The sequence below is a fragment of the Crotalus tigris genome, unplaced genomic scaffold (genome assembly GCF_016545835.1).
Source record: "Crotalus tigris isolate CLP2741 ecotype Arizona unplaced genomic scaffold, ASM1654583v1 scf7180000017716.2861928, whole genome shotgun sequence".
Lineage (NCBI taxonomy): Eukaryota > Metazoa > Chordata > Lepidosauria > Squamata > Viperidae > Crotalus > Crotalus tigris.
The window spans coordinates 775,428-842,728 of NW_024096587.1; the positions used below are offsets into that span (position 1 = coordinate 775,428).

The following is a 67,301-nucleotide window of genomic DNA, read 5'->3' on the forward strand; positions in this document are numbered from 1 at the left end:
AGCAATGGGTGGAAACTAATCAAGGAAAGAAGCAACCTAGAACTAAGGAGAAACTTCCTGACAGTGAGAACAATTAACCAGTGGAAAACCTGCCTCCAAAAGCGGTGAATGCTCCAACACTGGAAGTTTTTAAGAAGAGACTGGACAGCCATTTGTCCGAAATGGTATAGGATTACCTGCCTGAGCAGGGGGTTGGACTAGATGACCTCCAAGGTCCCTTCAAACTTTACTATTATTATTATTGTTAGTTTCGCAGACACCATTCAAGTACCTCATTCAGATTACTTCAGAGGTCATTGACCAAATTTCTATCTGGGGCATCTCCTTAAAAGTCCGTAACTTCAAAATATTCTGCGGTTAATTTATGCTGATTTTATGTCATTTGTACTATAGTGATCTATACCAGGGCTTTTCAACCTTTTCACCCATTGTACCACTTTTAGGATATGGCAACATCCGACTACACCAGTCGCCTAGCAAGGTGTCAAAAACTTGAAACCCCCCCAAAAAGGAAAAAAGTGATAAAGTACAGGTACTCCTCGACTTACAACAGTTCGCTTAGTGATTGTTCGAAGTTACAATGGCACTGAAAAAAGTGCCTCCCAAGCCATAGCCGAGCAAGACACCTGCCTGCCTGACTGGCGGCGCTCTTCTTCCTGTCCGACATTTTCATTGTTGTGAGCATTTCTGTTGAGGGTTGGCAGCGGGGGTGGGGTGAGGGTGTTTGGTTTTTATTCCCCCCATCTGCTGGGTGGTTGCAGCAGGTTTTAGTCACTTCACATGACCCTGGGACACTGTGATCATCATAAATATGAATCAGTTGCCAAGCATCTGAATGTAAATCACAAGACCCTGGAGAGGCTGCAACACTTCCAGCTGATCAGTGCTTCTTTTGGGCTCAGAAGCTGCCAGGATCAGTGCTGCTTTCCAGCTGATTGGCGCTTCTTCAGGGCTTAGCAGTAGCACCAGGATCAGTGCGAGCTCCAGCTGGAGCCTGGCGCTGATCCTAACGCTTCTGCTGAGCCCTGACAGCCCTGCAGCTCCAGCCATCTCTCACTCAGGCTTGTGCAGTGCTGCCACTGGTTCAGCTCATTCCCCTCCCCCACTACCACTTTTCTAGGATGGTCGCGTACCACCTGCCAGATGCCAATGTACCACTGGTTGAAAAGCCCTGATCTATACCATTTGTGTAATGATGTCATCATGAAAATGAAAAATTGTTTCTATCGTCAATTTATGTAAAGGACATCATTTATATCACTTATTGAATGACAATAACACATAAATGAAATAAATCAGTATGAGTACTGGAATTTGTCTTATAATGGACATTCCCTCCCTCACAACTGGCCTTTCAAATCAAATGATCATACAGTAGTTATATTAGTACTCATAAACATGTATAACACACCACTGACATACGTCATAACACGTTTAAATTAATGGGTGTTTCCAGTGCAGTGTTTCTCTTCCAGTTTGATGACAACCTCCGATTCCTTCACTAAAACACAGAAAACAAGTAGGGAACATCATGAGTCAATCAGTGCTCATAAATAAAAGGTGGGATATTCAATCTCTCCTCAGTTAGCATCTACCTTGGTTAGTTGCCATTTGCAAATAAAATCGTAATAACTGGTAATAAAAATTCATTTTCTGACCAAATGCACATACATACATGAGCAAATTTCTCATGCCCAAGAACAATGCAAGCTGGAGAGAGAGTAATACTACCGTACTTGCATGAGACCTCATCTGAATGAGAAGGCAGCAATCAGTAATTTTCACAACGTCTCTCTCTTTTACATACACCTATTTAGAAACTATTTCCTTTAATGACAAATTTACTGGAACAATGCTGTTGCTAAACAAGGAGAGGATGTAAAATGCATTATTATATAAATGATGGTGAAAAGTAACCCACCAATGTTTTTACAGACAGGTGCTTTTCTCAACTAGACTTTTTATAGCTCATTGCTGTAGTGGCTGAGTTAGGGGGTAAAAGACAGAGAAAACAATTCTTGCAGACAAGCATCCTGAATACTGAAGACTCCTAATGCATGGAAATTGTCAGTTACCCTGACCACCAGGTGACCAGTTTCATTTTTTGAAGGAATCATCAATCGCAGGTAACCAGATGTTATTCTACCAGGAACTGAACTCCTGGACCTTTCCATGACAATTCGCTACTTTAGGAGCCATCTAGATCCTGGTACTCAATGGTTGCAGGAAGGAGTACATAACAGCTCCCTGCTCTGAGATCTTCTATCTAGACACTTGCATGATATTTGAAGACAATCACTATGATCTTTTATATTAAGCCAGTTCCAATGCCAATCATCTTGTAGAAGTAGGAAGGACGAGAGGTTTATAATTTTAGCGGGTTGCTTTTCTCACTGCTCCTGAGAACTAGAGCTTAGACGATGTGGGAACGGGGCCCAGCCACTTCTCCCCTGCAAAGAAAATCAATACCAAACAAAAGATCAAATTCAGAAAACAAAGAGGACTTAAAAAGAAAAAGGTTAAAGCCACAAATGAGGATAAATGTAATTACATCTCATCCTACAGACTACAAACTTTCACATCTGAAACATTTTGAGCACAGAAGAGTTGCCCTCATCTTACTGAAGTGTTCTAACCCTGTTCAAGGGCCATTTAACAACACTTTTGGCAAAACTGAAATGTATTTTAAGCTTAAAATGTTTAGAACTTGACCTATTTCACACACCTCTAATTATTAGTACAAAACAATATTAAATTTGCTTTATTACCTCACAAGATCCAGTTTGATTCAATATTCCAGGCTGCCCAAATGGATTCGAGACTTGAGTCCAAAGCATGATTTGTACCTACTCTAATCTATTCTAACCCTAGGCCTAAAATACAATATGAAGAAATAAAGAGAGAAGATCCTCTGAGAAAGATTTACTGTGCAGCCCAAAATACTGCTGTGAATTTGAAGACTCCAGAACTTTTATCAAAGGTCTTAAAAACTCTTCCAGAATGAAAGAAATAGAAGAACTTTGTTCCAAAGCAAAAGAAAGCTTTGAGATCTCAACAAAAGATCTGAAATATGGTTGATCTAGAGCAGGGGTATCAAACTGCCAGCCCGCGGGCCGGATACATCACAGCAAAACCGCGCCCACCCTATTGCTGGCAATGGCAAAAAAGTTGTGATACATAGTGACACATCACGTGACGCAAGTTTGACACCCCTGATCTAAGTTAGCACATTGCACACACATTTTACTGTTTATGTTATCCTCTCATAACTTGGTTTTTGGCATGATAGAAAGACATCCACTTGTAAAAATGTAAAACATACACAAAGCCCATTTCTACTGATCAGCGTCTTCCTTTCTGGAGTGCTCTGATATGCAGGTTATATTAAAAGGTTATTTCAGTCCAATTCAGAACACAATTGCAGGGATTCTATCTTATAAAAAAGTCTGTCTGAGTTCAGAAGTCAGCCTAATCCAGTCCACATCTCCAGGTATTACATATATACAGCGCATAACTGCCTGCAAGATAGTGCCACTATTTGAGTGATCTCAGCCCAGAGCAGTGCTTACTGAATGCTTCCGTTTTAATAATAAATGAATGAGGCTTCGATCCATATCAATGGCTACACCAAATCTGTTTGATATTCTCAGCTATAAAAAATTGTTAACAATTTTAACTGCTTTTGGATAGAGGATGTTTCTAGCCACTATGTTCCAGCAGCTTTCTTCTAGTACAGGGGTAGGCAACCTTGGCTCTTTTATGACTCGTGGACTTCAATTCCCAGAATTCCTGAGCCAGAATTCTGGGGGTTGAAGTCCACGAGTCATAAAAGAGCCAAGGTTGCCTACCCCTGTTCTAGTATCTCCAATGTGTTACTTGCTGTCTAGTTGAAACCCTGGGTGATCTTATCCAATTTTAGACTGCTTTCAACAACTCAAAACTTTTCTGTATTCAAACAGTACTTCCAAATTAAAATGCACAGAAGAGCAACTTTAACAACATTTTCGCTAAAAAACCGTTAGATCAATTTAATTATAAAAACATCAATACAGACTGCTTCCCCTGTAAAGGAAGCTGGCAGTTTAGCAAAGAAATTACTCTGTACTCCAAATTTATCTCCTCCAGGTTTTTCCCATTGGAGTTTCATTCAGACTCCTTTTTCATTCTTACTTTTGCTATCTGAGGCAATTCCCAAAAGTGAAAAACAACTTGGATCAAAGCATCAATAGTAAGGAAAAAACTGAATTATTTCTTTCTCTTTCATGAGCTTTAGAACAAAAGTAGAATTATAAAATAATAAACACCCCTATTTGCATAATGTTTAAATTATAGCAATTTTTGGCATTTCTTTAGTAAATTCTTGGCCAGAAATAATATTTCTCTCTTCTTTCTCTCTATTATTCTGTAAACACAATACTTACACAGGCAGTCCTTGACTTATGACCACAATGCAACCCAAAATTTCTATTGCTAAGCAAGACAGTTGTTAAGTGAATTTTGCCCCATTTTATGACCATTCTTGCCACAGTTGTTAAATGAATTGGCTTTTTATGACTTTGCTTCTCAGAAGGTCACAAAAGGTGATCAAATGATCATGGGACACTGGAAACATCATAAATATGAGTCAGATGCTAAGCTTCTGAATTTTGATCACATGACCAAGAGGATGCTGCAAGGGTTGTGTTGAAAAATGGTCATAAGTCATTTTTTTCAATGCTGTTGTAACTTTGAATGGTCATTAAATGAACTATTGTAAGTTGAGGACTACCTGTATATGCCTTCTAAAGTCCTCAGAAATAGAGTAGGATAATACTGAGCTGTTTTTTTAAAAAATAGTATTTTATTAGTTTTCTACATTTACAATGAATGAATCTAATGACTAAAATGTTACCCGTATATGCCTTCTAAGGTCCTCAGAAACAGAGTAGAGTAATAGCAAGCTGTTTTAAATATCAGGGAACTCAGCTGGTCAACTTGAGTGTCTTGAGAAAGCTAAACAGATTTTGGGCAACACAGGAACATTAAAAAAAAACAAAACTAAAAGGCAATGGCAAACAACTTTCATATTATTAAGTATTAATAGCAGCAAAAATGTTTCCCAAAACCTAGAACATTCAAGGTTTTCCTCTTTTTTCATTTTTTATGGAAGGTACAAGTAAACAAAATCCTCTTTTGTAATGTGTTGGTCCATTATGGAACCTAAAGAAAACTCAATAATTCTCAACAAAAATATTAATAACACTCACCCAAAACATTTCCCAGTAGTTCTACACGATCCGAACCAAAGAAAAGCTGGGGTTGTCCATCAGTCTGGATAACAAAACATGGCACTCCAAATGCCTATTGGGAAAAGCCAACACAAGATATAAGTAGAGAATTCTGCTTCATCTACTGTAAGTAATTCATGGTAACAGATGCACACCAGAAGAGTTCAAATGTGTCAATTAGCTTCTGTATTAGGTGGTTACACATTTAATCTGCATTTCCCAAGGACAGTTTTTAAAGTTTTTTTTTAAAAAAATTGCACATTATTGATTCCACCCATCCACCGAAGAACTGGGAAATGAGTCCAAATCTCCTGTGCCTGCACACCAATACTATTTTGTAGGGAAATATGTTCAAATACCATCAAAATTCACCTGCTCACCTGGATGAGGAGAAAACAGATGAAAAACCGTAAAAGGAAAGATAGATCAACTGTCATGCTTTGCAAAATCTCCCAACTTTAGGAAGTTTTTGCCTTTTGCCAATTTTTTGACTGTTCTGTGAATCACTGTTTTTCACAATTCTGAATACCATTTGCCAACTCTCTGTACCTCTGTAGGTACTGGCGCATTTTAGCTTAAACTATAATGCTTAAGTGAGATTCAGAAGCACCTGTTGTGATTGCTCCTAGGCAAACCCTACTTATGTCCCATTGGCCCAAATATGGATTATGCTCACTGCTTTTCACTGCAGTAATGTTGTACACAAGTATATATCAGTCCTCATAAAACAGAAGTTATGCATTATTTCACATCAATTCAAATGTCATCATCTACTTTGTGAAATAACTCAACGGGAAGTAACAGGCAGTCACCTTGATACTGCTATTGTTATATTATTATGAAGTTGCTCATCTGCCCTGCTTTTCATGAATCTGGAAGCAATATTTCAATGCTACCTCTGCACAATAGCTACAAAAATGCAGAAAAACAAGCCAGAAGGCTCTCGGGATACAAGTCTTCTAAAGTGATTTCATTATCCAACAAAGTTGCTCTTCAGAGCATAAGAATTCAGCTTCCCAAGATCCGCATCTTTTTAAAACAGACTGCCTGGGAGATTTGTTGTTGTTCAGTTGTTGTGTCTGATTCTTTGCGACCCCATGGACACCTGTCAGGTCCCCCCGTCCTCCACTGCCTCCCAGAGTTTGCCCAAATTCATGTTCATTGAGTCAACACTATCTAACCATCTCATCCTCATCCTTTTGCCTTCAATCTTTCACAACATCAGGGTCTTTTCCAATGAGTCCTCTCTTCTCATTAGGTGGCCAAAGTATTTGAGCTTCAGTTTCAGATTGGAAAGTATATTTCATAAAATGTTAGTCCTTACCCCAAACTTCAGAGCCTCATCTGTTGTCTCTTTCAGGCGATTCTTCACCTCAGGTGAAGTGCTCATTTTCAGAAGCTCCTGGCTTTTGCCTGAGGGCAAACCTGCTTTCTCAGCAGCCTGACCAAAAAAAAGACAAATATCCTAAAGATGTAGCCCAGGTTGACTGGATTAAAACTTCAGCTTTCCTCAGGAATACCTAAGTACTAAAACTTATTAATTGAACTGGAAAGCAAATGGCCCTAGCAAAGAGTGAACATACTACACCCAACTGGAATTGTTCAACACCTTCTTTTCGGTTTCTTGGTAATCACGTAATTTCTATCCTTAATTACAATAGTTAAAACTTCTATAAACAGGGCATTCCTTGTTTTCAATGTTCTCTTTCTTTATTCCAACAATAACATGACAATCTATAGTAGTCCACAATCACAAGGAGTCTGATAGCACCTTTTCTGAGCAACAAATGTTATGAAAAAGCCTAAGTTTTTGTCAGCTACAATTCATGATGACTGGAATGCATATGAAAGCTGAGGCCCTTTCTTAAAAATGGTTAGTCGTAAAAGTACTACCAGATTCCGGATTTTATTTTTTATTTTTCTTTGTAACTGTTGTTCAAAGATTAGTCCATTTAGCTAGAATTTTCCTCTTCTCTCTGGGGGTCTCCAGAGTGTTAGGCTGAGATTTTTCTGCCTAAAGATTATAGGAATGAACCTGGAACACTCAACATGTAGAGTATTTATTGACCTTGAGATCATCCCCCATATAAATTAAATAATAATAATAATAATAATAATAATAATAATAATAATAATAATAATAATACCATCAAACATCCACATCTGCCTATCCCAGGTCCTGGGTAAGGACTTGATAGGTAGACAAAATGCCAAATCCAGTCTGAACATCTGGCTGACTGGCCATAATAATAATAATAATAATAATAATAATAATAATAATAATAATAATAAAGTTGGAAGGGACCTTGGAGGTCATCTAGTCCAACCCCCTGCTCAGGCAGGAAACCCTAAACCATTTCGGACAAATGGCTGTCCAGTTTCTTCTTAAAAACTTCCAGTGTTGGTGCATTCACTGCTTCTGGAGGCAGGTTGTTCCACTGGTTAATTGTTCTAACTGTCAGGAACAATTACTTTAGAAAAATAAGCCATAGATCACATGGAATTCATATTAGTCAGTCTTAGACCTAGGAAAACTGCATTTCCATGCACCAGACCTAGTGATAACGCTATTGACAAACTTATTTTCTCCCTATTTGCCAATGTTAAAAGAATAAAACATTTTTACACCCTTCAAAGAATTAATAACTGAGGGAGACAATGTAGCCACACAAGGTTGCTCATGCATGGATAGTCTTCACTGACAGCAATACTGCTCCCAAAGGAAATTCTAAAGTACAAGAGTTCCATACACAGGAGAGCAGAGTAGGAAGGGAAGGCATGTAAACACTCCCCAATTTAAATTTCTTTCAAAATTATCCAGCCAGCAGCACAGACCAGCCGTTTTGCATCTGAACCACCTGCAGAAAAAGAACAAGAGAAGAAGAGCAGGCACTTACTGCTAATATACTTTCTGGCTGAACTATGTCTTCATCCTGGAAAAACAAAAAATATGGCAACTGATTATTAAACCTTATGGATAAGATGGGTCATGAAAATAATGAGATAAGAAAATAAAACTAAACGAAACTCATGATGGACAAAAATGGCCTTTGTTAGCCTGATAATTAGATTAAAATAGTCCAGATTCTCTAATTTAACCTACCCAAAACAGAAGGGAGAGAATGAAGAGAAAAATTAGATATAGCTGAAATTTCAGACTGCCCTATTCATTTAAATGGGTCTTAAAGAATAAATTTCTGGAGGTCCCCGTATAGTTCTGTAGTTGGCTTAGTTGACTAACATGAAGACAGGTCTCATTTAGATGATTTCAACTTTCTTGCCTAAGTATCCAAAAGAGATCATCAGAAAGGACAGAGAAATGCCAAGAGAGATACATATGTGTGCAAGATCTCAATATTTACCCTGGACCAAATGCGCATCCAGAGTTCTCTAGAAACAGACTCCAGAAACTGAGGTTCTGCTATATCTACAGCAGTGATGAAACGCATGGCAGGCAGACTTCCTATAGATAGCAAAAACAGATACAAAAGTGCACTAGAGAAGCTGTATAAATGCTGATAATAATAATAATAATAATAATCATCATCATCATCATCATCCCCCAGTGAGGCACTACCTTGACGTGGTTGTGGGGCTTGTGTACTCTGAGGAAGATGAGAGCTATGCCAGAGGTTCAACCATACTGGACAGGTCTCATCAGAGGAGTCAGACAAAGAGTGTCTCTCCCATACAAAATATGGTGAGACGTAAATTTCAGAATGCCATACCGGCTCGGATGTCGCCCGGGTTAACAAGGTCTGCGCTAGATATTGGAGTTCCTGGATATCTGGTGAAAAATGGGTTACAGGACTCAGGACTGTTGGCTGAGCAACCAGGGCCAGCAGCTGCAGAACTACTGGAAGAAAAGGTGTTTACCCGTCGCAGATACACAGTGATGGAAAATAAAGAAATAATGATCTGTTACTACAGATCAAGTCCAACAAGACGAGGATATCTAAAACGAATGCACCAGTTCTGGAAAGAACAACATCCAGAATCAGAAATAACAGAACAGAGACTAGCAGATCAACGCCGATTTATAACACGAAATAAAGTATTCACAGAAACAGAATTGGACAAACTGCAAAGGTTTACCCAGGGCAAAGAAATCAAAGCCTTACCAGAAGTAATTCAGAATGTAGAGGCAAACCAGGGGGAGTTGGCAGTGAAGGAATCCAGCAGAGATATACAACTGTTCTCATTTGGAAACCAGGCACCTCTTCCTCAGGAAGAACAAAACCCTCTAACTAAAGAAATAAAAGAATTGAAACAAAGAATAACTGAGCATCTAGAACAGCACAAAAACAACAGAATAAGGCTGCCTGCATTGAAGCTTGTTCCAAAGAAACAGCTAGCACAAGCATTAAAAGATGCAAATACTGCAATAGCAAGTATAAGCACCAATTCACTGCAAGAAACAAACCAACTAATGTACAGCACAGCTGCAGTTATAACTGAATACCTGGGATGCAAAATCAACAAAGAAGAAAAACAAACAAACAGTGCATCACAGAAATGGAAGGTTAGACTAGAAAATAAGATCAGCAAGTTAAGATCACATGCAAGCAAGCTAGAACAGATGAAAGAAAAGAAGCTGAAGAACAAGAAGACCAAAGAATACCTAATCAAGAAATACCACTTAGAAACAAGGAAGATCAAGGAAGCACTGGAAATAATAAAGCAACAAATAACAGCTATAGCCAGGAAAATCAGTAGATATGAAGCTCGAATTGCAAACTATAGGCAGAACCTCCAATTTCAATCCAATCAGAAACGTTTCTACCAATCCATCAATGGAGAAACTGCAAGGAATCAGTCAGTACCTGACAAGGAAGAAACAGTGCAGTTCTGGAAGCAGATATGGGATAACCCAAAGAAATACAACAAGGATGCGGCTTGGTTAAAAGAGGTGGATGCAAATAAAACAGAAGTTGAAATGAAAGAACTAGTAATAACAACAAAAATGGTAGAAAAAAGAGCAAAGAAAATCAAAAATTGGTCAGCACCAGGTGAAGATGAACTGCATGGGTTTTGGTTGAAACATCTAACTGTTATACACCCACTCATTGCCAAGCAGTTCAACAATATACTACAAGGAGGAGAAATTGAAAAGTGGCTAACAACTGGGAAAACCTACCTAATAATGAAAAATCCAGCAAAAGGGGCAACACCAGGTAACTACAGGCCAATTACCTGCTTACCAACAACTTTCAAATTACTAACTGGTGTGGTAGCTGATGCAGTACAACAGCATCTAGTTGAAAACAATCTCTTTCCACCTGAGCAAAAAGGAAACCGCCCCAATAGCAGAGGAACAAAAGATCAACTCCTAACTAGACTCAAGCAGAACTAAAAGCAATGGATAGGCAGACCAGAAAAATAATGACAATGAATCATGCCCTTCATCCACGCAGTGACATTGATAGACTTTATCTACCAAGGCAAATAGGTGGGCGTGGAATGCTACAAGTACATCAGATGGTTGAAGAAGAAAAAATGGCTTTGGAAGAATATCTGAAGAACAATGATGAAGATGCACTGAAATTAGTATATCAGGAAGGTTTACTAACTACTGGAGAGACCAAACTGTGCCTACAAGAAAGACCAAATGAAGAACAGAATAGAGGCATGGGAAGACAAAGCACTACATGGCCAATACATGAAAAAAATAGCTGGGAAAGCAGATAATAATAAAACCTGGCAATGGCTAAGAGCAGGAAAATTGAAGAAAGAGACCGAGGGACTAATTCTGGCTGCACAAGACCAAGCCTTAAGGACAAATGCATACAAAGTCAAAATTGAGAAGACAGCAACAGACAGTAAGTGCCGCCTATGCAAAGAAGCTGAAGAAACAGTGGACCACTTGGTAAGCTGTTGCAAGAAGATTGCACAGACTGATTACAAGCAGCGGCATGACAAAGTAGCAACAATGGTGCATTGGAAGATCTGCAAAAAATATCATTTGACTGTAAGCAAAAACTGGTGGGATCATAAAATAGAGAAAGTCATAGAAAATGATAAAATTAAACTGCTCTGGGACTTCAGAATTCAAACAGACAAGCACCTGCAACATAACACCCCAGACTTAACAATTGTCGATAAGAAAGACAAAAAAGTCTGGATAGTGGACGTGGCAGTGCCTGGAGATAGCAGAATAGAAGAGAAAGAACTGGAGAAGATAACAAAATACAAAGACCTACAAATAGAAATAGAAAGACTGTGGCAAAAGCAAGCAAGGGTAGTACCAATAGTCATAGGCTCCTTGGGTGCAATCCCAAAACAACTGGAGCACCACTTGAACACCATTGGCATTGACAAATTCGCTATTAGTCAATTGCAAAAGGCGGCCTTATTAGGAACTGCTTCCATCCTGCGACGATATCTGTAATACCATCAAACATCCACATCTGCCTATCCCAGGTCCTGGGTAAGGACTCGATAGGTAGACAAAATGCCAAATCCAGTCTGAACATCTGGCTGACTGTGCGATGATCATAATAATAATAATAATAAATAATAATAATAATAGAAGAAGAAGAAGAAGAAGAAGAAGAAGAAGAAGAAGAAGAAGAAGAAGAAAGAAGAAGAAGAAGAAGAAGAAGAAGAAAGAAGAAGAAGAAGAAGAAGAAGAAGTTGGAAGGGACCTTGGAGGTCATCAAGTCTAACCCTCTGCTCAGGCAGGAAACCCTACATCATTTCGGACAAATGGCTGTCCAGTCTCTTCTTAAAAACTTCCAGTGTTGGAGCATTCACCGCTTCTGGAGGCAGGTTGTTCCAGTGGTTAATTGTTCTAACTGTCAGGAAGTTTCTCCTTAGTTCTAGGTTGCTTCTCTCCTTGATGAGTTTCCATCAGTTGCTTCTTGTCAGGCGCTTTGGAGAATAGCTTGACTCCCTCTTCTTTGTGGCAGCCCCTGAGATATTGGAACACTGCTATCATGTCCCCCCTTGTCCTTCTCTTCGTTAAATTAGACATACCCAATTCCAGCAACTGTTCTTTATATGTTTTAGCCTCCAGTCCCTTAATCATCCGTGTGGCTCTTCTCTGTACTCTTTCTAGAGTGTCAAGATCTTTTTTACTTCGTGGTGACCAAAACTGGATGCAGTATTCCAAGTGTGGCCTTACCAAGGCATTGTAAAGTGTATTAATACTTCACTGGATCTTGATTCTATCCATCTGTTAATGCAGCCCAGCACTGTGTTGGCTTTTTTGGCAGCTGCAGCACACTGCAACAAACCCACCCTTACTTTTAAAAGGACATTTTTTCATTTCCTGATGTCTTCCACATGGGCAGAAACCATCATTTCCCAAATGCCTAACTGGCACCAATTTGGAGAAAACAATCTCTTTCATTACCTTTCACTATCACAGCCTTTACGAAATCCTTTGGTAAATTTAATGGCACTTGGCAATACTTTGCCATTTGTTTGACATCCTTTTGCAAATACTCTCCTTTCTTGGGAAGCATTGCTGGAGGCTGGTTCCCTGTTGCAAAAGACAGCATGTCACAAAATATAATTTTAATAGTAAACCTTTTCTTTTGGGTTTGGGTTTATTTCCTATCCAACAAGGTATGGAAAGCTACTATTCTAGGTTTGGGTGGGATTATGGAAACCTGAATACTGAAACTTAATTTTAATGGAGAGAAGAAGTTACCGGTATGTTTTTTTTAACTTTTAAGAAATTCAACCAAAATTAGTTATTACAGAATAGCCAAGTCCACAGTTAACTATGAACAAATAATACTAGACAGCGGCAATTCCCAACAGGATTGAGCATCCTGTTCTTAACCCAGAAAAGCTTTTAAAAAGGAAAATAATACATCTGCACTCATTTCTAATTATTAATTTCTAATTACTAAATGATCGATTTAAGGATCTCATGGATTCCAGAGATCTTCAAAAATGACAAGTTTAATTTGACACCTGGTGAGTTCTACTTTTTTTCTTTGATATAAGGATTTTTTAATACAGACTTTTAACAGTATAAAACTGTGGTGTCAAACTGCCGGCCAGTGGGCCAGATGCATAAGGCCAAAACTGCACCCATTGCCGGACAATGGAAAAAACAGTTGCAATACATTGCAACACGTTATGTGACGTTGCAAGTTTGGCAACCCTGATATAAAACAATATATTAACAAAAAGTGAAAAGGAAGGAAGAAAGGAATAAATTTGGAACATTTACAATTTGGAAAAAATATGTATTACATGCATTAGTGAGAACAGAATTAAATCCTTATTAGGGACTGAGATTCTTTGAATGTTGCAAATAAACACTAGAGGGGACTAAAGGAGCAGGCATAAAGGGAAAAAAGGGAAAGTGCATTTATCAATGTTTAAACTAAGGTTTAAAATGGCCAATCCAGTATATGTTTTGAGTCACTTCAAAAATAGACCACGATATTAATATTTTAGAAAGCATGAGGGTTCCAAAGATGTTAAGGGAAATTTTAAAAAGCAACTTATACCCAACACATACACAAAATAACAGAGATGGAAGGGATTTTGGAGGTCTTCTACTCCAACCTCTGCACAAGCAAGAGACCCTGGACCATTTCAGACAATGGCTGTCCAGTCTCTTCTTGAAAGCCTCCAGTGATGGGGCACACGCAACGTCTGAAGGCAAACTGTTCCACTGATTGGTTGTTCTCAATGTTAGGAAATTTCTCCTTAATTCTAGATTGCTTCTCTCCTTGATTAGTTTCCATCTACCATCCATTGGTTCTTGTCCTGCCTTTAGGTGCTTTGGAGAATAGTTTGACTTCCTCTTCTTTGTGGAAGCCCCTCAAATATTGGAATATTGCTACCATGTCACCCCTAGTCCTTCTCATTAAACTAGACATACCCAATTCCTGCAACCATTTTTCATATGTTTTAGCCTGTAGTCCCCTAAAATCATCATTTTAGACAGCTTTCTCTAGACTGGCCATACTCAATATATATATTATATATAATAGAGGTAGTTCAGATTGCCTTTGAAGAAAGACATGAGAAAAACAAACATGCAATGCTTCACCAATCTCTTTGATCTAGAGCAGTGGTTCTCAACCTTCCTAATCCTATTAAATACAGTTTAATACAGTTCCTCATGCTGTGATGACCCCCAACCCTAAGGGCCCTCCAAGCACGCACCGATACCGCCCACTCACCCGCCGCGCCCAGGGCTCAGCACGCCTCGCCTGTCCTCGCCTCACTTCCGAAGGTCGCTGGCCTGCCCGGCTCCAGCTGGCCAGGGAGGGGTGGCAGGAAGGCGGCTCCACCGGCTCCGCCCAGCCTGGTTGGAAAAGCGCCCAGGCGGGGAGAGGGAGAGAGAGAAAGAGCCAAGAGGGCTTCAGCACTGGCAGAGCTTAGTTCAGCCTCCTCCACAGAAAGGGCCGCGAAGCAGTGCAGCCTCCCTTAGGAGATGCTCGACGGAAACGAATCCAGCACTGCAACGGCCCCCAGCTTGAAGCCATGCGGAGACGGATAGAGGAGTGGTGTCTTGGTTCCTAAGACCATCGAAAATATGTGTTTTCTTATGGTCTTAGGCAACTCCTGTGAAAGGGTTGTTCGACCCCCAAAGGGTTGCGACCCACAGATTGAGAACCACTGATCTAGAGTTTTGTAATTCCACTTGTGTAACTAGTTGCTACAGGAGTGTGTCTAATCTTCATCTAAGCTCAGTTAAACAATTAAGTGCTTACCAGTGGCGTTCATTATCGCCGAAAGGAAAACTGGCCGCAAATGCAGATCTAGATTCCAGATGGAACGATACCTGCAAATAATCTACAGAGATGACAGGGGTTATTATTACAGTGATCCTCGACTTATGATCACAGTTGAGCCCCAAATTTCCATTGCTAAGTGAGAGATTCAAGTGAGTTTTGCCACATTCTATGACCTTTCTTGCCACGGTCGTTAAATGAATCAGTGCAGTTGTTATGTTAGCAACAAGGTTATTAAGTGAATCTGGATTTCCCATTTATTTTTTCTTGTCAGAAGGTCACAAAAAGTGATCCCATGACAGTAGGACACTTCACCCATCATAAATATGAGCCAATTGCCAAGTGGCTGAATTTTGATCATGTGACCATGGGGATGCAACAATGGTCATAGGTGAGAAAAACTGTCATAAGTCACTATTTTTAGTGCTATTATCATTTCAAACAATCACTAAACAAATGTTGTAAGTCAAGGACTACCTGTATTAAGAACAAGAAATCAGAAAATGTAAAGCAACAAAAGAATTTGTGTACTCCTGCAATAGGAAAACAGGGCTATCACAAATATATTTTATTTATATTCCATTTTTCATTCAGGAGCATACACAGCATTCTTTCCTCATATTTTACCTCATAATAGTTTTGTGATGAAGATTGATCTGAGAGGAAAGGACTAGTCCAAAGTCACTCCTAGAATTTCCATAGCTTGGGTGGACTAGATGCTGGGCTTCCCTGCCCCAGTCCAATGCTTTTAACCACTACACCACAATGGCTCCACATGCAGCTATTTAAAGGCAATACTCAAGAGGCAAACACGTTTTATCATTTGGCATGCACCTTCGTAGCCTACACTATCGTAGAAGGTCATAATACATTCATTGAAAATCAGGTGTACATTTATTAGGACATAAATCCAGTAAAAGTAAAGTATCACAGAACTAAATACAAACTGTGGCTATTTTTTTTTTTTAAATCCCATCTTTATTATTTAAGTAGCTGGGGTGGTGGTGTCTGTCATAATTTTTAATTGTCACTAAGCAACCGGTCTTAAATCGAGGATTGTCTTTAACTGTAATTTGAAATGGGAATAAAGTACTTTGAAGCTTTAAGTAATACTATGCAGCATAGCCCACTGACATCAAATCACCCAAAATATTAACTATTCTTGACAGGAAAAAAAACAGAATTAAAAAATCTATATTAGCAAAATAGAGAAACAATAACACCACAATAAACATGGCTTTCTTTACCTAATAAACAAAATTACCCATTTGGTTTAGTTGCAAACCAGCTCTTCCACAGCAGGAATTACAATTGTACTGAAAAATGCAAGCAGTCATATTAAACTCATTTTAATATATTCCCCAGGTGAAATGGATAAAGTTAGCAAGTAATACATTAGATTTATGGATACCCTGGTAATGGAAGCCATATTGTGTAATCATATACAAGATTGGAACACTGTACACAGCACACCTTTGGCCACCTAATGAGAAGGAAGGATTCACGGGAGAAGAGTCTAATGCTGGGAAAGATTGAGGGCAATAGAAGAAAGGGACGACAGAGAATGAGATGGCTGGATGGAGTCACTGAAGCAGTAGGTGTGAATTTTAATGGACTCCAGAAGATGGTAGAGGACAGGAAGACCTGGAGGAACATTGTCCATGGGGTTGCGATGGGTTGGACACGACTTCGCAATTAACAACAACACACAGCACAGTATTCTTGACTTCTATGACCTATGACAGTGTTTCCCAAAGTGTGGTACGCGTACCCCCAGGGGTACTGCACCGTGCTTAGAACAAAGAAAGAAATAGGCGCGTATCGCAGTTTTTACACGGGAACTGGGGTCATCATACATCGTATCGCAACTCATTATGACGGGAACTTCTGCGCATCCTTCGCGCAGCTCTGGTTCGGCCATTTTTAAACTGCGGGAACATTAACAGTTAACGTTGAGCCTCGGAGCTGTTTAAAAGCCGGAGAATTGCAGTGTTATCAACGGTTAGACAGTCTTGTGAGGCGTGACACGGCGTGAATATACTGCACTTCGTTATAGAGACAACTTACTTCTTTAATAGTTAGTTCTGGGCGCCTGTTATCGTGCTTTAGTAAGTTCCACTGATTTTGATTATTTTTATAAAATACAATTTTTATCCCTAACAGAGATTATGGATCACTGGTTGAAATCTGGAACTACTAAACCGAAAGAAAGTAATGATTGTAATAGCAATCAACGAACAGGAAATAATGAAATTAACGACGAATCGATTTCAATTCTGAAAGAACCTGTTAAGAAAAAAGCAAGGAAAACTCGCAAGTACGACAAAGAATATCTTAAATTTGGATTCTCATGGACTGGAGATGAAAATGAGCCTATTCCACTTTGTGTCATTTGTTTTGAAAATCTAACAAATGAAAGCATGAAACCATCCAACTTAAAGCGCCATTTTGAGACAAATCATAATCAGTACAAAGATAAACCCATAGATTTTTTTGAAAATAAACTTAAGGGTTTAAATCAGTCTCGAAAAGTAATGCAGGGTTTGACAGGAGGTGACAATCAAAAAATACTAGAAGCTTCGTATTGCGTGTCACTTTTAATTGCCAAATGTAGTGCAGCGGAAACCATTGGCGAAATTTTAATCAAGCCTGCAGCCAAGATAATGGCAGAAGTAATGATAGGAGATAGAGTGAAACAAACTTTTGACCGCGTTCCTCTCTCAAATAATACAGTTCATCGACGAATCATTGATATGTCTAATAATGTAAAACAGATGTTATTATCTGATATTTCTCAAAGTCGTTATTATGCATTGCAAGTCGATGAGTCCACCGACATTGCGAATTTTGCAAATCTTATGGCGTTTGTTAGATACGAAAAAAATCAAGAAATTCATGACGACTTTTTATTTTGCCAGCCTTTATTAGGTCACACAACAGGAGAAGATATCTTTAATGTTATGAATACATTTATGCAAGAGAACAAAATTGACTGGAATAGATGTGTTGGAATAAGCACAGATGGAGCAAAAAGTATGGTCGGAATTAATAAAGGACTCGTTGCAAGAATTCAAAATGTTGCTCCAAATGTCATATCCACACATTGTTGCATACACAGAGAGGCTTTGGCAACACGTAAGATGCCCGCTGATCTACAGAAAGTTCTGGATGAAAGCGTGAAAATCATTAACTACATTAAAAGCCGCCCTTTGAATGCACGACTTTTTGCGCAAATATGTGAAGAAATGGGAAGTAGTCATACCCAGCTGCTTTTTCATACTGATGTTCGTTGGCTATCTCGGGGAAAAATTCTAAACCGATTGTTCGAACTTAGACATGAACTTCAATGCTTTCTTAATGATAGATTTGAGTTGAGAAATTGTTTACATGACTGGAAATGGCTTTGTAAACTAGCATACTTAGCAGATATATTCTCTTTTTTAAATTGCCTCAACTTATCGTTACAAGGCAAAGAAATTTCATTGTTTCACGTTCAAGATAAAGTGAACGCTACCATCGCAAAACTAAATTTATGGCAAAAGAGAGTTGGTAATGGAGAAGTAGACTCATTTCCCTCTCTTCATGAGTTTATAACAAGTTCGGTTACTAAAATTGAGGCTGATACTTTGAAATGCATAATACAGCATTTGGAGAGTTTGCAAGTTGGCTTGAAAAACTATTTCCCTGATTTAAACGAAAATATTGAATGGATAAGATATCCATTCAACATTAACACAACATCCATGCCAGAAGGTTTGTCGCATGCGGAAGAAGAGCAATTGTTGGAGTTAGCTTCGGACGGATTCTTGAGAAATAAACATAAGGAGTGTACTTTAACATCATTCTGGTTACAAATGGAACATGTGTATCTGGTTTTAACAGAAAAAGTCCTGAAATACATCTTGCCTTTTCCAACTTCATATTTATGCGAAGTTGCTTTTTCTGCCTTTGTAGACATTAAGTCGAAAAAAAGGAACAGACTATTGGATATGGAACCACATCTCAGATTAAAATTAACAACCAGGGAACCAAATTATGATGATCTGTCATCTCAACATAAACAATTTCATCCTTCTCATTGAATCAAATAAATGTTCTTTATAATATAACTTTCGTTTATTTTGTGTATGTACAAAAAAAAGAAAAAATAAATATATTTTGATTTTTATTAAAACATATGTTTTTTATGAGGGGTACTCAGCATTACGAAAATTATAGAAGGGGTACACATATGTCAAAAGTTTGGGAAACACTGACCTATGAAATAGATCAATCTGCTTTTTAATATTCATATTGACATCATATCTCACCAAATTTCACATTAAGGTACTGCACTTCAAGTATCCCCATATAGGGACTGCAGAAATAGGGATCACCACTAGATGGCAGCAAAACGATGCAGAAACACCTAAACATTTAGACTTGGATTCTTGCAAACCAAATATACTGGCCTAGTGTATATAATGAATCCATATGTGTGATATGTGCAAGTGAACTGGATGATCCACTTCCTACTCGACAAGAGTATTTTGAAATATTCATATATATATCAGGATTTGCTTTCATCCAACATACCCCATATTCACAAATAGTCCCAAAGTCCAGTAATTCAAACTAGAGTCAGATTTATGTGCCGTATTAATTGGTACACAGCTTAGTTTAATATTGCACTTGATTCCCAACATACCCACAGTCCATATACATAGTGCAAACCTGATAAATGTTGCAATGTTTGCAGCAGCCACAGAAAAGTGGGTCAAAGTTGAAACCAAGAAAGTCCTAGAAGCTTTCTGATAATTGCTGACAACTCTTCTGAAAAAAAAAACGTTTCCCTCTACTCCTTTCCCTTTTTTCCTAGCCTGGAGTATTTCCAGATGAGAATTTTACAGCATACTGAACATTATCCAGAAGTTGCAAACTTTTGTCAAGGGCAACAGAGCTTGGGGGAAGTCTCTTGGAGGACAGCCCAGCTGACAGGAGGGAGGAGTACTGACAGATACAGGTAATCCTCAACTTATAACAGTTCATTTAGTGACTGTTCAAAGTTACAACAGCACTGAAAAAAATGACTTATGACCATTTTTCAGTTATAACCTTTGTAGCATCCCCATGATCATGTGATCAAAATTGAGATGCTTGGCAACTTATAACCACTACTGTGTCTCAAGGTCATGTGATCAATTTTTGCCACCTTTTGACAAGCAAAGTCAATGGGGAAGCCAGATTCACTTACCAATTGTGGCAAGAACGGTCGTAAAATGGGGTAAAACTCACTTAACAAATGTCTCACTTAATAGAAATTGTGGGCTCAATTGTGGTTGTAAGTCGAGAACTACCTGTACAGATGCAATAAGGCCCCATTTGCAAAATGCCATCACCCAGCGCCTATGGAGATTCTCAATCATCCAGGTCATGGTTGTCCCAAAAGTGCTTTTTTTGGGAGAGTAAAGAACACCTTTGGGCCATCATCCAATGGTGCTGCCCTGCATCTCCACATTAGCAAACAGCAGGATACTGGTTAAACAAGAAAGTTCGGGTCCTCTGAAGCTGCAATACAGGAATCAAAGCGCGTTTCTTTTTTAGTGCAGATTTACTTTTCTAAATCTATACTGCGCTTAGTTATAAGCGCATAGTTTTTTAAAAACCCTGCAAAATGTTACTGCTCGCCTACTCCAAATCGCAGCTAACACGGCAAGAAATCGGACTGAAGCCCTAGGGCTTCCGAGCAACATACATACTGCTTGATTTGAAAGACACAAGGCAAGAGGGAATGGCTTGCTTTAATAAAGCTTTTTGCAGCGCGCTTACCTCAAAGGCAAGCCAGGAATAGGGGGACACGACATCGTAGAAACACTCCACCTTCTTCTTGCTGACCCCGGAACTCTGGCGCGTAGGAGCCATGCTCCGTGGGAAAGGCATGTCCGGGAGAGAGAGCCCGTCTGTCAACAGGACCCCACAACCCCAAAGAAGCGCTTTACGTCTGTCACGTGCAGCTTTCAGAGCCCAACCCCCTCCAGAGTTCACTCCGGCGATGCCTTTCGGGACGCGGAGGAAGGCGGGGAAACGACACGTGGGCGGCGGGAGCAGCAGCAGCAGCAGCAAGAGCTATAACGACAACTGGCTTTGTTCAGAGGAAGTCGTCAGTCCCTTCACATTCACAAGAGCCTGAGTGCAACAAAGGAAAAGTACCTGCACACACACGCGCCACCGTCGGATGTCCGCGCTAATCCAATCTATTAGATTTGAGAAATACGGATGCGTAATGTATCTTCTGGATTGTACTAGATTGAGGATAGTTTATTTCCTGGTCATCAGGTATCCAGGATTGTTAGTATTCCACAATCACAATGAAATGTCATTAAGAGATGCGTTCTATTTGTTTCCTGTTGTTTCACTTTAACAATAGAAAATGAAGAACTCGTCTTTTATGAGCAATTTCTAAAAACATCATATAACACCAAGATCCCTTACGTATTTTCTGTAATGTTTGCACCTCTGTTTCCAGGCACGGAATGGCAGTACTTGTTGCAAGCTCTATTGCAGTTAGCATATCTGAAAATACAGCAAAGTAAAATAATCTGTGAGAGTTTAACTTTAAGAGGAAGGCCATGTTTTGTTGATTTTGTTGTCTGTTAGATTATTTTAGTTTGCATTGTCTGTTTGATTTAACATTTTTACCTATTTTTATGTTTTCTGTAGTTTTGTATCCGACCTATAATTAACTGGAATTGGGAATCAGTAAATTTAAATAAATAACAATAACAATATTGAAAATATTAGGAACCATGTTAGACATAAACAGCAACAGATTGAGCGAGAGAAAAAGATGTAAACATTCAAAAAGACTCTATATGCAATGAGAACTGCAGGCCCCTATGACAGTTTCCGAGATTTTGTGTTTTATTTCATTAAAACATCTTATTTTTTTGCGATAATTGTATTAAAAATTACACAAAACTGAAAACAGTCTACATAGAGTAAAAATATATTTAAAAATGAACAGAACAGAAGAAAGGAAAAAAATGACCATCTCTTCCTCCTCAGCAAGTACAATCAACCCCAAAAATGTACCGCCATTTCTCAAATAAAAAAAAAACCAATCACTTCTTCATCCCATACCTCAAACATATTCTCTACGATCAAATCTTTAAGGTTTTACCACTCCATCTTAACAACAAAAATGCATTCAGGTTATCAGAAATTACAACATAACATACAAATTATATTAATAAACATTTTTTAATCTCCTTTTCCATTTATCTGTACATTTCATTTTCTATTTAAACAAATCCCCCTATCCCATTTTCAAATAAAGTTTTTAAAACATCATCATACAGTCCTAATCAGCAAAAATCCATTAAATCTTACCAAAAATAGCAGCCCATTTATATGAATCTTAAGCAATAAATCAATTTTGTGGGTTTTTTTCTTTCCCCCCCACATATTTTAGTTCCCTCCAGTGAAGTCCAAACATTTCCTTTCTCATATTTTTTTTTTACCAATTCTCTCGTTATTGGCATCTTTATCTAATTTCTTTTGTAATTCCAGCATTGAAAAGTTATCCATGTCACTGTTTACATTATCACTGTAACTTCTTATGAAATCTTTGACAATTCCAACAAATCCGTTTTTTAAATTCATTGAAAAGAAGTTAACCACATCACTCTTCTGGTTTAATATTTGTAATTATTAAATTATCTTCCAGTTTTGTTTGTAAGTCTATTATTTCCATCTTTTTCTCATCATTTTTAAACTCACATTCCAATTAGTTTCTGTTTTATTCAGTGGATTACTCTTCATCAATATCAGTTTCCAAGTTCTGTAGTAGCAGATTACACCTTTAGCCCATTCCCCCCAAATTTCCTTTATTTCCTTCTTGTGCCCTCTGGTGTCCACTCTTCAAGTCATTTTATTAGTTGTTTAGATATAAGCATATAGACATTTCCCATGAAAAAAGGATTATTTTAATTAATTTCAAAATCTGAAATCAAATCCATCTGAACCCCTAGTGACTAGTCCAGCAGTTCTCAACCTGTGGGTCGGGACCCCATTTGGGGTCGAACGACCATTTCATGGGGGTCGCCAAACAATGCAGTCCGCCATTTTTTTCCCTTTTCCTTAGCTGTGCTACTCCCTTTTATTCTATTGGCTTTTGAAAGCCAATAGAATAGATTCTCTTGAATAGAGTCTAATTCTATTGGCTTTCAAAAGCCAATAGGAATTGTCCAGGCTGTCTCTGCCCTACTGAGCCCGCCAAAAGCCCCAGTCTGCAAACGGTGCTGCAAGTTGTCTGCAGCAAAGGTGAGCTGTCTGGAAGCTTCCACCCCTCCCTGCTGAGCAACTACTAAAAATGTAAGTAAAAGAGGGCCAGGGGTGGGAGGTGGGAGGCCGGTGGGCGCAGGGAGGGTTGCTAGCGCGCATGGGGCTCGGCGGGTGCCTTACCTCCCTTGGGCTGGGCCAGCTGGTGGCCCATCCAATGGGTTGGCCTGCGCCATCTCTGCCACTTGCCAGCTATGCCTCGGCCGGCGCAGGGGGCGGCACTACGCATGTGCGGCGCTCCTGGGCAGGGAAAGTCCTCAACTTACGACTGGTTGGGTAGTCCTCGACTTACGACCAGTTGGGGTCACGGCATTAAAAAGGTTGAGAACCACTGGACTAGTCCATTTAAAACTTTCTAAAATTAATGCTGTGATAATCTTTTGGGTATATATATTCCAAAAAAAGTTGTTACAAAATTTTATATATATAGTTTTCTTTTTTAACAGTTTGAAGGAGAATTCATCCAGCAAATACAACCCGACAGTTCTTAAAGTTTTCAGTTTTTAATATGCACTATTAAAAAAGTGGAGTTCAAAGTATAAATTTGAGGTTTGGTCAAATCTTTCGTTTGTGAAATGCTACATGGCTCTGAAGTCGATGGAACCTGTTGAATCCCAGCTATTTACAACTTGAAGCAAGTTTCATGCCAGTAGGGTATGTACTACCCACAAACTCCATCAAGGCACAACATTTCAGGCAAAAGATTGTATTTAGTCTTTCAAACATACTGTCTTGAGGTAGAAATAAATCAGCTCATGGACCTTCGGTCCTGTGCGCAGTGCAGCAGTTGAGGGGTTTGGGACTCTGTGCCCTCCAGCTGAGTTTGTTCCTTTTAGGGGACCCTAAATGGGCCAGAAACTGCCCCGGAAAGGTGACAATGAAGGAAGAAAGTCCCAGGGACCTCGGGGAGACAGCAGTTGACCCAATTGTTCCAGGAGAAGCCTTCCAGAAACCAATAGGAGAAAGGCTAGCCTAACTTCAGAGTCTAGCCCAAGCTGTAAGCAACCGAAGTCAAAAACACTATTTTAAGCTGATCATAAACAGCGTGCTTAAATCTGGGTAAGAACATTGATTTTCTCTATCCTACCTATCAACTCTCCTGAAGGGGAGGAAAAAAAATTCCTAAGAAGCAAAAAACCTGCGAAAGTGAAGGGGGGGTTGCCCCACCCTTTTGCTAACGGAAGTGGCAAATTGAACCTTTTATGGAGGACTAAAATCTGAAAAATGAACTAGTGCTGACACCTACTGGTGGATGAGGATGATGGCAGCTATGGCTTTCATGTAGGACTTGGTAAAATCTGGAAAAAACTAATTTCTACTTGTGACCTTTAAAGCTTTAACAATAAAAAACAGTTGTGACAAAAAAGAAAATAATCTGGGTTGTAGATAAAGTGAGACTTAAAATTTTAGGGAACAAAAAAAAACTTTTTTGAACTCTCTGGATTATAAGTATTTATTTAACTCTGACCTCAAAGATATTTTCAGAGGGGAAAAAAAATCTGGATTCTTGGTCATCATGGAAAATCAGAGATTTATAGAAAGAACTTATCAAGAAAAAATAAATACTTTTCAAGAGGAGACATATGATATGTTGCATCTAATTCAAATAATAATGATTTCAAACCACAAAGAAATCCAAAATAACTTGGAAAATATAAGCCAACTCATCTCCAATTCAATTTTATACCCAAAAAAATCCCAGGAAAATACAACAGAGAAGGAACAGATAAAACAGATAACTGAACATAAATTCAAGGATAGAGACTTAAAGATGGAATTCTACAAAACAAAGAAATATGATTTAATAAAGACAACCTACATTTCAACACTACAAAGTAAACTTGAGGATAAGAAAAAAGACTGGATAAAACGAACTGCAGAGATGCCAGGGAAAACACTAGAACTGGAGAGACAAAAAATGACAGGAGAAGCAGAGAAAAAGAAGGAAAAAGATTCCCAATAAAAATGAGTGGTAAATGCCTCTAACAAAGATACTGTACTTGACTTACTTTTTACATCTACAGTAACATCTATAAGAATATGGAAAGATTTTTTTGACTCAGCAGAACATATTGATTAAGAAAGACATTGGGCAAAAGAAAAAGGCTAAAGTGAAAATTAAGAAAATAGATGATGGGACCTATCAGAGAGAATATTTAAAAAAGAAACACTTATTTGAAAATGGTTAAAGAAATAGTAAAATTTTGGATGTGAATTTGACTTTAAGAGGGAGGAGCCCCTCAAGTAACATAGTTCTTTCTTTTTCTTTCTCCTTTTTCTTTTATTCTTGGATGTAAGTAATATAAAAGAGTTGGAATGGCCTATATAAAGGAAACGTTTTAGATATCTAAAGGTGATTGACTTTAAGAAAATTATAAATGGATTAAAAATATTTTGACTAAGAGCTAAAAGACTAGAGGATTAGGTTTATTAAATGGAATATTTTAAGATTAAATACATTTTTAATTATGGTAAAAAAGAACAAAAAATGGAAATATGTGTTAGCTTATAGGAAATAGGGATTTTAAGTGGTATACTATCTTTTATTTTATTCTTTTTCTTATTCTCATTCTTTCTCTTTTTAGTCTTATTTATTCCTTAAGAAAGGCAAAAGTATTGGGTTGGTTTACATGAGAAAAAATAGATTTAAATATTTAAATGTAATTAATTCTGAGAAAAACTTAACCAGTAAAAATGTTTAGAACATTGTGGGAAAAACAAATGTAAACAAGAACTGTAAACAGCATATATGATGAGACAACCAGAACGAGTAGATAGAAAAAGAATACTACATTGATGTGATTATTATTTGTAGAAATATTAGAAAACTTTTATACTTATCATTTATTAAAACAATAAGAAGTGTATTAACCTAAGGTTGGTAAAAGAGAACACTATGGGGAAAAGAAGAAATCATGTAAAGTTATCATGTGGAATATAGATTATAGAATGTAATTTTTAGTGAATGTTTGTTAAATGTAAACCCAGACAATGCACTTTCTACCAAATATTAAGGTGATTATGTTAAAAAATTAATAAAACATACTTTAAAAAAATCAGCTCAGTAGCTGAGCCCAGATGACCATTGCAGAGATTAAACAGATGCAAAATTGATTTTGTGAGAGAATGTCCTGAGAAACCAGAACAAAATAGTACCATTGTCATCTGAGCAAAAAACCAATTTAAGTAACATCTGTACATGTCAGTTCCTGTACTACAGTATTTTTCTGCAGCAATCATTTATTTAATGAATGTAATGACTAAAATGTTTATTTCAAAATTTTTAAGTAGATTCTCACTTAGTCCTAGAAAGAGTGGGATCACAAATCTGAACAGAATACTTCCTAGAAGATTCCAGATTGTGTCTTTATCATCAGTTATATAAATAAATAAAAACAGCAACAATCAAAGATAGCAGAAATATCCTGCCTGAAACCATAAAGAACGGTTGCCCTAAAGAAGAAACAATCCAGAGTTTATAGACCACTATAATGCAACTTACTGGTTTGTTTGGCACTCCACAAAGCCTTCAGAACTGCAGGATTTTAGCCAAGGTTGTATTCATATCCTTATTTTTCAAAGTATAAATAATGGGATTGCATAAAGGAATGACGGTGCTGTAAAACAGGGAAATAATTTTGTCCTGGCCTGCAGAGTGACTGGACTCAGGTCTGATGTACGTAAATATGGCACTGCCATAGAAAAATGCTACAACTGTCATATGGGAACCACATGGGGAGAAAGCTTTGTGCTGCCCTTCTGTGAATTGGATTTTCAAGATGGCTGCTAGAATGTGGGTATAAGTCATCATGATAAAAGTGATAGGAATAAGCAAGTTGAAAATGCACCCCACAAAGGTAATCTTTTCAATAACACTGGTATCGACACATGCCAGCTTCAGCAAAGCTGGCATTTCACAAAAATAGTGATCTATCCGGTTGGAGCCACAGAATTGCAACTACTAAGAGAACTGTATGGGCCACTGGGAGGACAAGGACACTAGTCCAGCATGTCATGGCCATAAAGATGCACATTCTTTTGTTCATGAGGACTGTGTAATGCAGTGGATGGCATATTGCCACATGTCTATCATAGGCCATCACTGCCAGGAGAAAACACTCTGCTTTGGCCAAGGCCAGAAAGATATACATCTGCATGGCACATCCAACCACTGAGATGGCTTGTCCTGGGCTTTGAAGGTTGGTCAGCATCTGGGGGATGGTGCTGGAAGTATAGCAGATGTCATTTTCCAGATCAGATGTCTGGATCACATAACGTACAGATAATGTAAAGTAATATTTTACAAATTGCGTCCTCATCTTATTTGTTGAAAAACGTATCTAATTATCCATACCAAATGGAAGTAACAATTCTTTTACTGTATCTTATTTCTTATACAGTTGATAAGCCTGAATTTATCTTCATCCTTACCTTTTTCAAAGCATTTGTGTTTAACAGCATTACATTTATAAATGTAATTTACTTCCATTAAATCCAGCTGGTTACGACATGCTTTTACTTATTTATGTATTTATTTGTTCTAAATCTGAGATTGAATTGTGTTAATGTCTTGATTCTCATTGTTTCAAATCATTTAGCATATAATTGTCTTTATTTGCATAGCTTTACTTCTTTTTAAAGCCAGAAAGATAAACAATAGCCTCATAAACACTTTACCAGACCCCATTGTTTGGATAAGGAAACATGGAGGTTAAGTAGATTTGGAAGGAATTTTTAGTTCCCAATGACCCTTCAATCTGATATCCTCTTGTAGGGATAAAAGTTCATCAAGTATACAACTTTGGGGTCCAGACATTCCTCTGTTTAAACTTGAAATGATTGGGTTATGACAGTGGAGGTGAACCTATGGCACGGGTGCCAGAAGCAGCACTCAGAGCCTTCTCTGTCGCACCGTCGCCCCAATCCTAGGCCTTCAGCTGGGTTTTATAAAAGCTTTTTGCTTTAGGCCTCCGCTACCATGTGCAAAAAAAAAAAAAAAAAGTTCAATCAGTCAATTTCAACTTCTCACAAGAAAAAAAAAGATCTTACAAAGTTGGAATTGATTGATAAATGGGCCACACCCACCCGGCACTCGACAATGCATAAGTGGGTTTTGGGTTGCAGTTTGGACACTCAGTCTCTAAAATGTTCGCCATCACTGGGTTATGATGTGTGTATGTACGGGTTGCCACTTCCACATCTATTCCTCTGCTTTGTTACAGTCAATGATTTGAATATTCTGTTAGCCTCATCAATGGAATATATGTTGAACAGTCTTTTGATTTACTGGACTCTAAAAAAGTTTTGAAAGGTGATTCATTATAATAGGAGTGTAAAATGAATGTGGCCATGCTTATATTCTGTGTGCTTCTGTTAACATTTTATTTGTTTAATTGTCTCATAGCTATAAGATCATTACCATTTAAGGATATGAATGAACATTTGAATTATGTACCCAAAATATGAATCACTTATATGAAGTCGGTGGAGGGGGGCACCACAGATAGCAAAAAAGATCACTATTCAGTGTTGCAAAGATGCAGCTTCCTCAGATTTAAATCCTGAATCACAGATATATTCCTTTCTCTTTATGATCTAAGTTATTTAGTGACAAGGCCCTTTTTTCATCTTACCCTATCAGCATCTGAAATGCACCCACCTGTTAGTTGTAATGTTGTGGAAAGGTTTATTGCCTGTATTACACCCAGTATTCCTTCCTGTTTTCATTTTCGAGCAGAGAGACTTCTTCAATTCAGTTTTAAATGTCTGTTCCTCTGGGAGGAACCAGCACTCCAGTGGCAAAACACATGCTTCTTCCGAAGGAGACCTCAAATTCAATGGAGCATTCATAACAAAAATTGCTGTGTGATGCCCTGGAGACTTTCTCTTAGATTTAGACCAGTGTTTCTCAGTTTTAGCAGCTTTGAGTGTACTTCAACTCCCAGAATTCCTCAACCAGCCATACTGGCTAGAGAATTCTGGGAATTGGCCCACTCATCTGCCAATCCAGTCAATCCAGGTTAAACACACCTACAATTTGTTGGCTGTTTTCAAATCTATTGGGAGACAAAAATACAAATAATCTCTACCATATTTCCAATTTGTCTGTCTAGAATTTAAAGAAATACTGGCTAATTGGTACTTATCCTTTTGGGAAAATACTGTACTTGAACACAAAAAACTCAAACCAGATTGGTTGTTCTTGTGGATAACTTGTAGCACGTCTTTCAGGAGCACAGTATATCTGTTCTTTTGAAGTGATATTTCTCAGTATTATTTAATACAATTAATCATGGCATTCATTTGGGCCATCTGTGAGGGTTGCAGATTGAAGAAACTGTTCTGCAGGAGTTCTGATCTTTCCTGGCAGTTCCTTCTGATTTAGTTGCAGGAGGAGCAGTTTTGCCCTAGGGCACCCCAGTCTGGAGGACCCCAGAAATTGATCCTCTCACATCTTGTTTAACCTGTGCACAAAGACTTTAGAATAACTATCTGTCGGGGATTTGGTATCAGCATGATGATATCTAGCTTTGCATTTCTATCCCAGGCTGAGCTGGAGATATAGTGGAGAATTGCTAGAGTCCATGAGGTACTGGATGCGATAAAACTAGCAAAACAAAATTATTGTTAGTACAGAAGCCATGGATATTCCGGCTATTGCTCTAGATGAGCTTACACTTTCCCTGAAAGCTACTCTGAAGGTTCATAGCTTCTGCTGAAAGAGCAGGTGGAACAGTGGTGGGATTCAGCCAGTTTGCACCACTTCGGCAGAACCAGTAGCTAATTTTTTGTTGCCCAGGCCCAGAATGGACTTCCAGAAGCGGCATCCACACAGAGAACCAGTTATTGACATATTTGAATGGAAGTTATGCCTAAAAGAGCTTTTGACTATTTATAGTGGATAAGTTATTCCCGAACAAGTGAGTGATCCGTTCTTCGGCATCCCTCAGTTGGACTACTGCATGTGGCTTCATTTAGGACAGTTCTTTACAATAGAAGAGAATATAACTGCCTTGTTGAAACTGCTGCTAAGCAATTGTCCGGAATGGTGTGGATTTTATTCCCTTTCCACTACTCTCCACCATTTATTAGACAAGGCTTTCCATCTTTCTGTCCCTCACAGCATGCTTCAAATACAAGCATAAAGACCTATCAGTGTGTTGTTGATATTTTGGTAATGGAAAGAAATTGTTTCTGGTTTCCAGTGAACACCTGGATTATGTAGCCGCAGCCAATGAATCCCTAGCATGAGGGGCACCTGTAAGGAAACCATCACTGTGTCACAAGTAGAAATAAATCAGCTCAGGAGCTCAGCCCTAATGACAATTGCAGAGATGAAATCGATGGAAAATTTATCTCAGAGTGGTGCAAAGATCCTATGAGGGTGTGCCCTGAGAAACCAGAAGAAAATAGTACCATTATATTGCCATCTGCGCAAATCTCCAATTTGTTTAAGTAACCTCAGTACATGTCAGCTCCTGTTGCTACTGCACTACAGTATTCTTTTTCAGCAAACATTTAATGAATGTAATGACTGAAGGTTTTTTTTTCAAAATTTTCAAGTAGATTCTCACTTAATTCTAGAAAGAGTGGGATCACAAATCTGAACAGACTATTTTCTAGAAGATTTCAAATTAAGTCCTCATCATGAGTAAAACTCCCTTTTTACAACCCTGTAATCCCTATCAATCTTTATTATGGTCACAGACCCACAAATAAAAGCATTAAAACAATAATAATAGTAGAAAATAAAAATAAAAGACCGACAGAATAATATATATTTAAAAAGTGACAATAAAAGTTAGCAGAAAGATTCTGCCTGATACCGTAAAGAACTGTTGCCCAAAAGAAGAAACAGTCCAAAGTTTATAGACCACTACAATGCATCTTATTTGTTTGTTTGGCACTCCACAAAACTTTCAGAACTGCAGGATTTTAGCCAACGCTGTTTTCATATCCTTATTCTTCAAACTGTAAATAATGGGATTGCACAAAGGAATGACAATGCTATAAAACAGAGAAATCATTTTGTCCTGGCCTGGAGAGTGACTGGATTCAGGTCTCATATACATAATTATGGCACTGCCATAGAAAAGTGCTACAACTATCATATGGGAACCACATGTGGAGAAAGCTTTGTGCTGCCCTTGTGCAGATTGGATTTTCAAGATGGCTGCTAGAATGCGGATATAAGTCATTGTGATAAAAGTGATAGGAATAAGCAAGGTAAAAATGCACCCCACAGAGGTAATCTTTTCAATAACTCTGGTATCAGCACATGCCAGCTTCAGCAAAGCTGGCATTTCACAAAAATAGTGATCTATCATGTTAGAGCCACAGAATGGCAACTGCCAAGTGAGAACTGTATGGGCCACTGGGAGGACAAGGCCACTAGTCCAGCATGTCATGGCCATAAAGATGCACATTCTTTTGTTCATGAGGATTGTGTAGTGCAGTGGATGACATATTGCCACATATCTATCATAGGCCATCACTGCCAGGAGAAAACACTCTGCTGTGGCCAAGGCCAGAAAGATATACATCTGCATGGCACATCCAACCACTGAGATGGCTTGTCCTGGGCTTTGAAGGTTGGTCAGCATCTGGGGAACGGTGCTGGAAGTGTAGCAGAGGTCCACACAGGCCAGATGGCTTAGGAAGAAATACATGGGGGTGTGGAGTCGGGCATCCAACCATATGAGCATTAAGATGATTGTGTTGCCCATGAGAGTGAGAGCATAGACAACTGAGAAAAGTCCAAGCAATAAAAGACGGATCTTCAAGCTTCTGGAAAGGCCAAGCAGATGGAATTCAGACGCATAGGTTTGGTTTGCCATTATAACTTCCTGGTTTCATTTTACGTGCACAAGAGGGAAATTCTGTCAACTACAGTATGTCTGGAGCAATGAATATCAATCACATCCACTGCTGTAAAAAAAAAGAAATAGACTCAATATCTGAAATGCAATTGTTCCTATAAAAGATAGGGTTAAATTGTTGTTGTTAGCTGCAAAATCGTGTCCGACCCATTGCAACCCCATGGACAATGTTTCTCCAGGCCTTTCTGTCCTCTACCATCTTCTGGAGTCCATTTAAGCTCATGCCTACTGCTTCAGTGACTCCAGCCAGCCAGCTCATTCTCTGTCATCCCCTTCTTCTATTGCCCCAGCATTAGGCTCTTCTCCAGTGAGTCCTTCCTTCTCATTAGGTGGCCAAGTATTTGAATTTCAACTTCAGGATCTGGCCTTCTAAAGAGCAGTCAAGGTTGATCTTGACTGACCGGTTTGATTGCCTTGCAGTCCAGGGGACTCGCAGGAGTCTTCTCCAGCACCATAGTTCAAAGGCCTACATTCTTTTGCGCTCAGCCTTTCTTATGGTCCAACTTTCACAGCCATACATTGCAACTGGCTTTGCATGGCCTTGACTATACATACTTTTGTTGGCAGGGTGATGTCTCTGCTTTTTAGTATTTACATTTACCAAATATCCTTGATCTACATACATTTCTTTTTTTCTCTATTTATCACTATGAAACCCATTTTTTTCCTGCAGTGGTGTTAGTCCATTTCATATCAGTAACTTATGTAGTTATTTATGTATTTGTCACATTGATATGACCATCCATCTTACAATAAAGTGATTCTGGATGGCATACAACAACTAATAAACAAATAGAAAACCAAATATCTCTTCATAATCAGCAGAAATGTTAGTCATCCAAAGCAAAGTCAATATTGAAAGAATTAGAAACAAATTGTTCTAATGAAATGTAATAAAGATAATAAAATGTGGGGGGAGCATATTCAATGCAAACATAACATAGCCTCATTTATTTCATCAAAACTTTATAGTCTGTCTAATAAAATAAAGCAGTGCATCAAGGGACCATGAAAATTAGTGTACATGAGAGATTTGCTGTTCTCTAGGAATAATAGGAATTTACTAAAATACATACATACATATATTTGGTTATTGGTTAAGTTTGAAGAGAAATGCAACAACTTAAAATATTTTATGCGGATTTTAGTCTAGAAAACCTATTTCTCCGGCCCAAACATCAATTTACTTTCATTGCAGACTTTTTTTTGTTCTGTGAATTCTTCTCCATCTGCAATTTTTAATGTCAAAAAAAAAGGCGATACAAAAAATGATTGCAGAATAAATCAATAGTAATTCTGTAAGAATTGTAAGACTTTGCCTACATTGATATTTTGTGTAGACTCATTGAGAGAATAGAAACCCAATTTCTATGTTTTGCAGAAAGAAAGAAAATGATGGCTTTAAACCTTTCTTTAGCTTGCCTGCTTGCTATGCAGTTCTTCATAGATGTCCCCTCCTGTCTGCATGCTAAATTTTCTATCTGTCTAAGTTCAATTAGAAAATTTGGCATTCATGTACAAAATGGAGAAAACAAGACACAAGTAAGAATTTTTACTCTGTATTCTTAAATCAAAGGTTCTTAACTATGGAATAAAATGTTAGACTTTTATGTCAGTACATACTTTAAATAAAATGTATATATAGTATCTCCAATTTAAATTCATGACACATTTTGACTATTTGCTAAAATTATTAAAAAAATAGACACAGGTTTCTAAAATCTCTTTGACTCACCAGTTAATTTCAATTTTAGTTACAGGATAATTAAAAACTTCTTTTTGAGATCAGCAAATTTTGCAAGCAAAGTTTTGTTCAATATTGTCTGATCATTTTCCAGATCAGATTTCTGTTTATTTTATAATGTAAAATAATATTTAAAACTGCTTCCTCATTTTCTTTGTTGTAAAAACTTATCTCATTCCATCCCAAATGGAGGTAACGATTCTTTTACTGTTTTTCTTCTGCACTTCATAAGCCTGACTTTATCTTCATCCTTACCTTTCTCAAAATGTTTCTGTTTAATAATGTTCAACTTATAAGTATCCTTTACTTCCATTAAATCCAACTGATTATGACATGCTTTTACTTACAGTATTTATGTATTCATTCTAGAAAGAGTACAGAGAAGAGCAACAAAGATGATTAGGGGACTGGAGGCTAAAACATATGAGGAATGGTTGCTGGATTTGGGTATGTCTAGTTTTATGAAGAGAAGGACGAGGGGGGACATGATAGCAGTGTTCCAATATCTCAGGGGCTGCCACAAAGAAGAGGGAGTCAAGCTATTCTCCAAAGCGCCTGAGGGCAGGACAAGAAGCAATGGATGGAAACTAATCAAGGAGAGAAGCAACCTAGAACTAAGGAGAAACTTCCTGACAGTTAGAACAATTAACCAATGGAACAACCTGCCTCCAGAAGCAGTGAATGCTCCAACACTGGAAGTTTTTAAGAAAAGACTGGACAGCCATTTGTCTGAAATGGTGTAGGGTTTCCTGCCTGAGCAGGGAGTTGGACTCGATGATCTCCAAGGTCCCTTCCAACTTTATTATTATTATGGATCATCGCACAGTCAGCCAGATGTTCAGACTGGATTTGGCGTTTTGTCTACCTATCGAGTCCTTACCCAGGACCTGGGATAGGCAGATGTGGATGTTTGATGGTATTACAGATATCGTCGCAGGATGGAAGCAGTTCCTAGTAAGGCTGCCTTTTGCAATTGACTAATAGCTAATTTGTCAATGCCAATGGTGTTCAAGTGGTGCTCCAGTTGTTTTGAGATTGCACCCAAGGAGCCTATGACTATTGGTACTACCCTTGCTTGCTTTTGCCACAGTCTTTTTATTTCTATTTGTAGGTCTTTGTATTTTGTTATCTTCTCCAGTTCTTTCTCATCTATTCTGCTGTCTCCAGGCACTGCCACATCCACTATCCAGACTTTTTTGTCTTTCTATCGACAATTGTTAAGTCTGTGGTGTTATGTTGCAGGTGCTTGTCTGTTTGAATTCTGAAGTCCCAGAGCAGTTTAATTTTATCATTTTCTATGACTTTCTCTATTTTATGATCCCACCAGTTTTTGCTTACAGGCAAATGATATTTTTTGCAGATCTTCCAATGCACCATTGTTGCTACTTTGTCATGCCGTGCTTGTAGTCAGTCTGTGCAATCTTCTTGCAACAGCTTACCAGGTGGTCCACTGTTTCTTCAGCTTCTTTGCATAGGCGGCACTTACTGTCTGTTGTTGTTGTTGTTGTTATTGTTGTTATTATTATTATTATAAATCTGGGATTGAATTATGTTAATCTCTTGATTCTCATTGTTTCAAATCATATCAGCAACATGTCCTTCTGTTTTTGCATAGCTTACCTCTATTTAATTCCAGAAGGATAAACAGTAAATACTTTACCAGACCCAACACTTTGGATAAAGAAACGTGGAGTTAAGTAAACTTGGAAGGAGTTATTCTTCTCCAGTGTTTGCTCCCTTGTTTAAGATACTGGACCAGAAGCCAGGAGAGCATGAATTCTAATCTAATCTACATATGGTAACTTTGGGCCTCTCGTTATCCCTCAGTTGTCAGCGCTAGGAAGTTACTTCTGGAAATGTTTGCAAGAAAACTGTAGGGACTTTTCCGTGTGGTCATCAGGAAGTAGGAATGGCTCAGTGGACCATACAATAATATTGCATTTAATATACTTAGTACAGTTATCAAAACAAGTATTACATGGAACTTAATATATATTAAGGTACCAATATTAACCCCATTAAATATTTTCGTACATAGAGAGTTATTGAGAAAATCTTTTATGGCAGGCTAAAGCCCTTGAGTATTCTTGGCTAAATTGGCTAAATTGAGGTTACTTACAATTATCATGGCTATAGACTAAGCCTCAACTACATATTTGGGCTCTTATTTTAACAACAAATTTTTTTAAGAAAAAAAGTTATGAATATTCTTCTCCATGGGTCTTTTTGGAAAGTAAGTTTGTTACACTTCTGAAAATTTAACACATTTTAGGATCCAGGTATATTAAATAGAAATCTTCCTTCCTTCCTTCCTTAAATACTGATGTTTTGATTCCAAATCATGAGAAATTGTTGTGGTGAAATGACACAAATTTGAAAACAGTGCAAAGATTTAGTAAAATATTTATTAGAATGCTTAGACCAAACAAGGGATCAATACTTTAAATAGATTCCTAATGATTATTTTGAAGATATTGAGAGATGTGATTTCCTACATTTTTTTTCTTAACAAGATACCTATATTTTAAATATCTTTAACAGAAGTAGTACTTGAATAAAACCAAAATTCAATATTAATAGGAATTTAAAAGTAAATGAAAGCCAGTATTAGTTATATCTCTCTATTTTGTAATAAAAATGATAATACCAAATTTTGGAGAATCAATGATTTAACAACCATATAATTCTTATGATTAAACATAATACTAATTCCTCAAAAATATCTAACAAAATGAAATTCAATGGTGAAATATGTAAGGTTCTACATTTAGGCAAGAAAAACCAAATGTACAGGTATAGTATAGGGGGTACCTTGCTCAATAGTAGTAACTGTGAGAGGGATTTCAGAGTCCTAGTGGACAATCACTTAAATATGAGACAGCAGTGTGCTGCAGCTGCCAAAAAAGCCAACTCAGTGCTGGGCTACATTAACAGAGGGATAGAATCAAGATCACGTGAAGTATTAATACCACTTTACAATGCCTTGGTAAGGCCACACTTGGAATATTGCATCCAGTTTTGGTCACCACGATGTAAAAAAGACTCTAGAAAGAATACAGAGAAGAACAACAAAGATGATTAGGGGACTGGAGGCTAAAACATATGAGGAACGGTTGCTGGATTTGGGTATGTCTAGTTTAACAAAGAGAAGGACGAGGGGGGACATGATAGCAGTGTTCCAATATCTCAGGGGCTGCCACAAAGAAGAGGGAGTCAAGCTATTCTCCAAAGCGCCTGAGGACAAGAAGCAATGGATGGAAACTGATCAAGGAGAGAAGCAACCTAGAACTAAGGAGAAACTTCCTGACAGTTAGAACAATTAACCAATGGAACAACCTGCCTCCAGAAGCGGTGAATGTTCCAACACTGGAAGTTTTAAAGAAGAGATTGGACAGCCATCTGTCCGAAATGGTGTAGGGGGTTGGACTCGATGACCTCCAAGGTCCCTTCCAACATTATCATCATCATCATCATTATCATCATCATCATCTTTTCATGTTTATTGGACCTCTCAAAGTATGTTTGAAAAGGATGATATGTTAGATTTTTGTCTGTTGGCATAGCAAGAAATTTGAAAATTCTTACGAACTGATCCTGTCCAGCTAGAATCAGTTTGGTTTCACATTATTACATCCATTAGAATAATTCTGGGAAGAAATAAAGTGAAGGATATTAATATAAAACTGTATACTTAAAGAATGGAATCTCTCGTCTCATAAAGAGTTTTGGCTCTATTGAAATTCAACATGACAAGATAATTTTACCTTCATGTAAAGAAATCTGCCTTCCTAATTTTAAAAATGGATCCTAGCTTAACTATGTTGTCTATTTTTGAAAACACTCTGTGTTCCAGAGATGAGAAGTGAAGCAATATGTATCTCTATGGCATAGATTTAATGATAAAGATAAGGGCTGAATTAATTTTGTTGTATTATTAGTGGCTATAATAATATAGCTCTTTAAAATCATTTTTTCTATTAACTTGTTTTCTCTTTTTTGTGATGTTTAGTTTATCTCAGTCATAATACATCTAGGTATATGTTTTTTCTTGTATATTCACTATTTATCTTTTTTCTGTTGGTACTGTATTCTATTTCATATTTAAAATGTATATTTTAAAACTTTTGCTAAAACATCGTATTGATTTTCAATTAAAAATACAAAGACTGTACTGAAATGCACCCACCTGTTAGTTGTAATGTTGTGGAAAGGTTTATTCTGTTTTTGCCTGTATTACATCCAGTATTCCTTCCTGCTTTCATTTATAGGCAGAGAGACTTCTTCAATTCAGTTTTAAATGTCTGTTGCTCTGGGAGGAACTAGTGCTCCAGTGGCAAAACACATGCTTCTTCCGAAGGAGACCTCAAATTCAATGGAGCATTCATAACAAAAATTGCTGTGTGATGCCCTGGAGACTTTCTCTTAGATTTAGACCAGTGTTTCTCAGTTTTAGCAACTTTGAGTGTACTTCAATTCCCAAGAATTCCTCAACCAGACGTACTGGCTAGGGAATTCTGGGAATTGGTCCACTCATCTGCCAATCCAGTCAATCCAGGTTAAACACGCCTACAATTTGTTGGCTGTTTTCAAATCTACTGGGAGACAAAAATACAAATAATCCCTACCATATTTCCAATTTGTCTGTCTAGAACAGTGATGGCGAACCTTTTAGAGAATGAGTGCCCAAAAACTGGCCCCTGGTCTGCCCCCCATCCCCCACCCCGCCTATCCACTGGACTACTCACCGCCTTCAAGGCCCGCCCAGGCAGCCCAGCAGCACTATGGCGGCCACATCCTCTGCCCGCTCCCTGCAGCATCAACTGTGCACAATGGGGTGTGAGGGTAGAGTCTTGTCTACGCTGCCTGGCTGCCATGTCCTTGGCTGTGCTGCTCTATGTGGGCCACGCTCGCGGGTGAGTCTCCTTCAGGGGGCCTGCTGGAGAAGAGGGGGTTGCAGGGGGAAGCAATGCTGGGGCAACAGCATGTGTGCCCACAGAGAAGGCTCCAAGTGCCGCCTCTGGCACCCGTGCCATAGGTTCGCCACCACTGGTCTAGAATTTAAAGAAATACTGGCTAATTGGTACTTATCCTTTTGGGAAAATACTGTAGTTGAACACAAAAAACTCAAACCAGATTGGTTGTTCTTGTGGATAACCTGTAGCAAGTCTTTCAGGAGCACAGTACATCTGTTCTTTTGAAGTGATATTTCTCAGTATTATTTAATACAATTAATCATGGAATTCATTTGGGCCGTCTGTGAGGGTTGCAGATTGAAGAAACTGTTCTTCAGGAGTTCTGATCTTTCCTGGCAGTTCCTTCTGATTTAGTTGCAGGAGGGGCAGTTTTGCCCTAGGGCACCCCAGTCTGGAGGACCCCAGAAATTGATCCTCTCACATCTTGTTTAACCTGTGCACAAAGACTTTAGAACAGTGGTTTTCAACCTGTGGGTCAGGACCCCATTTGGGGTCGAACGACCATTTCACGGTCGCTAAACAACGCACTCCACCATTTCCCCCCCCCCTTTTCCTTAGCTGTGCTACTCCCTTTTATTCTATTGGCTTTTAAAAGCCAACAGAAGAGACTCTCTTGAATAGAGTCTAATTTTATTGGCTTTCAAAAGCCAATAGGAATTGTCCAGGCTGTCTCTGCCCTGCTGAGCCCGCCAAAAGTCCCATTCTGCAAACGGTGCTGCACCAGTTGAGTAGTCCTTGACTTACGACTGGTTGGGGCGGGGTCACGGCATTTAAAAGGTTGAGAACCACTGCTTTAGAATAACTATCTGTCGGGGATTTGGTATCAACATGATGATATCTAGCTTTGCATTTCTATCCCAGGCTGAGCTGGAGATACAGTGGAGAATTGGTAGAGTCTATGAGGTACTGGATGGGGTAAAACTGGCTGAATCCTAGCAAGACAAAATTACTGTCAATACAGAAGCCATGGATATTCCGGCTATTGCTCTAGAAGGGCTTACACTTTCCCTGAAAGCTACTCTGACGTTTCATAGCTTCTGCTGAAAGAGCAGGTGGAAGCTGTGCCTAATAGAGCTTTTGACCATTTTAGTGTGTGAGAAATAAGTCTTCATTCTGGTTCATCCAAGCCGGGAATAAATAGGCAACATGGAGACTGCTTTGGGAAGAAGGTTACAGTTTATTGAAGAAGCAGAAAGATGGTCCTTGCAAGAAGGAGCAGAGGAGAGGAAAGAGATTGAGCACATGGGCAGTAGGTTTTTTTATACCCTCTCTAGCCTTTTTTGGAATAGTTTCCTGTTCCTGTGGCATGAACCTTGAGGCTGTTTCTGAGTGTTTGTCTAGGCCTTGATATCTGTGGTTTAATCCTATTATCATATCCTGCTTCCCAGGTGATGGGGCTAATGACTCCTAGAGTTTGGGTGAGGTATGCAGATTTTCTTTGTCTTCTTGATTGTTCTGGCTTCAATTCTCTGATGGTTTTACATCTGCATTTGTATGGGGCTAAAGTCTTGCTTGGGGCAGAGAGATAGATTTGGGGCCAGGTTTGGTTTTAAAAAGTCCTTTTGAGGAAAAATATATTTTTCTGCCCTTTTTTAATATTTCTTTCTCTGGGCTAACTTCCCTCAAGTGGATATGCTATTCCTAGACAAGTGAGTGATCCATTCTTTGGTATCACTCAGTTGGACTACTGCAGGTAGCTTCACTTGGGACTGCTCTTTGTAATGGGAGAGAATACAATTGCCTTGTTGGAACTGCTGCTAAGCAATTGTCCGGAATGGTGTGGATTTTATTCCCTTTCCAATACTCTCCACCATTTATTAGACAAGGCTTTCCATCTTTCTCTCCTTTAGAGCAGAGGTCCCCAACCTTTTGGGCACCAGGGATCAGTTCTGTGGAGAGAGGTTTTTTTCACGGTCCAGAGAGTGCATGGTTTTGTGTGCTGCCTGCATCTCACAGATGGGGCTTTGCTTGTTTGTACGGACTGGTTGCTGGCATGCCGCGGCCCGGTACCAGTCCAAGGACCAGGGTTTGGGGACCCCTGCTTTAGAACGTGCTTCAAATAAATGCATAAAGACCTCTCACTGGTATCGTTGACATTTTGGTAATAGATTATGTAAATGCAGCCAATCATCCTTAGCATGATAGGCACCTATAAGGAAACCACCATACAGAGTAGTAAGAATTCTCTGTGAAGCTGTATGGTAAGCTGGAAGAGAGTTGTGCATTACACACTTACTATTCTATCCATCAATAATTTCCATCAACATCAATCTTTTTCATCTGGGTGGATAAATTACATTTGTGCTGGCAGTGCCAGGAGAATATGTACTGCATGGACACACAGGTGACCCTGCAGTTCTTCTCCCCCATTTGTTTTGAATGGCTATGATGCTATTAGCAACTTCCTGTTATTAACAGCTTCTGCTGCTGCATGAGTGATGTTGGAACAATGAGATTTCTCTCCAAAGCCCGTCCCTTTGATTATTAATAAGTCAGTTGTGTCTTTATGAAAGCATTCAATACTGTTCACCATAATTTGTGAGAATATGTGAACTTGCCATTTCAGTTACGTATTTTGTAAAGGTCTTTGCACTAGCCATTTGATAATTATGACTTCAGTATTTAATTCTTTTGTATAGATTAATTGATTTGAGGGGTACTTGGTGCTCTCTGGGCTTGCTTGTTTTCTTACAGATGTTTCATTACCCAAACAGGTAACACCATCAGTTCTAGTAAGAAGTGTGTTTGTATCAGTTTATATTCTAGAGTGGAGCGGGGGCAGGGTGGGGCGGTTTTTTGGCACTCAGTATCTAAAAAGTTCGTCATCACTGTTCTAGAGGCTTGCCCTGTCAGCATTGGTGAGGGTGATCTTAGAGCTTCTTTGGTTGGACTGTTTACTGTTGGTTTCTTGGGCAGTTTCTTGATTGGGGTATTATTTACTTGATTGTTGGTTTGATGTTAACCTTTCAGTTAATCTATGCTGATCTGGGTGCTGATTGTTGGTGGTGCTTGGGTCTTTTTGTTCCTTTTTGGGCTGGTTGATTGTTTCTTTTGCATAGTCTATAGATGTTGTTAATGTCTGTGTGTCTATTGATGACTGATTTGTCAGAGTGCCAGGCTTCTAGAAATTCCCTGGTGTTTTTGGACTTCAGTCGTGGGCTACAAATATTCTACTTTATTGATTAATTGAATTGTCTGGAATCCCTACCAGGAAGAAAGCATAACTTGTACTTTGTGAAAATATTATTGATTATTCAGTTGATTAAAAGTTTTCTTCCTGATCAGAGAACAGATTTTCTATTTTCAAAAAAACTGTTGCGTCAATTAAAAATTTACAACAGAGAGCATTTTTGCATAAGCACTTCCTGCTTTCGTGCATTTAAGCAGTGGTGGGATTCAGCCAGTTTGCACCAGTTTGGCAGAACTGGTAGCTAATTTTTTGTTGCCCAGGCCCAAAATGGACTTCCGGAAGTGGTATCCACACAGAGAACCGGTTGTTCACATATTTGAATCCCACCAGCGCATTTAAGGAAATACTTCCTCTAAGAAGTTACCTAATGTAACATCTATATTTATCACTTAAAAACAAAGGAATTATTTTTTGCAATAGTATCTCATTGTGAGCAGACTGTTAATTGCACAGTGGACTTAACCCAGTCACTCTCCTCCACCCAGTACAGAGGCATCCTGTGTGTTTCCAAAATATTTTCCAGAATACATCCCAAATGCTTTAAAACTAGTGTGGATAGCCATAATGGTCAGCAGGGGAGGGGAAATTTTGCTCCATTTGCAGATGCTATTCCAGGGAGAAACGGGCTCAGTCAGAAATCACACACGATTTCTCTAATGTGGACATTTATGAAGAATTATTTAATCAATCAATCAATCAATCAATCTGTAAAAACTCATATAGGTTGCTTTAATCAGTTCTGATCAATAGTAATAATAATGCAGATCATTGTTCATTACAACTTATATTTGTTCCGAGGGGCTGCCACAAGACAGAGGGACCAGGTTATTCACCAGAGCACCAGCAGGCAGGACAAGAAACAATGGTTGGAAATTGATCAAAGAGAGAAGCAACCTGGAATTAAGGAGAAACTTCCTGACAATGAGGACAATCAACCAGTGGAACAGCTTGCCTCCGGAAATCCTAGGTGTTCCATCACTGGAGGTCTTTAAGAAGAGACTAGATAATCATCTGTCTGAGATGGTATAAGTTCTCTTGCTTGAGCAGGGGGCTAGACTAGAAAACCTCAAAGGTCCCTTCTATTCTATTCTATTCTATTCTATTCTATTCTATTCTATTCTATTCTATTCTATTCTATCTCAAAAAGTGGCCATTTTTGCAATCTAATCATCATTCAAAACGTACATCATTACAGCATTTTTAGAAAGGCGTCTTTCATTGTCTTGCTGTTTAGACAGTATATCATGGGATTGAACATGGGTGTGACAATGCTATAGAAAAGAGAGAGTATTTTGTCCTGGCCTGGAGAATGGCTGGACTCTGGTCTCATGTACATAAATATGGCGCTGCCATAGAAAAGCACCACAACTGTCATATGGGAACCACATGTAGAGAAAGCTTTGTGCTGTCCTTGTACAGACTGGATTTTCAAGATGGCTGCTAAGATGCGGATATAAGTCATCAAGATAAAGGAGATGGGAATAAGTAAGGTGAAAATGCACCCCACCGAAGTAACCGTTTGAATCATTTGGGTATCAGCACATGCCAGCTTCAGCAAAGCCGGCATTTCACAAAAAAAATGATCGATCAAATTAGAGCCACAGAACGGTAATTGCCAGGTAAGAACAGTATGGACCATTGGCAGTAAAAAACCAGTAGTCCAGCAGATCATGGCTAATTTCATGCACACTGTCTTGTTCATGAGGAAGACATAATGCAGTGGGTGGCATATTGCTACAAACCTATCATACGCCATTACTGCAAGCAAAATGCATTCAGTAATAGCCAATGCCAGGAAAATATGCATCTGTATGGCACAGGCAGCCAATGAGATAGTTTGTCTTGGGCTTTGAAGGTTAGCCAGCATCTGGGGAACTGTGCAGGAAGTATAGCAGATGTCTATACAAGCAAGTTGGCCCAGGAAGAAATACATGGGGGTGTGGAGTCGCACATCCAGCCAGATAAGCATCAGGATGATTGTGTTGCACACCAAAGTGAGAGCATAGACAATTGAAAAAAGTCCAAGCAATAAAAGACGGATCTTCAAGCTCCTGGAAAGACCAAGCAGAAGGAATTCAGTCACAGATGTTTGGTTCATCATGATTTTTTTTTAGGGGGGGGGTTCACTGGATCTATGGACAAGGACCTGTATATATACACGAGGAACAAAAAAAAATGATTGTGCTTATAAATCTTACATAAACATCTTCAATTCCCCCCAAGTATCCCATTGTGTGAAAAAAATCTCTTTTATATTCTCAGCATTCATTTGAATATTTGAAAAGGGAAAGAAGCATATTTTAGACACATATTTTCATGGAACCAGGACACCTGCATGATGAAGATTAGGGGGGAATATGCACACCTGCAAAGTTTCCCCTTTGCAGAAACTGCAGTGATCACAGAGTACTGGACAGTACCATAGTTCTTCCACCCAAAGATACATATGGCAATGACGATTAGAAAAAGCGACCATGTCTGTGAGATATGTGATGCTGGTCACAGTTTCTCGAACTTTCACAGGTATATGATACTCTAAAAGTTATACTATAGATAGTTGTTTAATACAGCAATAGTAAAGCCACAGATGCTTGGGAAATGATTGATGAATCTGATTAATTAAAACCCTTTGCAGTGAAATAGATTGAGTAACCATGAATTATCACCAGTTCATATAAAAATTAAGACTATTGATCAGTATATGTAATTTTAATGCATATAGTAACTGCAATTTTTCCTCCATCAGACAACAATATTGGCTTTAAATACTATACAATTTCACGTATATATGAACAGAATGAGTGTACAGCTGCTGTAAAAAAAACTGAACTTCATACTTAATAAGAACAGAATTGAAACGCAACTGCCAATATAATAAATCTATGTTAAGGCCATGCTTGATATCCTATAGACATATATGGTCTTTATTGGAAAAAAATAAATAAATGGTGAAACTGGAAAAGATATCTGCCCTCAAATCCCAAATGTTTTGGGGCCAGAACAGTGACTGGGTCGCTTAATCTCAGACTAAGTTGCAGAAGGACAAGCATGACCAAACATGACCATATCCCATTATAGAAATGGGATAATAAAATTTCTATGCTTCTTCTACAATGTTAAAACTCGCTGAAACCAAAAGTGGGGAGATTGTATGCACACCCATACAAAGTATAGATTTTGCTGCCATCAGATAAATGAGAGTCAGGCCATTATCATGAATATAGTGCTCTTCATTTAGTAATTTCAACATAACAGACAAATCTTTTGTCTAAAGGTATATCAACACAGCATCATTGTTTAAACATGAAACAAAAACTTGAATTAGTCTCCTCTAAATAAGTAATATTTTGATACTTTGTAAGGACTCAGGCATTGGTTTATTACTATGGGATGTTCCAACTTTTTATTCTAGCATTCTTGCAAGTAATACCTACCTTAGCAGAACTTTTTAATAATTTATGCCCATTTTTCCTTTGTGGTTCTTCTCCTCTCAGATTAGTCTTCCACCATTACCTGCCCATTCTACACTCTCTGTACCCCTCCCAACTGCTGTCTCCAAACTTCATCCAGCTACCAGAATTGCATGTAATCTTAACTCGGCCTTTTATGAAGACTTCTTCCTAGATGTGCCTGATGATGATCCTCATCATCAGAGAACTACTCTCATTGCAACTTGAAACTACCCGTTCACTTGCAGCCCTGCTGTGATCCATTAAGTGTTCCTGAAAAAACACCAGGAGAAGCTATGCAAAGCCCACTTATTTTACAACTTGCTTATCTGAAGCACAAATATTCCCTCAGAGAACTTGTTTCCTGCTCCCTTGTTACAACGAGTGGGGCTGAAAAACAAATCCCACTTCATTTAATAGTGAAATAGTGATGTCTAATGTTTACAAGATGATAAGGGATATGTTTCTAAGAAATAACTAAGCTAAAATTTGTGTTCATATAAATATCTATATTTGAAATCTTTACTGCTTCTGTCAAGTAATGCACACCCAAGAACAAAGAAACAAATAATCGCCATATTAGCAAACATTTTTTTACTGACCTTAAGCCATGTGAACATAAGGAAATGTTCCCTCCGTGAAATAATAAAGTGTTCCAGGACGCTGAGCATGTAGATCTTTCATGGTCAACATTGTAATCTCATTTATTTGTTATTTTTATTGAATTTGAGATTCTGGGTGGTTCACAAAGTAAAAACCACAGGAAAAATAAATAAAAAAACATACTACAATAAAAACAAAGGAGCAAAAAGATGACAAAACCAGGGTACAAAATATATCTACATGAATGTATGTGCCCATGCACTCTCTCTCTCTCTCTCTCTCTCTCTCTCTCTCTCTCTCTCTCTCTCTCTCTCTCTCTCTCTCTCACACACACACACACACACAAAATTGTGAAGGGGTTTCAACCATCCTAGCCAAAAGCCTGGGCAAAGAGTCAGACTTTCAAGGCCCTGTGAAAAAATGCTAGTAGGCTGGTTGGTTAGTTGGCAAATTGTTTATTTCTTCATCTGGAAGTATAGTGTGTGTTCTGCTATTGACAAATATAGGACCCTGTTATTTCCTTTTTACTCACAGTAGAAACATTAAGTTATGGATAAAAAAAAACAAGGTGCAACACAATTCTGATGCTTCTGTGTATGTGGGATATGTGTGTGTATGGGTGTGTATTAATGATAAAATATAAGATTATATTTAATTATATTTTTGTAAATATTTTTGAAATAGAAGAAAAACTGGATATCAATAGCATCTCAAACTATAATTGATCATCAAAGCCATTTTTCAGAAGTCTCTCACTCAATTTCTTTTTCTGTTCAATATGTGTGCATTCATATGACATTCAATATACTCTATCCAGCTTCAGGAAACATCTCCATGTAAAACAGGGGTTCCCTCTCATATCTCTTCTCTTAGAATTTTTCAGTTCTAGAATATACCTGCACCATCATTAATATGTCTATGGAGAGAAAACCTAGCACTGCACAGAAGGATGTATGAATGACACCTGGCTCAGAGGAAACAGAAGTCTGCGTTTGCCACTTAGAGACTTTGCTTATCTGAGGTTTCACTAAAGAACCTTAAATGACCCCATTTCCTCAGGATAGATACTGTGACATGAACAGGTGGAACAGGAATTCAGCAAGTTCACTACAAGTAGTCCTTGACAGGAAATTTCGTTGCTAAGTGAGGTGGCACCCAATTTTAAGAACTTTTTTTTGCCATGGTTAATTGAATCACCCTGATTGTTTAAGTGACTTATATGGTTCTTAAGCAAAACCAATTTGCCCCATCGACTTTGCTTGTCGGAAGCCAGCTTAGAAGATTGTAAATGATGATCTTATGACTCTGGGATGCTGCAACTGTCATAAATACATGCTGTTTGCCCAGCAGGCAAAATTTGATTATGTGACCATGGAGACACCGCAATAGTTTGTAAGTATGAGGACTGAGCATAAGTCACTTTTTTTCATGGCTGTCATAAATTAGAATGGTTACTAAATGAATGGTTTTAAGTTGAGCATTATCTTATAAAATATCTTTCAAGTAGTTGCATCTGACTAGCATTCTTACAATCTAGGAACATCAAAGGCAGAACTATAAACAATCCCCCTGTTCCTACTTGCAGTATTTTGTTTGCTTGCTTGTATCCCTTTTATTATTTTTACAAATAACTCAAGGTGGCCAATATATCCAACATACACCTTCCTCCTATCTTCAAGTGGATAAGACATATCCATCGTATTTAAAACTTCAGTAATTCTTCGCAATGCAAAGTTTGAAAGCCCTTGTCCTCATGGTGTTGTGATTCACAGTATTATTTTATCAGGAAAATGTAGGCTTTTTTAAAAAACAACAACAACAACCCACTGATATGTCTTGGCTTTTATTGTTGGTTATTTTTCATTTTAAAAAACTCATATGATACATTATTGTCAGAACTGTTCTTGTCTAATTTTGTTATATCGTTTAGAGCAATGAAAAAGCAATTATTTCAGTTAACTGTCAAATACAATATCTGGTTATGTGTAGGCAAACTTCCTACCCGAATCTCCTCAAATTCAACTGATCTACTTAAACCGTTGCTACTGGTTAAGTTTCTTGGTTGGCATAGGGATGAACATTGCTTGGAAAAAAAAATAAGATCCAGTGTCATTTTAGTCTCTAACATATTGTAATTTCTTGGTATTTTTGAAAGGTTTATAACCAGAAGTTTGAAACTCATTTAGGATTCAGCCTACTGGAATATATATATATATATATATATATATATATATATATATATATATATATATATATATGTATATATGAAAGAGCAAATGCCATAAACGTAATAGCAATAGCATTAGCACTTAAACTTATATATCACTCCATAGAGTTTTACGCATCAACCTTGAGCTGGTCAGGGTCAAACTCCAGACTCTTTCTCTGTGGGCATAGTTAGCCTGCAATACTGCATTCTAATCACTGTGCCACTCTGGCTCCTTCATAAGTCACTCCATCAACTTACTCTTTGTTATTAGATATTGTTGATTTAAAAAAAAACCCCTCCCTTTAGCTCTAAAATATTAGATCTAATATATTTAACAAAATAATAATCTCTACAGCAAAAAGATGGGGAGAAAGGGGGGCACCACCATTGTTGGCTTTCCCAAAATAGTGTTCTTGTGGCAATAGCATGGCAATTCATTCTAACCACAGTATCAGTTGTGATGTAGAGGCACTTCATAACTGATATAAATCTTTCAAAAATTTGAATTTGGAGAAGAATTTCAAATCTAAAGGTCCATTCCAGTAGATCAAAAGTCTTTTGCAAATCTAGAGAAACCAATGTAATACTTTCTTGAAATTGGACAAAGATAATCACATTCAATGCCCTCCTGATCTGATCCATTTATTGTTGACCAGCATATAGATCATAAAACTCTTATAAAATAAACTATATGTATAAAAGCTAAAACCTACCAAAACTAACTAAAAAAGTGTCTCCCCACAAATAATGATGTAACACAAATATAGAAATAATTCCAATCTCAAATTTTTTGTATTATTCTACAGTATCAGTTTCTTAATTTTAGATATGTACAAAACTTCAACAAATCAATCTTTAAACAGTGAATTCACTTCACAGAATACCAGGAAAATTCTAACGGATTGAGATAAAAAAAAATCCAATCAATTTTCATGAAGCACTCATGAAGATTACACCCAAAACCAATTTAACATACAACCCCCCAAAATGTTAAATTCAATTATATTCAACTAAAGTAACAAGTGCCCTACTTTCTGTCCAAAATCATATATCCCACCACAGCTGATGTCCCAAGTGCACAGGGTGGAAGCATGCAACAGAGAATCAATCAGTTCCCACACGGTTCTCCCACATCCTGGGAGCGTTAATATTATTTTATATTGCTTTTTACTGCCAGGTGCCCTTTTTGTTTTGAACTGTATGTTTAGCACTTTCCATGTTTGTAATATTTTATATTGCAGTTTCTGTTTAAATTCTCTTTACCACCCAGAATCTGTGTGGCAAGAGGGGTAGCCATATAAATCAAAATAAATAAATAAATAGGAAGTGATAACAATAACAACAACAACAACAATAATAATAATAAAGTTGGAAGGGACCTTGGAGGTCATAGAAAGTCATAGAAAATGATAAAATTAAACTGCTCTGGGACTTCAGAATTCAAACAGACAAGCACCTGCAACATAACACCCCAGACTTAACAATTGTCGATAAGAAAGACAAAAAAGTCTGGATAGTGGACGTGGCAGTGCCTGGAGACAGCAGAATAGAAGAGAAAGAACTGGAGAAGATAACAAAATACAAAGACCTACAAATAGAAATAAAAAGACTGTGGCAAAAGCAAGCAAGGGTGGTACCAATAGTGATAGGCTCCTTGGATGCAATCCCAAAACAACTGGAGCATCACTTGAACACCACTGGCATTGACAAATTCGCTATTAGTCAATTGCAAAAGGTGGCCCTACTAGGAACTGCTTCCATCCTGCGACGATATCTGTAATACCATCAAACATCCACATCTGCCTATCCCAGGTCCTGGGTAAGGACTCGATAGGTAGACAAAACGCCAAATCCAGTCTGAACATCTGGCTGACTGTGCGATGATCCATAATAATAATAAAGTTGGAAGGGACCTTGGAGATCATCGAGTCCAACTCCCTGCTCAGGCAGGAAACCCTACACCATTTCAGACAAATGGCTGTCCAGTCTTTTCTTAAAAACTTTCAGTGTTGGAGCATTCACCGCTTCTGGAGGCAGGTTTTTCCACTGATTAATTGTTCTAACTGTCAGGAAGTTTCTCCTTAGTTCTAGATTGCTTCTCTCTTTGATTAGTTTCCATCCATTGCTTGTTGTCCTGCCTTCAGGTGCTTTGGAGAATAGCTTGACTCCCTCTTCTTTGTGGGGAGTCCTTGAGATATTGGAACACTGCTATCATGTCACCCCTAGTCCTTCTTTTCATTAAACTAGACATACCCAATTCCAGCAACCGTTCCTTATATGTTTTAGCCTCCAGTCCCCTAATCATCTTTGTTGCCCTTCTTTGCACTCTTTCTAGAGTCTCAACATATTTTTTTTTAAGAATTAAGTGAGTGTAAAAGAGAGAGAGAGAAAGAGAGAGGGAGGGAGGGAGGGACAGAGGGAGATGTAATCCTACTTGGAACAAAGGTGATCAGCTGATCAGTCCCAGGGAATCAATGAGCAGAAAGATCTCTTCAGCATTGTTCAATCTACTGACCGCAGGGGTCCTTGGTGTTCAATCTCAATCACTCTCACTCTGCTTGAGGTTTGGAATGTTGCTAATCTCAAGATGACTGCCTAAATCTTCCATTCCACATGTTTTCTCATCAGATATCACTAGAAAGGGGCTAGGCTTTGCCTACTCACCCATTCATGGTTTTCCCCCCTAAAATATAAGGACAAAGATGTATTATTTGCAATATTTCTGATTCTGATCCAATCATTTTGGAAGAAAAGATTGTTAAAAAAAACAAAATTATGACAAAATTATTACTTTTCAAAAGTAAGATGTATGTAACAATTTATTTTCCAATAAAAGAACATGGCAGGAAGAATAGAACTTACAGTACAGCAGTAGACATCATTAAGAGGATTTACAGTTCCTCTTCCATAAGGAAGGCATTTTTTTTCACCAGTAAATCAAACTATGAGTTTTCAGTCATTTTTCTGATCTTCCACAAATTTGGGTCCATCTGTTTGTGGCTTTTGAAAAGGATGTGACCAAGTGACAATTCATTTTTGTAAACTTCTGATGTTTAAAGATGCTCCAGCCCAGAGCTTCAGCAGAAAGTTCTCCCTAAATTTCTCTTTCATGTGCCAGCTGTGTATTACATAGTTTGCCTACACTTCAAAAATAGTTTCACCACAAAGAGCTATTTACTGCCCTCTCTCTAATGCAGTTTAGCAACTTTTGATGTGCTGTCTCCATGTTTGGCTCTGTTCTGATTTAAACCTCAGGTTAACTTTAGTCCCCAAATGCTCATTAAAATGAAAGATTATCAAAACTTTACTTTGGAAACACCTCCCTGAAGTGGCAGGGCTTCCAAGATTGGAGATGTTTCTTGGAAAGTCTGCCAAGGCACTCTTTAGACATATTTTATCATCACTGTTCAACTCACCTCTGAGGATTATTTGGTCTTAATCCCCATTGGGTGGGGCAGAAGGTGATAACAAAATACACAGATATGGAATAGGCTCCTTCGGCTTCAGAAATGCCACACAAAGTTGAATCAAAGTTGTATAGTCTCATAATCCACAACAGAATCAATTTATCTATTTCTTTTAATCATCACTAATCTGGGTAAGTAAAGAAAAAGCTACTGTTGATTTTTTTTTTCATAGCTGAAAACTATACAGGAAGCATTTTTTTTTAACTGCAGATATTTATTTTAGGTCCAAGACAGCCTGGGGTTGATAATTTGAAAATTTGCAATATAAGGGTTTTCTAAGAAGCCATTACTAAAACTGTATTAAACTAGCATTCCTTTCCCTCTCTGATATTTTCGAGATTAGACAATATGCTGAGTGAGATGGTGAATCTTGTAATTCAACACAAAAAAATAGCACTAGGTTTGGTTAGTGTGTCATCACTTGTACATTCAAGTTATGGTTATTATATGTAGGAAGAATGGTATCTGTTTTACACACACACACACATACACACACACACACACACACACTGGTAATGCTTATACATTGGAACTATTTTAGGTCTGCAACAGATAGGGGAGTATTTCACCCCTGCTGGTCCAACCTTGTTTGAAGCTGATGCACAAAGGGTTTTGATTCACAATTTGTTAGCAATTCAAAAAAGAAAGTGTTTTCTGATAATAATGTTGATAGCAGTATGAAAATGATGATAATGATAATAAATGTTTTAAATAAATAAGGTAAGCAAGTAAGTAAACAAACAATTAAGTATCAAGGAGAGAAGCAACCTAGAACTAAGGAGAAACTTCCTGACAGTCAGAACAATTAATCAGTGGAACAGCTTGCCTCCAGAAGCAGTAAATGCTCCAACACTGGAAGTTTTTAAGAAGAGACTGGACAGCCATTTGTCCGAAATGGTGTAGGGTTCCCTGCCCGAGCAGGGGGTTGGACTAGATGACCTCCAAGGTCCCTTCCAACTTTACTACTACTATTATTATTAAATGCTTGATGTAATTTTATGGTAAACAAATTTCTAGATGCCAAATCACTCACTATTTTTGCATGTTATTCCTAAAGATGGATCATGGGGCTCTAGTGAAAAGCAAAGCTGCTTCCCCCCAGTGCTGGTGTATTGGAAACTTTGACTAGGAATTCTGCAAATTGTGCTCCTTCACAATGCTATCTTTGATGTTGTTTAGAATTGCATTCTCCCGATGCCAAGATTAAGTGCTAAATTTCTGCTAGCTTTCAATTGCAAATTTGTCATACCTGATAAGGTATTCTCTCTTATTTATTATTATTTATATTATTTAAAATGTATTAACTATTACATTTTCATTAAAATATTACAATATTTGTTATATTATTCTAATTTATTTTTTAAATTAGTTTAGGCTGCTTCCTCATTAGAAAATTAAAGCACTTCATCACCCCAACATCACTGAAGTGATGTAGGGCCAGTCCTGATCACTTTTAGATTGGCACAACAATAGTTGGATGACTCTAAATTTAAAACAAGGATGTCAATGCCAGCCTGCAGGCCGGTTGCATCATGCTGAAATCGCACCCACCCCAGTTCCGGCAATGGGGGAAAAGTCGCAATACCTCATGACACATCACATGACGTGACGAGTTTGACACCCCTGCTCTAGAAAGTGGCAAATCCTGCTAATGAGGGAATGGCTACAGTTTCATCATGTCTTTCCACTTTCTGATCATACTTGCTTGGAAGAAACTTCACAGTTTACCTGTGATGCTTTCAGTTGCATATATTCACATGGCCCTTACAAGTTGTTTTTAAGGACCTTGTTAATTTTGGCTAATAATAATTTGGATATTTGTATAACCACTTTGCTACATGTACTTTTTATTTTGGCTCCACTTTGTCTCCTTTATGCTTTATGCCCTCAGTTTATGTCTTATTTTTATTACTGGTAGTAATTGAATTACATTCTTGCAAAATATAGCTCTGAGCTCAATGTGACAAAGGATCCAATTTATGAATTTAGTACACAGATAAATAGAATGACAAAAATTGAAACTCCTGAAATTTTGTAATAACATACTGCTGGGTAGAAATGATTCCAGTAATGTTTATTTATTTATTTATTTATGAGACTTATATACCGCTTTAAGTGCAAGCACTCTCTAAGCGGTGTATACCAGTAAGCAATGTATATATATATTTACATTGCCCCCAACAATCTGGGTCCTCATTTTACCTACCTCGGAAGAATGTTGCAGAAATGAAGAAAACTAGAATTGTTGCATAAATGTTACTTCTTTGTCTTTAATATAAGTGAACAAATGCAATAAATTCTAATAGAATCTCTTCAGTGATTAATATACTTGATAACGTAAGCCATTGTATTTTACAGGGGAAGCTATTTATTCCACTGCGGTAGAGGAAGAGATGTCAAATCAAACAACAGTAACAGAGTTTTTCCTCTTGGGTCTTACTAGTGGACCAAAGACACACTTTGTTCTCTTTGGGATGTTTGTGATTGTCTACAGCATCACATTAATGGGCAATGTGATCATCCTGATGCTCATTTGGTTGGATTCTCAACTCCACACCCCCATGTACTTCTTCTTAAGTAACCTCTCCTTTGTAGACATCTGGTACATAACTTGTATAATTCCTCAGTTATTAACCAACCTGTGGATCCCAAAGAAGACCATTTCATTTGCTGGTTGTGGTGTTCAGATCTACTTTTTCTTTGGTCTAGCCATTACTGAGTGTGTCCTCCTTGCAGTCATGGCCTATGATCGCTTTGTGGCCATATGTTACCCTCTGCGCTACACCCTCATTATGAACCAGAAAGTCTGCATCAAGTTGGTTTTAGCAGCCTGGCTCTTTGGCTTCCTCCTTGCAATGGTGCACGTAGTCAATACTCTCCAAATGCCTTATTGTGGTCCAAATGTCATTAACCACTTTTATTGTGATGTCCTGGTTCTGCTAAAACTTGTTTGTGCTGACACCCATTTCAATGAAATCATTGTGTTTGTGATTGCTGTCCTCATTCTTTTGTGTCCCTTCTCCTTTATACTGATCACATATGTCCACATTCTAATAACCATCTTGAAGATTCACTCCACACAAGGTCGGCATAAAGCTTTCTCTACATGTGCCTCCCATATGACTGTAGTGGCATTGTTTTACGGAAGTGCTATGTTCATGTACATGAGACCTGGCTCAAACCATTCGCCAGACCAGGATAAAATGGTCTCCTTGTTCTACAGCATTGTCACACCCATGTTCAACCCCGTGATTTACAGTCTCAGGAACAAGGAAGTGAAAGGGGCCTTGGTGAAAGTGTTGCAGAGGTGCAACATCTGTCATGGGACTTAAAAGTTTCTTGAAGGTCACAATGAAATGTTCACCTCAAATGTGGTCTAACTGTGTTAGACTCAAAGTGGCTGATGCTCTGTACTGATAACCTAGTGACGTATGTCCTCTTAACAACGTAATGGTAGTAGAGCAGTGGATATTTAAGATCTTGCTACAGTCAAGGCATTGGCAAAGAGATAAACTGTAAAGATTTTGCAAGGAACCTTTTCATTTTTGCATACTAGGTGGACAAGACTAGAGTTAACTGAAAGTTATTAGCTTCCTCATCCCTAACATTTGTCATATTAGCAATGTTGACTTTTCACAAGTTTTGTAATAGAAATTGCCTTTTTATTGAAATATTTAAGCTCTCTTTGCTGAAAAATAAAATTGCTCTGATTGTTATCAGAGGAATTGAGACTGGGCATGCTCTGTTTCCATTTCTGGTCTGTCATTTGTTAAATCCCAGTGTTTTTTTAAACTACTCATTGATAAGAATGATTATGACTTCATAGTGTATATATTAAAAACTTTAAAATTAATATCATGTTCATTTAATTAACCAAGTAACTTTGGACAAATTGCACTCAGGTGAGTCTAACTTACCTTCTGTTTTGTTGTGTTGATAAAATGAAATTATTTTTATGTAGTCCAGCCTAAGAGGAAGTGTGGTATAAAACTGCAATGAATGGCTAATTAAATAGTTTCCTGAGGGAAAATGTTTCTAGATTGTTGTGTGTTTATTTTTCCAAAACCATTCAAACTTTTATTTTGCCTTATTATTTAGAGAAGACACTTGCAATTCCTGTGTCATAGCAACCCATTGAACTTGTAGCAACTTCAATAATGATTTTAATAGACTACAATAAAAGCAAAGATTTTCACCATGGTTTAGATTCAGACTAAGGTACTATCAAGCCCAAACTAGACTCAGATTATTATTCCCATCAAGACTAAGAATCCACCCAGAACGCCAGTGATGTGAGCATGGTGGGCATGATTGGATTGTAAGGGAGAACCGTGACAAAAATATGCAAGAATCATTTCCTAGGCAAAGAGGGGTAAACATTCTTTCAGACCTGGGAAACAAGATAATATTTAGAAGCAGCTCAGGCAAACATTTTCCTGATTCACTGGGGTATACGAAGAAGGGAAGACACAATACACTCAGTCTTGCATAATTTTGTTATAGCCTATCTCAATAAAGTACAGTTCTAGTCTTTCTATTGCTTTGGGCCTAAGGCAGGACTAGAAACACCCCCCAGTCTCCCAGATTCTAGACTGATTTCTTAGCCATTAGGGCAAACTGGTTCTCCACTTTAACAAAAGCAATTCTCAATTTGATCAAGGCTGAGATGATAGTAGAACAGCGCAACAGTGTTTGATCGTTGGGTAAACGGTGAGCTTGCACACAAGCAGCTGAGTTCTTGATAAAGTATCCAACATATGAGTTCATATTTGGTCAATAAAACTCAGGATGGAAAATCTGTTTGGATTGCATCACATCTTGATGTTTTCATCAGCTTTAACAATTTTCACATATTAATCCTGGGATAACAGTTCATTCATTCTGCATATTCTTAATTATTGCAGTGGAACAGGGATTGCTTGTGGTCATGGAGGGGGGATTAACCCATATATTGAAGTGTGGTGATTAAAGCATCTTCTCAACAGTGAAGCAAAGTTCTTTTAATGACAATTCCTTAAAATTCAAACATATCTAGATCACTAACCTGACAAGCATATTCCTCTAACAGTGAGTTTGATTCGGAATCAGATAATAAAAGTCAAGAAAAAGAATCAGGTGCATTCAGATTCCAAAACCCTATTGTAAAACAAAAGTATACAGTTGCAATCTCCAACTGAGACCCTGAATGAAAGATGACAAATTTCATATTGTTGAACCATGTGTGTGAGCAGTTGTGAGCTATCAACACCACAAATGGATATTTATTTATATATTTATTTATTTATAAAATTTATATTGCCGCCTACTCGCACATGGCAACTCGAGGCTGCTTACACAGATATAAAAACACCATATAAAAGAAGTAAAAATAATAAGAAGAAAAATAATAAAATAATCACCCCACCACCCCATCCTGGTGACAACACACATTCATATTAGCCATTTAATGGGCTCCATCCCACTCTTGGTTGCCCAGGCCAGGTGGCAGAACCATGTCTTCAGCATCTTCCAATAGAGTGTTAGAGTGGGAGCCAGTCTAATCTCTGGGGGGGATGATGTTCCAGAGAGATGGGGGGCCATCACAGAGAAGGCCCTTCTTCTGGGTCCCACCAGATGTATCTTTATCAGTAACATTATTATGTTCCATAACATGGCATGTGTCTCAAAACTATGTGGGAAACAAGAAATACATGATTCAGGAATATATTATTTAATATTGGTAATTCGATGTCCTGATGAAGTTTTACATAGGGGCCTTGAACATGTCTGTGGTTTAGAGCAGTGGTTCTTAACCTGGGCAATATTGCCCCCCAGGGGGCGATTTCATTTTTCAGGGGGGCGATGGAACAAAAAGGGGCGACAGGGGGGCGATGGAACAAAAAGTGGGCGATATGGGGGTGATGGAGCAAGATGTTTTGGGGACACTTTTGAGACTTTTTCGTACAATGAATCGCTGTATATCTGTCATACAAAAACATCAGATCGCTCGCTATTAGTGAATTGAATTGTGTTTTCAAATGTTCCTTCAGCTAGCTTCAGTACAGAACGCCGTACATATGTGAATACGCATCGCTTATCTTCATGCGTGTTGTGCAGCAGCCTCTACCCATACAGTGGTGTGCCATTGGCCAGAATATGGGAGATATGGGGAAAAGACTGGAAATAAATTATTTGCATCGATATGTCCTGATGACAGTTTTAAAGAAAACAAAAAAGTGTTTGCATAAATTGAAGAATTATTTCCTATGATTGAGAGATTATGTTGGGGGAAGGGGGCGATGACAACTTCCTCATTGGCTCAAGGGGGCGATTCATTCAAAAAGGTTAAGAACCACTGGTTTAGAGCTTTCTGCTTTTCTTTCCCCCCAAAAGTTGATCTACTTGAGCTACGAATGGCTATCATCTTCAAGAAGCATTTTTTTCCATGATAGAAAATAGTTTTCAGTGTTCAAAACGGATCCCAGCTTGGTTTGTTTTCTCTGCTGACCTATGTGGCCAGTAGGAACAATGGAGCTGGCAGTGTTGGTGAAGCTTGGAGTTGGTTGTGGAAAATTAGATGGCAGCTTCTTCCTGGTAGTGAAATAATCAATCAATCAATAAATCAATAAATAAATTTTATGCCACCCATCTCCCATACAAAGTGACTCTGGGCGACTTATAGGTTATAAAACAAGTATAAATGGTTAAAAAATTAAAAGATTAAAACAACACAGAGTTAAGAACTGTACTAAAACCGAACTAAGAGAGTTAAGACTGGATGGAATAAGGATGAGGCCTTCTTATCCCATCAGTCACTCTCAGCAGTGAACGTCCCCCCCATCAGGGCCCCAAGTCAGCTGACAAAGCCAGGTATTGATACCCCTGTCGAAGGTCCAGAGGGAGGGGGCAGTTCTTACCTCTGGTGGTAGAATATGCCACAGGGATGGGGCCACAACAGAAAAGGCTCTTCTCCTTGATCCCGCCTGTTTCAATTCTCTAGCAGGCATTTTCTGCTGGTGCAATTGGGCCGGTCTTGTCCCCTTGGGGAGAGATGGCTTCTCAGATACCCTACATTTAGCATTTATCAAAGTAGATTGGATGAGTCTTCCAAAAATGCAAGTGGACTGGACAGAGCTGCTTGGCAAGTTGCACACCTATTTTAAAGTATTTATTGTTCTTTCTATTTCTTTACTTTTCAGGTTAAAAAAAGCTTTCACTTTTTGTTTCAAATTTTCTTATCTTTTAATTTTATTATCTCTTATCTTGATCACTCTTTATAAAATTCTTAATCTCAGTTTTTAATTCTGCCTTTATTTTCTCCATCTCATTTAGTACCCTCTCCTGTATCTATTGGAAATTTTCATTTAACCCTGTCATTTGTTAATTTATTCAACTTCATCAGGGATGGTGACATTGGTCATGATAATAACTAATGATGATGATGAAGGCATTAATGAAGTTACCTAGTTGGCTAATGAAACATATTCCGATTGAACATTATATATCCCTTCCTACCAGCTTAACTAGTTTGCTGAGTCACACTTTTTATTTTATGCAGATAGCTTGACTTCATTACTTTTCTCTTCTTAATTTATGCTGCTGGGCTTGAGACTTATATCCATGTCTCCTCAGGAGCATGGTCTTCTGCTAACTGCCATGTTGGAAAGTTCAGATTGGACAACCATTTGTCCAAGATTATATAAGGACTCCTGCCTTGGGCAGGAGATTGGTCTAAAAGACCTCTGATATCTCCTCCAGCCCTATGATTCTACACAATTCTATATAATTCTGACTTTTCTTGTTCCAAAAAGAGTTACTGGAGGCGCACTTGACTTAATAATGCCTATAATAAATATCGTGATGTACTGAAGGCTTTTTAAATAATAAATGTTGATGTATAAAGAATTACAATTATTCATTTATTGAATATATAATTTGCACCTTTAGTCACAATGAATTTGGGATGGTATGCAGTAAAATATAATTTGAATTCCTTGCAAACATAAGAAACAAATGAATATTTTAATTTTAAAAGGAGACAAAGCCATAGCCAAATATTAGTCTGAGGTTTTACTAGTGGCTTTTTTGTGATGTCTACATAGTGCAAATTTTCGCATTATCAACCTCAGGCTGACTTGGATCTATAGTAAACATCTAGAATAAATAGATCCCTCTGTAGTTTCCAGTTATTATCAGAAGAAAAAAGCACTAATTGAGGCTTTGTTTTTATTTACCCAAATTAATAATCATTAAAAGAAAGGGATAACTTGAATCTATGTGCTACTGAGATCACCTGTTGAAACAATATTAATTTCATTCAACTATTTTCAGCAATTCTGAACCCAAAGGAGCATATTAGTGAAGCACATATCTGTGTATTTTGTTATCACTTTCTGTCCGACCCAATGGAGATTTGTACCAAATAATCCTCAGAGGCGAGTTGAACAATGATGGTAAAATAGGTCTAAAGGGAGCCTTGGTTGACTTTCCAAGGGACATTTCTAATCTTGCCTCTTCAGGGAGATGTTTCCAAAGTTAAAGTTTTGATAATCTTAATGAGCATCTGGGGACTAAACTTAACCTGAGATTTACATCAGAACAGAAACTTCTTCAAAGTCCAAATTTGCTTCCATAGAATGTGATAGAGAATATCATAGCTTCCACAGTTCTGATCTTTGTAGAACATATATTTGCCGAGGCCTTTATGATTGCTCTACTAAGTGCTAATCTTTTCCATGTTTCTTCTGCTTGTTCTATTACTATGGAACAGTTAAAAAAGAGGGGGCTAAGTGAGAAGTCATTTGTTGAAGTGAATAGATTATGATTTCGCTATTCATAAATAAAATGGCATATATCAAGAAGGTTTGATACAATATCAGCATTTAATAACAATTTATGTAGAGCTCCAGTCACATTTCTATCCAGAATATTCTTTGCTTGCTTGACAAAGCATGTCAATTTTGTCAAATTAAATATGAGAAGAGATAAAAAGCATCCTTAATATGTTCCGTAAGACAAGTTAATATATAAGGAAATAATTCCATTTGTATCAATCCTTATAATAGCATACTTTAATCCAATTAATAAAAAAACTGGGAAATCTGTATTTGGCAAAAATTGCACTGTATCAAAGTTTTTTCTTACATTCAGCAACACCACCCCCTGTCAATTTCAGGTTTTTTAGAATATATATCTAAAATGACAATTAAGGGACAAATAGTGTAATGGTAAATGTCAATATTGAAAAGTTGTTGCTTAGATATTGAGTCATATGAAAAAGAAATTCTTTGCCTTGAACAATGTGCTACAGACAGGTACAGACAGCTGCATCATCAATGTACCTGTCTATAGCGCTTTGTAGTACATTGATGATGTACCTGCCTGTAGGTACACCATCAATCATCATCAGGTACAGACAGGTATCTCAATGTACTACATCATCATTATCAAGGTTATTCAGGCTCCCAGTGACTTATAGTAAAATAAAACATAATAAAACTTCCATGGAAGAGAAAAGGCAAATGTAATAAATATAACCTACAGCCTTAATAACTTAAAAGAGAAGATAATTCTTATACTTAAAAACAACAGTAATAGTAACAACATAAAAATAATGGTGAGGAACAATCAGATCTCCCATGCTGTCTAGAAGAGTTCATTCTTAGCCTCCAGCAGTCGTCATCAATGGGACCAGTTTAGCTACCAGAGGGAAGCTGCATAGGTGCCATCATCGTCTTCACCATCAGCAGCAGTTTATCCTGGGAGGACGTAACTCTGGTTCGGTGATCCTGCAAGAACCTTGGTGTCAAACCATACAGGACTTTATAAGTCAAATTAGCACTCTGAATAGTACCCGGAAACCTGTAGACAATGCAGGGCCTATAACAGTGGTGGCGAACCTATGGCACACAAGCCCCGCTTCCCCCTGCAGCCCCCTTCTCACCAGCAGCCCCCCTTTGGAGGAGAGTCGCCCCCAGGCATGGCCCACACGGGGCAACGCAGCCAAGGACATGGCAGCCGGGCAGCAGGGACAAGACACTGCCCTCATGCCCTGTCACATGCAGATGATGCTGCGGGGCCACCCGGGTGATCTGCTGCAATGGGCCATGGAGGTGGTAGGTAGCCCTGCAGGTGGTCGGGGTGGGGGGCGGGGCGTTTCTTTGGGCACTCAGTGTTTAAAAGTTTCGCCATCACTGGCCTATAAGATCCATACTGTATAATGTGATCAAAGTGCCTAGCACTAGTCAACAAACGGACTCTTACATTTTGCATCAATTTTATTTTCTAAAATGTTTTCAAAGGCATTCCCATGTAGAATACATTGAAGAAGTTTAACCATGTGATGATAAGACGGTAATGCTGTAGCCAGATCCATCCTCTTCAAGGAAGTCTAAATAAAGTTGGGCAAAACTCTTTTAAAAATCAGAACTTCCACATGCCATCCAACAGTAGTTGTGAGATTAGGAGGATCCCCAAGTCATGGTATAGCCGTCTCCCTCCCTGTCTTCCTCCTTGTAAAATAGTGCTGCTAAACCTAACCCAGGATACATGGTTAATGGTATCAAAAGCCACCAGAGAACCAAAAAGACTGCTTCTATCTCTCTCCCTACCAAGATTCCAATAAATGGCATCTAACTGAACAACTAACTCAGTCTCTATCTGATGCCCAGACTTGAACTCTGAATGAAAACGGTCCAAGATAATTCATTTTTCCTAGGGATCTGCAACTGAATCACCCCACCATTGTTCAACAATGTTCCCAGAGAAAAAGTTTGGGAAATGGGCTGTTGTAAAACACCACTGAATCCCAAAAGGGCCCACTATTTGATTCCTTTCTTTACTTTTAGCCTTAATTATTGTAAGATTAAATTTGAACTTGAACTTGTCATGCACTTTTGATATTCACTTGTTAAACCTATTACTTTTGAGAAACATAGGACTTACTATGTACAATATATGGTAGTCCTTCAAGACCAAAAAAACCCCACGCTTTTATGCAATTCATCTGTGGACATGAAGGTGGATCTGCAGTCTTATGAGCCGTGGTAGCACAGTGGTTAGAATGCAGTACTGCAGGCTACTTCTGCTGACTGCTGGCTGCCAGCAGTTGGCAGTTCAATTCTCACCACTCAAGGTTGACTCAGCCTTCACTCCTTCTGAGGTTGGTAAAATGAGGACCCAGATTGTTGGGGGCAATATGCTGCTTTGTAGACCACTTAGAGAAGGCTGTAAAGCACTGTGAAGTCTAAATGTTATTGCTATTACTATTGCTATTCCAGAAACACAGACTCTATCACAATGGGGGCACTGAAAGTCCATTGTTGTAGTAACTGTGGGTATTATTCTGTATGCGGCTCACAATTTTTGCCATGTCTTTTTTCAAAGCCAGTAAAGGCTTCATAGCAAGGGCTCATCAGAGGGCTATATTAGTAGCCACAGTTTCTAGTTACCTTGGCTAGATATCACAGTGGTTTGGATTTCTTTCATAGTATCTTTATAGCACCTGGGTGGTTGACTTCGAGGTCTCTTCCATGACTCCAATACAATTGGTAAGGCATACAGTGGTCATTCATTTTGATGACGTGTTCCATTCACAACTGGTCTCTGATAATAGGGACTCAGTGTTGATGGTCTCCATGCAATCAAGACCTCCAAGTTGGAGGCACGGTCTTGCTAACAAATGCTGAGAATGAAGCAGAGAACACATATGTGAAATTTCTCTAGTTGTTTAATGTGCTTTTGGTATAAAGTCTAGGACTTACATCTATATAGGAGAGAAGGGATAATCACAACTAGTCTGGCCAAAGAGCATAGCAGAATCTGAAAATAATCTTGTTATTATACTGATAGAAATGAAAACAATACATTGGAAAATCAGCAAAGAATATATAATGGATAGTTGATTCACCAACATTTGGATGCAGTCCTGAGAAATAATCTGGCATAATAAATTAAGGAATAATGAAAATGTCATTCTCATTGAAATATTTGCAATGTATGTCAGTACAGACTTCCACATCAAGCATCCATTTTGGTCTAATGATTAAGACACTTGGCTAGAAACCAGGAGACTTTGAGTTCTAGTCCCACCTTAGGCATGAAAGCCATTTGGGTGACTTTAGGGCAGTCACACTCTCTCAGTCCAACTCATCTCACAAGATTGTTATAGGTAAAATAAAAGGATGAAGAAATATCAGTTATGTTCACCACTTTGATATCTGTGGAGATTCTCAGCCACCCAAGTCATGGTTGTCCCAAAGGTGCCTTTTCAAAAGGCAACTGGATTTTCTTTGTTTTTCCTTGAAGATGTTTCACTTCTCATCCAAGAAGCTTTTCAATTCTGAGTGAATAGTGGAGAACGGAAGGCATCTGGTCGTTAGCACTCTTTCTGAGAGTCGCTGGAGGTTTATTAAATAATACAAATGTTCTTGGACAACACGGTCCTTTGAGCAGTTCCAAGAAGGTTCCACCCCCATTTGCACTATTCAGGTGACCCTCAGGGCACAGATAAACCTCCAAGTGGCCTCAACAACTCTCAGAAAGAGTGCTAACGACCAGATGACTGCAGGGAATATAAATCCTTCCATTCCCCACCGTTCAGTTAGAAATGAAGAAGCTTCTTGGATGAGAAGCAAAACGTCTTCAAGGAAAAGCAAAGAAAGTCCAGTTGCCTCTTGAAAAAGCACCTTTGGGTTCACCGCTTTGAGTTATTTACAAAAGTAATAAAGGCAAGATATAAATAAATATTCTCTCAATCAGGTACATTTCTGCAAAGAATTATAATAACAGAAAAAGAACACTACTGGGAGCAATATAACATAAAACTTATTCCAGGACCATATATTGCGTCTTAGCCTCTCCTGTACCTGCTAATTTATCTGGAAACAATGTAAAACAAGTGCAAAATTCTGTTTTCCTTTCATGGACTATTCTGTTTTTCAGCTGTTTCCATTTTAATCCCCATCCTTCTTTCATGTAAATGAAACACAGGCTGGAATTACACTTCAAAAAATATTTCATAGAAATACAACTAAAGATAGCACAGACACGATCATTCAGAACACACGAGTCAAAATATATTAATTAATGATCCAGCTTGACTCCCTTGTATACAATCCTGAATTTAGTTTTGACTTTCTGGTATACAGAAATCTTTGTTAATTTCATCAATGACTGTCCACAGCAAGTTCTTGTCTGTAATAAGCTCACAATGGATTTAATTAAGGAACCAGAGTTTCCACACATAGTGTAATCCAGCCTTGTCAATCATAACAAGGAGTTGCAGTGGACCTTATTATTAAAAATGAACAATGTTGTTTATAGATAGTGTGTTTAACCACTGAAATCCATTGTGGCTAATTAATTTTTTTTAAAGTGCCTTTGTTTTCTTATCTTTACTATAGCAGTAGATTCCATCTTTGGGAGATCCTATCACTAGACAAGTGAAAGGATATTAACAACTGGGATTTTCACTAAGTGATGTGAATTATTTACCCTTCATAGAATTGGGGGGGGGAAACTAACAGATAAACATGCCCTATTGTGCCCTGGATTACGTTAAGGTAGTCTATATAACATATTCTGAATGTTATTTACTCAATATTTAAAATGTGTAGAAAGAAAGAGATACCATATTACTAGCACGAATTACATAAATAGCGATAACACTTAGCAATAGCACCTAGACTTATATACCATCCCAAAGTCCTTTGCAAATAATGTGAAAGATTAGTATGATAACAGTGAATGTTAACAACTACATCAGTTTTTTAAAATATTCAGAGCAGGAAATAAATTATTTTTGGCCCAAAACCAGTTGAGTGACCTTGGGCCAGTCACTCTCTCACAGCTCTAGGCAATGGCAAACTTCTTCTGTAATTTTGCCAAGAGCACTACAGGAATCTGTCCAGGGAGTCACTAAGAGTCAAGACTGATACAAAAAAAAAAAAAATAGAAGCATAGAAATGACAAGATATCATGTCTCTAAAAAGGTACAAGCAGGGCTTTTTTTTCTCATAGAACGCCCAGAACGGAGTTCCGGCATCTTTTTTGGGTGGAACCTTGTAGGGTAGGCAAGGCAGGTTGTATGATGTGTGTGAGTTCCGGCACCTTTTTTTTTTTTTTTTTAGAAAAAAAGCACTGGGTACAAGTATCTGTAAAAATACTGGTAGGAGGAAGCATCTTCTTCCAAAATATTTGGAAACTCATTGTCAGATTTCTTCTAACTCAAAGTCTTTAGCTTTTCTTTCCTTAGCTGATGAGAAAACATTTATATCTCAGAACGTTTCCCCCCCGCCCCCGTTCTTAAAGTTCCTACACTGCATGGTGGCGCAGTGGTCAGAATGCAGTACTGCAGGCTAGCTCACTGCTCACTCCAGGAGTTCAATCCTAAGCAGCTCAAGATTGACTCAGACCTTCCATCCTTTCGAGGTTGGTAAAATGAGGATCCAGCTTGCTGGGGGCAATCTGTTGACTCTGTAAACCACTTAGAGAGGGCTGTAAAGCACTGTGAAGGGGTACATAAGTCTAAGTGCTATTGCAAAGTGCTACATGATGTAACAGTCTGGCACCAGCTTGACAAAAGAGTGAGACAAGGCTATATATTCTCTCCTTATGTTTTGAAGCTATATGCTGAATGTAGGGAATTTAAGGAAAGCTTTAATTGGAAGAAGACGAACGTTATTTTAAAACTTGAGGAAAAAACATTAATAATCTGCACTATATTGATGATAGACAAAAATGCAAAAGGATCTGCAAGCTCTAGTAATAGAAGTCAAGCATAATAAAAAAAATAGAAATAAAATCAAATGTAAAGACAACCAGACTAATGACCCCAGGTACAATGGGCAGCCTTAGAATTGACAATGAAGATATCAAAGTAGTAGATAACTTATTCCTTTTAGGTTCTAGGAACAAGCGATCAAGAAGTGTGCTACAGAATAGCAGTTGTTAGAGAAAGCTCTAAATGCTGGGATGGCAGGAAAGAGACAAAGAGCAAGGTGGATGGACAGTTACAGTGGCAATGAGCACACTGTTGGAAGACCAGATTAGGAAGCGATATGACAAAAAAAAATCATCTATGTAGTCAGTAAAAGTCAATACTTATTGATGGCTTATCATCAGTCAATCAAAGTTTCTAACTTCATCTGAACCTTAAAACTTTGGATATTCCCTGATGTAGTATGTATGACTTTTTGTTATGTTTAAATAGTTAAGAATATAAATATGCTTAAACTGAGAATGGATATTTTTCCCTTCCTCTTCTACTTCCTTTCCTTGCAATAGCTAATAGTATATATAGCAACTCTGACACAAAACAATATGGGATGCAGCTGCTGAAGTTATCTGCAACAGGTAAGACCTGGATGGTTATCCATGAAAAAATTAAGACAAATGTTGTCTTTAATATGCCACAACTCTTGGAATTCAACATACATTTTATAGTACATTCACTAATTCTCACCAGGAGGTGCTGTTGCCATTTGAACCTATATTTTTTAAATCAGTGACTGGAAAGA

General features: G+C 38.1%; 4 protein-coding genes and 1 pseudogene across 4 annotated transcripts; 1 reads left to right on the top strand and 4 right to left on the bottom strand.

The window, feature by feature from the left end:
* Positions 1 to 1,797: 1,797 nt before the first annotated feature.
* Positions 1,798 to 20,994, bottom strand: LOC120306077 (glutathione S-transferase kappa 1-like). The gene is made up of 8 exons (XM_039338699.1): positions 20,780 to 20,994; positions 14,951 to 15,032; positions 12,622 to 12,750; positions 8,630 to 8,730; positions 8,165 to 8,200; positions 6,592 to 6,708; positions 5,247 to 5,340; positions 1,798 to 2,450 (listed from the first exon to the last, which is right to left on the bottom strand). The coding sequence occupies exons 1-8, from the start codon at positions 20,888 to 20,890 to the stop codon at positions 2,407 to 2,409; spliced, it is 714 nt and encodes a 237-aa protein (XP_039194633.1). The 5' UTR covers positions 20,891 to 20,994; the 3' UTR covers positions 1,798 to 2,406.
* Positions 20,995 to 25,896: 4,902 nt separating this feature from the next.
* On the bottom strand, positions 25,897 to 27,696 carry LOC120306051 (annotated as a pseudogene).
* A 3,208-nt stretch (positions 27,697 to 30,904) lies between these two features.
* LOC120306052 (olfactory receptor 2A5-like) lies at positions 30,905 to 38,156 on the bottom strand. Its single transcript, XM_039338650.1, has 2 exons — positions 38,100 to 38,156; positions 30,905 to 32,218 (listed from the first exon to the last, which is right to left on the bottom strand). Exon 2 carries the CDS (start codon positions 32,125 to 32,127, stop codon positions 31,210 to 31,212), a length of 918 nt encoding a protein of 305 aa, XP_039194584.1. The 5' UTR covers positions 32,128 to 32,218; positions 38,100 to 38,156; the 3' UTR covers positions 30,905 to 31,209.
* A 5,053-nt stretch (positions 38,157 to 43,209) lies between these two features.
* LOC120306053 (olfactory receptor 2A5-like) lies at positions 43,210 to 45,691 on the bottom strand. Its single transcript, XM_039338651.1, has 2 exons — positions 45,511 to 45,691; positions 43,210 to 44,222 (listed from the first exon to the last, which is right to left on the bottom strand). Exon 2 carries the CDS (start codon positions 44,175 to 44,177, stop codon positions 43,266 to 43,268), a length of 912 nt encoding a protein of 303 aa, XP_039194585.1. The 5' UTR covers positions 44,178 to 44,222; positions 45,511 to 45,691; the 3' UTR covers positions 43,210 to 43,265.
* Positions 45,692 to 51,848: 6,157 nt separating this feature from the next.
* LOC120306078 (olfactory receptor 2A12-like) lies at positions 51,849 to 55,717 on the top strand. The gene is made up of 2 exons (XM_039338700.1): positions 51,849 to 51,935; positions 54,163 to 55,717. The coding sequence occupies exon 2, from the start codon at positions 54,198 to 54,200 to the stop codon at positions 55,134 to 55,136; it is 939 nt and encodes a 312-aa protein (XP_039194634.1). The 5' UTR covers positions 51,849 to 51,935; positions 54,163 to 54,197; the 3' UTR covers positions 55,137 to 55,717.
* The last annotated feature ends 11,584 nt before the right edge of the window (positions 55,718 to 67,301 follow it).

What these genes read in the sequence shown, in the direction of transcription:
- LOC120306078 (XM_039338700.1), top strand. Translation starts at nt 54,198, where the DNA reads ATGTCAAATCAAACAACAGTAACAGAGTTTTTCCTCTTGGGTCTTACT.
- LOC120306053 (XM_039338651.1), bottom strand. Translation starts at nt 44,177, where the DNA reads ATGATGAACCAAACATCTGTGACTGAATTCCTTCTGCTTGGTCTTTCC.
- LOC120306077 (XM_039338699.1), bottom strand. Translation starts at nt 20,890, where the DNA reads ATGCCTTTCCCACGGAGCATGGCTCCTACGCGCCAGAGTTCCGGGGTC. An exon ending in GGATGCGCATTTGGTCCAGG is followed by an intron (nt 8,201 to 8,629) that starts GTAAATATTGAG and finishes TTGTTTTTCCAG; the next exon opens with GATGAAGACATAGTTCAGCC. An exon ending in AGCCAGAAAGTATATTAGCA is followed by an intron (nt 6,709 to 8,164) that starts GTAAGTGCCTGC and finishes TTTTTTGGTCAG; the next exon opens with GCTGCTGAGAAAGCAGGTTT.
- LOC120306052 (XM_039338650.1), bottom strand. Translation starts at nt 32,127, where the DNA reads ATGGCAAACCAAACCTATGCGTCTGAATTCCATCTGCTTGGCCTTTCC.